Source organism: Arachis ipaensis, chromosome B6 (assembly GCF_059453495.1).
Source record: "Arachis ipaensis isolate K30076 ecotype BB chromosome B6, ASM5945349v1, whole genome shotgun sequence".
Taxonomy (NCBI): Eukaryota; Viridiplantae; Streptophyta; class Magnoliopsida; order Fabales; family Fabaceae; genus Arachis; species Arachis ipaensis.
In genome coordinates this window covers 123,471,885-123,543,973 of record NC_142441.1, presented here as the reverse complement: position 1 = coordinate 123,543,973, position 72,089 = coordinate 123,471,885, and the positions used below count along the sequence as shown (strand labels likewise).

The 72,089-nt window shown below is 37.2% G+C and overlaps 2 protein-coding genes, 2 long non-coding RNA genes and 1 other non-coding gene across 7 annotated transcripts in view; 4 read left to right on the top strand and 1 right to left on the bottom strand.

The window, feature by feature from the left end:
• Positions 1-34,687: 34,687 nt before the first annotated feature.
• Positions 34,688-37,566, bottom strand: LOC107604828 (protein VAPYRIN). Its single transcript, XM_016306528.3, has 3 exons — positions 36,651-37,566; positions 35,570-36,062; positions 34,688-35,142 (listed from the first exon to the last, which is right to left on the bottom strand). Exons 1-3 carry the CDS (start codon positions 37,438-37,440, stop codon positions 34,818-34,820), a joined length of 1,608 nt encoding a protein of 535 aa, XP_016162014.1. The 5' UTR covers positions 37,441-37,566; the 3' UTR covers positions 34,688-34,817.
• A 13,589-nt stretch (positions 37,567-51,155) lies between these two features.
• LOC107604829 (uncharacterized) lies at positions 51,156-58,159 on the top strand. Of its 3 annotated transcripts, none has more exons than XR_001612405.3 (4): positions 51,156-51,681; positions 51,792-51,885; positions 52,026-52,158; positions 54,574-58,159. It is a non-coding gene; the product is annotated as an uncharacterized LOC107604829 (long non-coding RNA). The 3 variants fall into 3 exon arrangements; XR_015885710.1 differs by having other exon boundaries at positions 51,156-51,885; positions 54,574-54,671; positions 55,753-58,159; XR_001612404.3 differs by having other exon boundaries at positions 51,156-51,885.
• An 848-nt stretch (positions 58,160-59,007) lies between these two features.
• LOC148562578 (uncharacterized) lies at positions 59,008-59,695 on the top strand. The gene is made up of 2 exons (XM_088490923.1): positions 59,008-59,140; positions 59,454-59,695. Exons 1-2 carry the CDS (start codon positions 59,008-59,010, stop codon positions 59,693-59,695), a joined length of 375 nt encoding a protein of 124 aa, XP_088347049.1.
• Positions 59,696-65,572: 5,877 nt separating this feature from the next.
• Positions 65,573-65,678, top strand: LOC148562577 (small nucleolar RNA R71). Its single transcript, XR_015887501.1, has one exon. It is a non-coding gene; the product is annotated as a small nucleolar RNA R71 (small nucleolar RNA).
• A 5,279-nt stretch (positions 65,679-70,957) lies between these two features.
• The window catches only part of LOC110263465 (uncharacterized), a 2,136-nt gene continuing 1,004 nt past the window's right edge, over positions 70,958-72,089 (top strand). The window contains exon 1 of the long non-coding RNA XR_015885736.1: positions 70,958-71,220. This is a non-coding gene — a long non-coding RNA (uncharacterized LOC110263465). The remainder of the gene's footprint in view (positions 71,221-72,089) is intronic.

The following is a 72,089-nucleotide window of genomic DNA, read 5'->3' as shown; positions in this document are numbered from 1 at the left end:
TTCCACTCTATTCCTCTATTCATATGAATTCTTGTTTGATCTTAAATGCATATGCTCGTTTGAAATCCTTGTTGCATCTATCTTCCTCTGTTTGAGTTCTTCCTGATTCCTGTATTCTTTGATATGGCTTTGAACTGGTCCTAATGCATCGTGCATTTTAACTCCTGATTTCGAGTACATTCTTAGAGAAATTGTTGATTTAGTTTTTCTCTTGTTTGGCAGTGATTACAGCCAATTTTGAAGTTTTATAAAAAATTGCTATTGATTAGATATATATTTATCTATATATGAAACTTTGAGATTTCTTATACAGTCTAACAACTATTCATCTCTAATACCTCTCCTGTACTTTTACTGGTTTATGGATCTGCATTCACTTTAAATTATAATTTGACTTTCTAGTAAGTTTACTATAGTTCCAATGCACATCTTCATTTGATTATGTATTTGGATATTTTTCAAAATTTTGAAAAGAAAGGATTTATCACTTTGGTCTCGGTTGGGTTTCGTTTGACAAACTTTACTTAATTCATTTTGATTTGAGTTTGATTTAGCATACTAATGGGTTATGCCATTGTTGTTCTTTTGAAAATGTTGGATTCATAGCTTTCTTCTTATGAACGGAATCGTTCCTTCTTAAGCTTTTTACCTCTATGAACGTCATACTTGATTCTGTTTTTAACTAATCTTTTACATCTTACGAAATTACCATTGATCTTGGTTTGTCCTCTCTTCTGAATCTCATTCGTATGTGAGTCAGTTTGATTTGTTTCAAAATAGTGCATTGCTTATTCTCTTATTATCTCTACAAGAGTTTTAGTCAAAAATTTATCATTGAGAAATTACAAATGATTGAGTTGTCTTTTTCTATGACTTTTGTATTCTTCTGGGTCAATTTAAAACTTGTTTGATGTTTCATGTCTAGTGGATCTTGTTTGAACTACTTTAATTTAAGATCCTTTCTTGCAAGGCTTGACTCCTTTTTAGTGCATCTTAAACTTCTTGAATGTTCTTCTGAGATGGTGATTTGAAGAACACTTTTGGAGTCTTGCTTTGAATCTTTTAAAGAAGTATTGAATTCTTTTGTAAGAAGTTTTTAACGGAATTTATTTTCTGTTGCTTGATTGAGATTGAAACCATTTTTCAATTTTGACGAAGTTAATTCAAAGTTGGCAAGCGCTATTTTAAATGAGGTTTTGAAAAGTTTCCTTGTTTAATGGAAACCTGTTCGTTTGTAACGCACCACTTGTCTCCTTACCAGATTGTAAGCAAAAAAAAAAAAAATTTACCTCGGAATTTCTTTTCTAAAGAGAGTTTAACTTCCTCTTTTGTCCCCGCTATAAATGTTATACACGCTTGTTTGAATATGGGTTTTGGGAATTTTTGAACAAGCATTTGATTTCTCTTCCGAGTTTTATGAATTACTTTTGGTTAAGTTGTGCACCTAATTATCTTTCTAAAATATTTGAGGAAATATTTTAGCTCTTAGCGAAACTTGTGTGCATTTTGTTTTTAAAACTCTACATGATTTACTTCAACATGAAGTTGTATTGAAGTAAAGCCACGATTATGCTTTTGTTACTCTCTTGAAGGATGTTGTTACTTAACCTTTCTTTTAGACTGCGAAGTGGTTTTTCCGCAAGTTTTGGTTCCTTTATGAACAATGTATTCGGAAGTACCTTTAATCGTGCTCTTGAGTTCTGTGAGCTTTGTCTTGGGTCTGAAATATTCTCTTCTGTAAACCTCATATTTCTTCGACCCAATTTGAATTTGGTTCAGATTAATGTGCTGATTCTTCTTATTGGACCTATTGAATTTCTTTTATCCAAGGGTTATCTTTGAAGTTGTCAATTGATTTATTTCTAGCAAACTTCATTGCTTGAGTGTCTTTGTTTATCTGGAAATTGGATACACTCTCTCAAATCTATGAGTATTATTGTTGACATTTATCTCTCATTCCTAAATCTTGTATCCTTCTGAGTAGACTCGAGAATTGTTTTGATATCACGTGTGACTTGTAGATGTAGTAACGTGATACGTTAGTTCTTTAAGACGTGATGTGCATACGGAAGTTGAAGCGGTAGGTGTGCAACGTATGAGTTGTGGGCGTTTTGTTCCTTGCGAATGGGTTTGTGGTTGTCAGGCTTGTGATCAAATTTGGGGTTTGTGAAGTGCTTGATGGAGTTGGAAAGTTGAAACTTTGAGGTTGATATGAGATTAGTGTGTGGAGATTGAGCACGTCGTTTTGACTCCATCCTGTTTGATAGCCTTCGATGCCTTGCCCTTCCATCACATGATTGACCCATGTTATCTTTTGCGCTGAGCCTACCTTGTAACGTTTGCTTTGCAATCACACTCCTACCTTTGCACCCTTATGCATATGACAATCAAAGTATTTGCAAATCGTATATATGTTTATATGATGAGATATTTTTGCTTCTTCCTTAAATGTGTTCAAGGGTGAACTGTTATGGAATTTCTTTCATTTTGTATCAATTTTCGAGGGCAAAAATTTTTATAAGGTGGGTAGGATGTAAGACCCAGAACTTTTGAAAAGTCTTATTATGATCAAGTCTCAAATCATATAGTTATTTATAGCCTTAATTTCGGAAATCATTTTATTAAAGATAATTAAGGCAAGTTTTGATTTATTGAACTTGAGATAATTTATGATTATTATCCAATTTTACAATTATTGGATTATTTTCTATATTCAAGTTATAAAGTTGGTAGTTGTGAAATAATAAGAATCTTATATGATTTGGATTAAATGGTTAATATTTTAATATATTGATATTGCTATTTTGGAAAATGAAGAAATTAAGTATATTATTTCTAATTTTTAGATTTGGGCATTTTATTGAAAATAATTTGTGAAATTGATGAGCAAATAGTATTTTCTATGTACAAATAGTGTTGGATTTAATTTGGGTTTCAATTGCTATATTATTCCCAATTTTATGTGAAATTACCATAATGTCCTTAACCCTAATTTTCAAAATGAAACCCTAACCCAGTAACCCGTACCCGACCCGGTTTCCTCCTCACCTAACCTAGCAGCAGCAAACACACACACGCAGAACCCTCCAATGAAAACAGAGCAGAGAGTGAGAGGCTGAGTTGTGGCTGATGAGAGGAGGCGGGAAGCCCACCGCGTCGTGCCGCCGCGTCGTCATCAGTCTTGCTCGCCCTGCCACCGTGAAGCTCGTCCCTGCCATGGTCTGTCACCGCTGTCACCGTCGCGAGCCTTTTGGCGTCGCCACTATAAAGCCGCCGATCTAGTCTGAGTAAGAGAGAGAGAGCGAGACGAGCTTTGAGGAAGGGAGAAGCCGCACTGTCAGCGTCGTGCAGAGAGGGACTCGCCGCTAGCTTCGTCGTCCTCACTGTTGCGCCACCGTCGGGCCCATAGTCGTGGAGGAAGCACAGCGCCGCCGTGGGTCCATTTCCGTCGAACTCGAAGGAGGAGGAAGGCCGAGACTGGGCGACGCTGGGAGTGAAGGAGACGTGAGCTGGAGGAGCTGCGTCCAGTCGCCGCCGACGCGCCACTGACCGCCGCCGTTCCACCGTGCCGAGGGTCTCTTTCCTGCTAGATCTGCCGCCATGAAACCCCACAGTGCCTCTGGCTGCCGGAAAACGGTGGTGGATGTTGGTGCTGGGTTAGCGCCGCCACTGCTGCTGGCCGTTTCGAGCTGCTCCGCCATCTTTGCCGCCGGAGGATGCAGCTTAGTCGCCGGAAAACCACTGCCGGTAAGGGTCCTTGCATTTGGTCTTCATTCCTTTCTATTCCTGGGTTTTATCGCCATGACGTTGTTGTGCAGTCGCGGTTGTCGGAGTCTTTCATCGCCGCTGCCGCTTGAGGTGGCTGACGGAGTCGCTGCCGGGTTGATATGGAGCTGTGGCTGCTTTGTTTCGCTAGCTCAGTAAGTAAATTATGTTTCGAAAAGTCTCGCGTTAGTATTCGGTTGTGTTTGGTTAATGAATATGAGTTTTGGTAACGTGGGGTCGAGTCCTGATTATTATATATTGTGATTAGAGTCGTTGTGGTTGCTGAGAAAACGGTTTGGAGCTGAGGTTTTAATAGCTGGGATTTTGATTGTTGATTTTGGGTCGAGGCGGAAAGGACTCGGTGACGCGTTTGAGTTATGGAATTGCGTCTTGAGGTAGGGGCGCTTTCCGAAAACTATATTTTGTATATTGGAATTATTACATATGGGTACTGATGTGAGGATGTGTATTTGGTGGTTGTATCAGTCCTATGTATTGTTTGGTTGTTTTGTATGATTATGGGTGTTGGTTTAACTCGACTGTTGTGTGGCCTTGTGAAACGAAATGCTTTTGAAATTGATTCTTTTAAAGCTTTGAGATTGAGTTGAATCAGTTGGAAATTGATTTGAGTTGAATGGATTTTCTTGAGAATGTGTAAAATAGAATACACTCTCGATTTCAGCCTGGCTGGCTTTAAATGATCTGGTTTTTGATAAATGATTGTTGCTGAACCGTTTTCTTTAAAGCTTTAGAAATGAGTTTATTCGGCTGATAATGATTTGATGTTGAAATGGCTTTCTTAAAATATGGAATTAAGATGACTGTTGGATTTTGGCTTGTCTTGGACTGATTTTGAAATTTGGGCTGTTGGAAAGGATTGTGAACGGTTTAGTCGGGACCCGAACCGGGTGGCAAAGTCCAAGTTTTAGGGGAGGTGCTGCCGAAATTTCTATAAAATCCGAGTCTTTATTGAAATGTCGCTCGGAGAATGATTAGTTAAAGACTTCTACTATTTTATTTGAATTATCAAGAAAAGGATGATTCATGCTTTTGAAATGAGTTAGTAAAAGGGGAAATTGTAATTTAGTCTTGCTTCTTAAGAAAGGCATTGTATCTCTTTCAAGAGAAAGTTATTTAGATAAAACTTGTGTTTTAAAGCTGTTTGAACGTGAAAAGGGTTTATGCCTTTGAATTTGACTTGAGGGTTTCAATTAGAGGAGTTTCAATGGTTTTGAAAGAACCTGAATGTCTATTGACAAGTTTCATTTTGAAATGTTTTGAGAAAGGTTTTGAGTACTCTTTGAATTCGGAATTCTTGCAAGACTAAAACAATTTTGAACAGTTGAAATGTTCTAGAATTATCATGGGGGTTGAAATTGGTTTTGCCTAAGTAAAGGAAACAGCCTTGAAAGAAGTAACTGATTACGTGACTCGGTTTGGCTTAGATCCTATTTTATTACTCAAATCGGAAAGCCAATGTTTTAATGATTTTAAACGAATTTGGTGAAATGAGTTATGCTATTCTCCCCTAAAGACTTGGGACTCTGCTGAGAAACTTTTGTTATAAAATTCCATTGTTGGATGGGTGATTTTTGAATATCTCAAAGAGGCTTTTAACTTGCCATGATGATGGAAGTTTTGGAAAGAGGATGCCGAGAGTGGCATTATTTTAAAAGGGGAATTTACCTTGAGTAAAAGTGGCTTATGAGCCTGAGATGATTTGAGAAATGAGATCATTAAAGCCAAGGCTGAAAAGAGTTGAAACCTGATTTCAAAGTGAAATGAATTGAGAAAATGATTTATGGCTTAAATGCCGATTTCATGAATTTGATGATTTTGAATGTGGAAGTGCTGTTTTATTGAGAGCCGGAATGGCTGTGTATGTTTATACATATTGGCTGGTTCTGGATTGAACCATGAGCCGGATGGCTGAGATGGATGTTGATCCATGATTGAGAATGAAAGCAATTATGCTGAGACATTGATAAGTTGTGATGTTACACTTCTACTATCGGAGATGAGGGTTTCCCTGGGTAGTAGCAATGGCTAGCCACCATGTGCTCCAGGTTGAGACTCGAAGCTCTGTTAACCCAATGTCGTAAGTGTGGCCGGGCACTGTGAAAGGCCCGGATGAGCTCGCCCCCATAAATATTCACCATTGATGGTGATGGATAAATATTCACCAGTGAGGGTGATGGATATGGATCATGATTATGATCAAGTTTATGATGAGTATAACTCGAGTTGGGGATGCACGACAGAGGGACAGTCCAATGGTTAGCTACCAGGACTTATCGGGTTGGCTCTATAACCGACAGATGATATCATCAGCCACTAGGGACAGGCATGTATCATATGCATTTATGTTACATTGTTTGGGTGTGCATATTATACTTGGTTTGCCTATGTGATTAATTGCTAACCGTTCTACTTGAAATAACTGTTTGTTTGTGCTTGCCTCTTCCTATCTGTGTTTGCAACTGGGACTCTGTTGGATTGTACTGATTGGTTGTTGGTTGGATTGTTTGGACCTAGGGCCGTGGTTGGAAAGAGATGAACTGATGGTTGATTTCGGTTTTGTGTTTCTGGTTTGGAATAAAATTATGAAAGGCTATTTTGGTTCCGCATAGATAAACCGTTTTGAAAGGCTTTTGAGTTTTTGAGAATTGAACGGTTCTTCTTTCAGAAAAGATTTCTGACTTTACTTTTATTGTAAACCGTTGTTTTTTAAAGGAGGCATAAGACGGTTATGAATCACTGGTACGATTTATCTTCACGTATCCTATTACAGTAATTTCCAAAAACCCTCTACTGAGAACCCTTTCGAGGATGATGTTCTCACCCCCCTACATTTTTCCCCTTTCAGGATATGGGCGCAGAAGTTACGAAGAGTTCATTTAGTTGTTGTTGAGATGCTTTATATTGTGTTAGTTATGGTTTATTGTACCCTCGCCTTTATCTTGATATGATCTGTAAGAGGGATAGGAATTATATTGGATAATGACTGTAATATTATGTATGTATATATTTATATATGTATGTATATATATGGATGTACTCTTTATGAGTTTTGTAAGTTGTATGGTATTTATGGATGTATGATATCGGATGAAAGTATTTTTGGATTGGTATTGCGGTTTAAAGTTTTTAAACAGGCTCATATTTCAGTATTAAATAGTATAAAAGTCGTCGTAATGTCCGAGCTATCAGAGTCGCGTAGCCGGAAGTGTGAACTTTGGTAGTTAGGGTGTTACATTTTCTCCCCAAAATCCTAATCTTTCTTTTCCCTTATTATTTCTTTCTTCCCCCTTCTTCCTTCTCTACTCATTCTCATTTTTTTACTTTCTCCTCCCTTATTTTTCACATCCATTATCAAGGTTCCTTTCTTTCTTTCTTTACTTTTTACTTTTTCTTTATTACTCTTATTTATGTTTATGTTTTCTTCTTCTTTTTATTTTCACTTTTATTATCTATATTTTCTTTTGTTTCTTTTTATTCCTTTAATTGGTGTTAGAAATTTAACTAGGTGATTCTTCTCTTTTATATTTTGCTTGTGAGTTATTATGAATTTGTTTGACAATGATATATTATTTTTCATAAGGGTTGCTTGCATGTTCAAATTCACTACTTTCAATAACATACTTAACATGGATGCTAAGTATTTGTGAAAAAGTCCGTATGGCATTGTGCATTATTTTAATGTATTCTATTCTACTACTCTAATGCCTGTTTTTCACAAAACCCTTTTATATTTTATTAATTAAATATGATTGTCAATACAAACAGATTATTAGTTTGAAAGGCTTGGTAATCTAACTTGGACATTGAATACTTGATCTATGCTACTCATGGCTTTGCCGGCATGCTAATAAACATCTTGCATTTAATTGCTATCACATGCACTTGCTTTATTACCTTTAATGAACTTTTCACATGTAGTCTAGACCATGTGTTAACGACATCCTTCTTTATCGTGCATTGATTATCATCCTTAATGTTCGCTCCCTTGCTCTAACCCTTAAGCTTTTAAAGTTAATTTCTTTTTCCTTTTTCAGGATGGCCACCAAGAAAGGAAAAGAGAAAGCTACTCCCAAACCACCAGCAAGGAGAGGAACAAAAAGAACATTAATGGCAGAACCATCTTCAACAGCGGTGAAACCCTCAACAAAAAGAATCAAGAGGATTATCAAGGTCGATGAAAAAGAGAAAGCCTTTCCAACAAAGGACACTGCGCAGTTCACTAACTGCTACTGTGAGCAGATGTTCCCCATCCTGGCTATAAGGAATTATAACAATGAGTTCCTTCTTATCCTCCCGACCAACATTGCTGAAATTGTTGAGCCCTGCATTGAGCGAAGACAATGGGGATTCCTACGGAGACAGCCACGGCAGGTTAATCTATCATGGGTAGTCGAATTCTACTCCAATTTTTACATGCCAACCATGCAGTCTGTTTATATCCGTCAGAAGTAAGTCCCCATAACAGAAGAAGCCATTCAACTAGCTTTAGAGCTTCCCCCTGCTCCAGAAGGATTGGACGCATTCCAAGAAGCCTCATTCAAGCGCCAGACATACCAATTTGACTGGGACGCCGTTCTTAGAGTTATCGCACAACCTGGCAGCAGATGGATCTACGGATACCATCGTTCCCGACCTAAGGGCATATTGGCTTCAGCACTCACCTTAGAGGCTCGAGTATGGGCACAGATCATGTCCCATTACGTATTTTCGAGCACTCATGAGTCCTCCTTCACTGCAGACATGGCTGTTTTACTCTGGTGTATCCTTACAGACCAGCACCTCAATTTACCAAGACACATTCGGCATGCTATAGGACACGTACAAATTGCGGGCAACTTACCTTTCTCCGCCTTGGTTTCAGATCTTGTCTCAGCAGCCGGAGTCTCCTACAGAGCTGGGGATACCAAAGCCATGATTCCACGAGATGATCAGTACATCCCTAATGGGAAGTATATCAGACCTCCAGCAGCAACTATCAACCGGAGCACAGAACCAGCAGAAGATATTCCTTTTTTTCCCACACCATAAGCACCTTCAACAAACTAACTACTCCATCAGATACTTGAGAGGTTAGACCAGCTTGACCGGAAAGGAAAGCAGAGAGAGCGCCATAACAAGCGCAAATTTACATACCTCAAGGAGCTACTTGTTGATAACCAACCACCTAGAGAAGACCCAGACACCCAGGACTCCACTTCATTTACCAGCACAGGGAGCCATGACGGTCCCGATGGTGGAGATGCTGCTACCAGCCCCCTCTGTTCCTGACAGATGGCACCGAGGACGGTGCAAAGCCTTAAGTGTGGGGAGGTCGGTCAGTACCTGACTTCCGGAGGTAATTTCTTTTCCTTAAAACACCAATAATATATGATATTTAGTTAGTTTTTCTTTTGTAGAATAGGATAAATTGCATAGTAATAATTAGTTGCATGCATGTTCTATTTGGTTGAAAAATAATAAGTTTCTTTTTAAGACCCTATTTTTGAAAAATTTCACTAATTTAAATCAAAACTTTTATGTTAAACTTGTTAGAAGTTGTAATTGGGACATAGTTTAAAAAGTTACGAACACACAACCCGTGAGATTTTGAGCCTAATTACATGGTTACACTATTAACCATAACTGTTTTATTTTTGTGTGTTCACTTCTTTATGATTGCAATCTTTATTTTGTTTCATCCTATATATCCAATATTTAATTTATTTATATGCATGCATATGATTGAGGCCATCATTTGAATTTTTCCTCACTTATCCCAAATAAGCCTACCCTTTAAATCACCTTTGTTAGCCACTTTGAGCCTTTTAATCCCATTTGTTCTATATTTTACCACATTACTAGCCTTAAGCGGAAAAATAATTAAATATCCCAAATTGAATCTTTAGTTAGCTTAAGATAGAAATTGTGTGTTAATTAAGTATGGAAAAATTGTGGGAACATGGGTTAATAAGGGAATGTGTCATGATAAAATAATGGGAATTTGGGTATTTACTCATGTGAAACTATAAAAATTAAAAACTCCATGTGCATTGATAAGCTATGTTTACTTTTATTTCAAAAAAAAAATCCAAAAATATTTAATAAATATTTAAATAAATAAGGGGATAAAATTACCCCAACTCTAAGTTAACTTAAGTTCAAGGATCAATGCATATGTAATGAAAATTAAAAAGAAAGTTAATGCATGAGTATGTAATGGGAAATTATGGGTAGCTAGGCATGAATTAGAATTAAATAGAGTGTATGTATGCTAGATAAGAGCTTAGGTTAGTCAAAGATTCAATTTATAGCTCACTTAGCCATATGTATACACTCACCCTTACCTTAGCCCCATTACAACCTTGAAAAAGACCTCATGATGTTGCATTGGTACATTAAATATTGTTGATTGGTTAGATGAAAAACAAAGTTTAGAAAGCATGATTAGAGAAGAGTAGAGTGATTACCCTATACACTTGAGAGAATAGAGTGCATATACATCATCAGTGAGGGTTCAATGCTCAATTCTATGTTCCCTTCTTTCATGAGCTGTCTTCTTACAATGTTACCTGTTTTTACTATATAATTTGAATTACTGGAATTTGATCTATGTTTGTCTTGAAGGGCTTATTTATTTTTAACCAAGTAGGCAAGAATTGTAATACCCGGTCTAACCGAAATTTAGTAAATAATAAGTTAAATAGGAGCGAATATGGTTGGAAGATTTGGCAATTGGAATTTGATAATTTAAATATGATATTTGGATTCAGTGAATTTTTCCGAGTCAGAAAATATAGTTTTCTGCGTAAAAGTGCGCAGTGGAATTTTGACCGGCAGTACCGGCTGAGATCTGTCTGGTACTACAACTGAGGAAATTGATTATGGGTAAATAAGATTAAGAAATGAGGAATTATAATTAGGGAAGGTAGAAATATTTAAAGTGCGATTTAGAGCGCTAATCTTAAAGGTTTTGGCCCAAAATTGGGCCAATGGGCAAAAATAAGTGAACCGGGCCTAAGTGGGCCCAAACCCAATATATATAAACATTAGTTGTGAGCATTTCAGCTCATTTTACCCTAAAAAGAAGGGTTGGGGCGCTGATTTGAGAAGAGAGAAGAGAAGAGAGAAAACCTAACTCTCTTTGATCTTCAAACCACCATAACTTGAGCTACGGAGCTCCGATTGACGAGCCGTTTGTGGCCACGCGTTGCTCTTCTCATCCTCTACAATTCTATCTAAGTTTGGTGGTGATTATTTCATTCATCTCTGCCCAGTTTTCGAAATTCCCCACTGTTACACGTTTTTGGGTAGTTAGTGTTGAAATCTTGTGATTTTGGGTGTTTAGGGATACTCCAACATGGATTCTAAATAGGTTCTATCCCTATTTCATATGGGCTGAGGTAAGAAGTGCTCAAATCCATGTGATTTGTCATTTTTATGAGCCCTAGGTTGATGTATGTATGTGACATTGGTTATGTTAGTGTATTTGGTGATGTTGGTGCACAATTGGGAGATTGGTATTGCTTGAGGAGCTTTGGTAAGGCTTGGAGCTAAGGTTGGTGAAGAATTCCAAAGAAGAGGCTCAATTGGTTTGGCTACAAGAGGTACGGTTTAAGTTTCATTTAAGTACCGTGTGTTGTGATGAGAATTCCTAGGCTAGATGCCCCTAGGATTAAGTTTGGATTGTGTAAATGGTTGGTGCTAATATGCATAGTTGATATGTAATGTGAATTAATGATTGGGTTGAGAATTGTGTGACCTTGTATGCTTGGTGTATTGAGAATTTGATGTACTGGGTAATGAGTATTGATTTGTGGTTTATGCATTTAAATTGTGAAAATTGGGCCGGAGGCCGGAAAGAGGTAAGAAAGGTAAGTCGATGTGTGCATTGTATGATGGCACAAGTGATTGGATGAATTTCAGATAATGAATATATGAATGATTAGGTTGGTTATTGAATAATAAGGTTTGAGAAGTTGAAGTGTGGAATTTGGTAATTTTGGGTGAAAAATTATGTAGACGAGGTATGTTTGGTTCGGTTGAGATATATTATGTGATCATATATGTGATTATGATTATTGATGCCTTGATGGTATGATGATGCATTAGAGATATGTATGTTGTGATATATGCTTGGGGAATGATTAAGGTTGATTTGTGCGTGAAATCACGTGATAGTGAGTATGATATTGATTACGTATAATGATGGTTAATTGGAAATGGTATTATTGGAAATTGGGATGAGGAATGATGTATGACATGATATTGTGTTTGTCCTTTAGCCATTTGATTGAGAAGTGTTAAAATGGTTAGATGTGGTTTTGGGAATTTTTGGTAAAGTGTCAATGTGTGAGTTGAGGATGGCTTGATGTGGATTTTGGTACATTTTGATTGATTTCAAAAAGGGTTGAAATTGGCATGTTTTGGTTGATTTTGAAAAGAGTTGAAAATGGCTTGTTTTGAAAATGGCACCTAGTGGTTTTGTATGAAAACATGGTTTTTGGGCATACTTTGACGGGACATAACTTGGACTACGGATCTCTGTTTTGTGCCAAATCTATTTAGAAATGAAATTGGATCTGGGATGTCCATGCCGTTAGAAGAACGGGTGAAAAATGATTTAAAATGAGAAAGTTATGTCCGTCGGAAGATTGGGGGTTGAATCTGTAAATTCTGCAGCTTTTAACTTAGAAAATTTTTAGCAGAATGACCCTCCACGCGTAGGCACACTTGGCGCGTACGCGTCGTTCTTCAAGAAGGCACTATCCACGCGTGCGCGTGGTGTGCGCGGGCGCGTCGATGCGCTGTACCTAATGCCCAGCTATTTTCCCGAGAGTTGTGCCAGAGTTGTGCCAGTTTTGTGCCTGGGGCGCAAGAGCACCCACGCGTACGCATGGCTGACGCTTGCGCGTCGTTTGGCTATTTTTCAACCCGCGCGTCCACGCGTATGATGCTTGCGCGTCGATGAGTTTTGTGGCCATCCACGCGTGCGCGTGGTGTGCGCGTACGCGTGGCCCTGTTTTCATGCCAAAGTTGATTTTTGAGTTTTAAAAGCCAAATCTCATACTTCTAAGCCTCCGATCTCACCTCTTATGTATTAAATCATTCTGATATACCTAGCAATGAGCTAGGGGATGTGGTAACTTGCGAGTGAAGCAAGGGGAAAAGTTACGATCAATGATGATCAAAGATGATTATATGAGATATGGAGGATGACGGTGGAAGTACCGTGTATGTCATGAGCCGGAGGGCTATATTTATTGATAAATGGCCTGTTCTTGATTGGACCATGAGCCGGATGGCTGAGTTATTGCCGGGTTACGGCAAAGCCATTATTGTTTATGGCTGAGTATAAATGCATATATGATTAATGAATGAATATGTTAAATGGATAATAATGAAAAAATATTGAAATGTGATGTGCGACCCCGGGTAGTAGGCAGTGGCGTTGTCCACTTGCTCCAGGTATGAGACGGAAAAGGAGGATTATGATAAACGAGTTTAATCGTGGGGTTTTGAATAAATGTGTATTTGTGATACCTGGGTAGTAGCAAGGGTCGTGGTTCGTCCCGCTTGCTCCGGGTCATTGCCTGAGGATTGATAATAATGAAGGGTGATTATGAATAAATGTTTATTTGTGATACTTGGGTAGTAGCAATGGTTGTGGTTCATCCCACTTGCTCCAAGTTAATGTTTGAGATTTGGTAACAATGAATGTTGATAATATGAATTGAGATTGAATGAATATATGTTTGAGATGCCTGGGCAGTAGCAAGGGTTGTGGTTCGTCCCACTTGCTCCGGGCCAATGCTTGAGATACCTGGGTAGTAGCAAGGGTTGTGGTTCGTCCCACTTGCTCCAGGTCAGAGATTGCGACGCCTGGGTAGTAGCGGCAGTAGTGGTGAATCCACTCGCTCCAGGTTGAGCTTTTAGACACCCGCCTGGGTAGTAGCCGCAGTAGTGATTATTTCACTGGCTCTGGGTTGAGCGGGCAGTAGCAAGAGGGTTGTAGCTCAAACCTACTTGCTCCGCAAGGGGTGTTTCTGTCCAATGGTTAGCTACCAGGACATGTTGGGTTGGCTATATAACCGACAGATGATATCATCAGCCATAGGGCAGGCATTCATCATTTGCATATGTTTGAATTGTTTGGGTTTGCCATTTGTCTTGGATTTCTACATTATATATGCCATGTTACCTGACTATATGCTACTTGTTCTACTTGTATCATGTTTGTGTATTACTTGCCTGTATTGCTTGTGTTTGTACAACTGAGAGGCCCCTCATGCTGGTGTCGGTGGGTGTGAGGGCTGTTCTTGATGGGATGAATTGATGATGCGATTGCATGATGATGTATTGATATAGAACTGCTGAGGCAGAACAACTGGTGATGGTTTTGCTTATGATTCTGAGTCTGATTCGTGGAAGAGTCAGCGAGTTGGGAAACATGTGAAACATGAATTGAATTTAGCACTCCCTTATGACAGTTGCCTATTCATGGATTAGCGAGAACCTAGGATGAATAATTGGTGAAGAAGTTTAGGATGCTTAGTGAGTTTTTGTTGCAGTACATTGAATTTATTTGGCACTTTTACCGTACTGGGAACCCATGGGCCCGGGGTTCTCATTCCGTATATATCTCTTGTTTTTCAGATACAGGTCCAGGTGCTCAGAAGTGAGTTGTGGGTCGTCTGAGAGACGGCGAAGATCTTTATTTCCTCTACTTTGTGTTTTGATTAGAATCTCTCCATCTTTGTTTTGGAAAGTTTATATTATGTATTGAACTCTTTGAATTTGCCTATAGAGGCTCTCATGTTTCCTTCGGGAGAGATTAGGATATACTGTTGTCAACTAATTTCATAATTTACTCTAGCCGACCTAAACTTCGCGGGTCGCGACTAGTAGCTATTTACTTATGTTATATATATCTATCTGTTATCTATCTCTTAATCTCCTCTACGCCTTGTCCGTATATCGTTTTCGGCTTCACAGTTTATCTTTTGTTGTCGAAACGTGAGAGATACGTCTTCGTGATTTTATTTCTACTCTTTTCAGGCTTCTCGATTAATACTCCTTTCGAAATTACCTATATTTATTTATTAAAAATCCACCTGAGAGTCGTACCACCGTAATATCATTGACTTATGACTCGAGCATAAGGATTTGAATATTAGGGTGTTACATTATGGTATCAGAGCAGTTCGTCCTCGTGAGCCTGAGGGATGGAACTGCTTATGCTTCAATGCATACTCTGAGTCTGTGCCTGTGCTAGTTAGAGTATCTAATCGATACATCTAGCATGAAGTCCATGAGTGTACCTTTGGTACTTTGAAGCACTATACTTCCGATATTGAGACTGATCAACTTGATATCGATTGTTTGGTGTGTATAGGAACCAGATGGCACCTCGTGGACCCGGTCGGGGACGTGAAAGAGATCGTACTAATACGCAGGAACCAGAAATCAACCCGAATAACCCGGTAAACCTTATGGCAGCGTTGGAGAATATGGCTGCTGCTATGCAGGCCACTATGGAGGCTCTTGGGCAACAGATGAACAATAATGGCAATGGCGGAAGGGAAGCTCAGGACCCGATGACACTGGCAACCTTCTTAAAGGTTAATCCACCTAAGTTCAAGGGAACCACCAATCCGACTGAAGCTGATACTTGGTTTCAGGCCATGGAGCGAGCACTGCAAGCGCAGTTGGTGCCTGAAGAGCAGCATGTTGAATTCGCTACCTATCTACTCACGGGAGAAGCATCGCATTGGTGGCAAGGGGCTCGACGTCTCTTGCAACAGGGGAATGATCATATCACTTGGGATGCCTTCCAGGTGGAATTTTATAAGAAGTACTTTCCGAATTCCGCCAGGACAGCCAAGGAATTGGAGTTACTGCAGCTAAAGCAAGGTGCTATGTCCATATCTGAGTATACAGACAAATTTGAGGAGCTATTCAGGTTTTCCCGCATGTGTCAAGGAGCTCTGGGAGATTTCAAGGAATGGAAATGCATTAAGTATGAAGGAGGGCTCCGGAGCGACATCTTAAGTTCAGTGGGACCAATGGAGATCCGAACTTTTTCAGAGTTAGTGAATAAGAGCAGAATTGCTGAAGAGTGTGTGAAAAGGAGGGTTGCAGAGAAGGGAAGTCATAGAGAGCACAACCAAGGATTCGCACCAAGGGGTCGAGAGTTTAAGGAGAGAGGATACGTACAACACTTTCCCCAAGGACAGAATAACTTTGCGACGAGTAAGGAGTCCCAAAGGAATGGTAAGGGAAAACGGGCAGCGGCTGCTTCTGATGTTTCAAGCTGTGAGAGATGTGGAAGTCATCACCCAAATAGGCCGTGCCGATTGGGGTTAGGTGTATGTTACAAGTGCGGGTTACCAGGGCATGTATCAAGAAATTGCCAACAAGGAGAGAGTCAGGATGCGGGCCGATTGCGACAGTAAGATTGAGGTAATTGCCTTAATACAAATGGATAAATGCCTGTGATGTAAATGACTTTCTGTTGAGAATGATGTGTTGTGTTTGTTATGTAGTTGGTTGATTTCTGGATTTTTGGTGAAATGGATTGAACTCGTGACTTTTAGTTCCTTTGATTTAAATAGATAAGGGATGGTCCTAAATGATGGATTTGGAAACGTTAATTCGAATTGTCGGTCAAGTTAAGTGGTGGTTTAGTACTTGAGGAAATAAGTGATGGAACTAATACTTGACGAGAAATCAAGGTGGCATAGCGGAAGCTTGCTAAAGCATTAGCATAGTATGGTAATAATAAGGAAAAGTAGAGCATGATTGGAAATGCTTTATGCTTTGAGTACTTAAAAGTTTAGTGAGCTATGCAGATAATGATTCTAGGTAATTGGAACTAATTGCGGCTGTGAGCCTTGATGGTTCTGAAACGGATGAGGAAATTATCATTGATGCATAATTGGATTTAGATGATGAGAGAGTGCGAGTTGTCGTGTTTGAGAGATGAGTACCATGATGTTTGGTCATAGTGACCTTGGAATTAGATTGAGATTTATAATGATTGGTTTTGAAAGACGAATGTGAAAGCCACTAAATTGAAATACAGATGCAGTACTGAGATTGGTTTGAGGGAGCCCGTGACGGGTGGTAAACTCCAATTTTTGGGGAGGTACTGTTGAAAATTTTTCTCCAAAAAATTTGAAAGAGTGCTGGTTATGGTTTTGAGGATAATTTTTTTTATATGAGTAACTTTAACGAAAGAGATGTGTCTCGAATGCTTTTATAGATTATTAAAGGAAAGCAGATTCTCATGATTTTTGTTAAATTATTATTTCAAACTCATTTGCTTTTTAGAAATGAAAGGGGTTTTTGATTGATGAGTCAGAGACTTTATAACAGCAAGTCATGTAGAAATTCGAAGGTTTGAGAATAAGAAAGTAAGTTTGGAGGTTATGCTTGGAGTTGAGCTGTGATTAGTGGTAATTGGCTTGGCAGAGGGAGAGGATAGTGATGGATGGAATTTTCGAGGGCGAAAATTTCTGTTAGGGGGGTAGAATGTAATACCCGGTCTAACCGAAATTTAGTAAATAATAAGTTAAATAGGAGCGAATATGGTTGGAAGATTTGGCAATTGGAATTTGATAATTTAAATATGATATTTGGATTCAGTGAATTTTTCCGAGTCAGAAAATATAGTTTTCTGCGTAAAAGTGCGCAGTGGAATTTTGACCGGCAGTACCGGCTGAGATCTGTCTGGTACTACAACTGAGGAAATTGATTATGGGTAAATAAGATTAAGAAATGAGGAATTATAATTAGGGAAGGTAGAAATATTTAAAGTGCGATTTAGAGCGCTAATCTTAAAGGTTTTGGCCCAAAATTGGGCCAATGGACAAAAATAAGTGAACCGGGCCTAAGTGGGCCCAAACCCAATATATATAAACATTAGTTGTGAGCATTTCAGCTCATTTTACCCTAAAAAGAAGGGTTGGGGCGCTGATTTGAGAAGAGAGAAGAGAAGAGAGAAAACCTAACTCTCTTTGATCTTCAAACCACCATAACTTGAGCTACGGAGCTCCGATTGACGAGCCGTTTGTGGCCACGCGTTGCTCTTCTCATCCTCTACAATTCTATCTAAGTTTGGTGGTGAGTATTTCATTCATCTCTGCCTAGTTTTCGAAATTCCCCACTGTTACACGTTTTTGGGTAGTTAGTGTTGAAATCTTGTGATTTTGGGTGTTTAGGGATACTCCAACATGGATTCTAAATAGGTTCTATCCCTATTTCATATGGGCTGAGGTAAGAAGTGCTCAAATCCTTGTGATTTGTCATTTTTATGAGCCCTAGGTTGATGTATGTATGTGACATTGGTTATGTTAGTGTATTTGGTGATGTTGGTGCACAATTGGGAGATTGGTATTGCTTGAGGAGCTTTGGTAAGGCTTGGAGCTAAGGTTGGTGAAGAATTCCAAAGAAGAGGCTCAATTGGTTTGGCTACAAGAGGTACGGTTTAAGTTTCATTTAAGTACCGTGTGTTGTGATGAGAATTCCTAGGCTAGATGCCCCTAGGATTAAGTTTGGATTGTGTAAATGGTTGGTGCTAATATGCATAGTTGATATGTAATGTGAATTAATGATTGGGTTGAGAATTGTGTGACCTTGTATGCTTGGTGTATTGAGAATTTGATGTACTGGGTAATGAGTATTGATTTGTGGTTTATGCATTTAAATTGTGAAAATTGGGCCGGAGGCCGGAAAGAGGTAAGAAAGGTAAGTCGATGTGTGCATTGTATGATGGCACAAGTGATTGGATGAATTTCAGATAATGAATATATGAATGATTAGGTTGGTTATTGAATAATAAGGTTTGAGAAGTTGAAGTGTGGAATTTGGTAATTTTGGGTGAAAAATTATGTAGACGAGGTATGTTTGGTTCGGTTGAGATATATTATGTGATCATATATGTGATTATGATTATTGATGCCTTGATGGTATGATGATGCATTAGAGATATGTATGTTGTGATATATGCTTGGGGAATGATTAAGGTTGATTTGTGGGTGAAATCACGTGATAGTGAGTATGATATTGATTACGTATAATGATGGTTAATTGGAAATGGTATTATTGGAAATTGGGATGAGGAATGATGTATGACATGATATTGTGTTTGTCCTTTAGCCATTTGATTGAGAAGTGTTAAAATGGTTAGATGTGGTTTTGGGAATTTTTGGTAAAGTGTCAATGTGTGAGTTGAGGATGGCTTGATGTGGATTTTGGTACATTTTGATTGATTTCAAAAAGGGTTGAAATTGGCATGTTTTGGTTGATTTTGAAAAGAGTTGAAAATGGCTTGTTTTGAAAATGGCACCTAGTGGTTTTGTATGAAAACATGGTTTTTGGGCATACTTTGACGGGACATAACTTGGACTACGGATCTCTGTTTTGTGCCAAATCTATTTAGAAATGAAATTGGATCTGGGATGTCCATGCCGTTAGAAGAACGGGTGAAAAATGATTTAAAATGAGAAAGTTATGTCCGTCGGAAGATTGGGGGTTGAATCTGTAAATTCTGCAGCTTTTAACTTAGAAAATTTTTAGCAGAATGACCCTCCACGCGTAGGCACACTTGGCGCGTACGCGTCGTTCTTCAAGAAGGCACTATCCACGCGTGCGCGTGGTGTGCGCGGGCGCGTCGATGCGCTGTACCTAATGCCCAGCTATTTTCCCGAGAGTTGTGCCAGAGTTGTGCCAGTTTTGTGCCTGGGGCGCAAGAGCACCCACGCGTACGCATGGCTGACGCTTGCGCGTCGTTTGGCTATTTTTCAACCCGCGCGTCCGCGCGTATGATGCTTGCGCGTCGATGAGTTTTGTGGCCATCCACGCGTGCGCGTGGTGTGCGCGTACGCGTGGCCCTGTTTTCATGCCAAAGTTGATTTTTGAGTTTTAAAAGCCAAATCTCATACTTCTAAGCCTCCGATCTCACCTCTTATGTATTAAATCATTCTGATATACCTAGCAATGAGCTAGGGGATGTGGTAACTTGCGAGTGAAGCAAGGGGAAAAGTTACGATCAATGATGATCAAAGATGATTATATGAGATATGGAGGATGACGGTGGAAGTACCGTGTATGTCATGAGCCGGAGGGCTATATTTATTGATAAATGGCCTGTTCTTGATTGGACCATGAGCCGGATGGCTGAGTTATTGCCGGGTTACGGCAAAGCCATTATTGTTTATGGCTGAGTATAAATGCATATATGATTAATGAATGAATATGTTAAATGGATAATAATGAAAAAATATTGAAATGTGATGTGCGACCCCGGGTAGTAGGCAGTGGCGTTGTCCACTTGCTCCAGGTATGAGACGGAAAAGGAGGATTATGATAAACGAGTTTAATCGTGGGGTTTTGAATAAATGTGTATTTGTGATACCTGGGTAGTAGCAAGGGTCGTGGTTCGTCCCGCTTGCTCCGGGTCATTGCCTGAGGATTGATAATAATGAAGGGTGATTATGAATAAATGTTTATTTGTGATACTTGGGTAGTAGCAATGGTTGTGGTTCATCCCACTTGCTCCAAGTTAATGTTTGAGATTTGGTAACAATGAATGTTGATAATATGAATTGAGATTGAATGAATATATGTTTGAGATGCCTGGGCAGTAGCAAGGGTTGTGGTTCGTCCCACTTGCTCCGGGCCAATGCTTGAGATACCTGGGTAGTAGCAAGGGTTGTGGTTCGTCCCACTTGCTCCAGGTCAGAGATTGCGACGCCTGGGTAGTAGCGGCAGTAGTGGTGAATCCACTCGCTCCAGGTTGAGCTTTTAGACACCCGCCTGGGTAGTAGCCGCAGTAGTGATTATTTCACTGGCTCTGGGTTGAGCGGGCAGTAGCAAGAGGGTTGTAGCTCAAACCTACTTGCTCCGCAAGGGGTGTTTCTGTCCAATGGTTAGCTACCAGGACATGTTGGGTTGGCTATATAACCGACAGATGATATCATCAGCCATAGGGTAGGCATTCATCATTTGCATATGTTTGAATTGTTTGGGTTTGCCATTTGTCTTGGATTTCTACATTATATATGCCATGTTACCTGACTATATGCTACTTGTTCTACTTGTATCATGTTTGTGTATTACTTGCCTGTATTGCTTGTGTTTGTACAACTGAGAGGCCCCTCATGCTGGTGTCGGTGGGTGTGAGGGCTGTTCTTGATGGGATGAATTGATGATGCGATTGCATGATGATGTATTGATATAGAACTGCTGAGGCAGAACAACTGGTGATGGTTTTGCTTATGATTCTGAGTCTGATTCGTGGAAGAGTCAGCGAGTTGGGAAACATGTGAAACATGAATTGAATTTAGCACTCCCTTATGACAGTTGCCTATTCATGGATTAGCGAGAACCTAGGATGAATAATTGGTGAAGAAGTTTAGGATGCTTAGTGAGTTTTTGTTGCAGTACATTGAATTTATTTGGCACTTTTACCGTACTGGGAACCCATGGGCCCGGGGTTCTCATTCCGTATATATCTCTTGTTTTTCAGATACAGGTCCAGGTGCTCAGAAGTGAGTTGTGGGTCGTCTGAGAGACGGCGAAGATCTTTATTTCCTCTACTTTGTGTTTTGATTAGAATCTCTCCATCTTTGTTTTGGAAAGTTTATATTATGTATTGAACTCTTTGAATTTGCCTATAGAGGCTCTCATGTTTCCTTCGGGAGAGATTAGGATATACTGTTGTCAACTAATTTCATAATTTACTCTAGCCGACCTAAACTTCGCGGGTCGCGACTAGTAGCTATTTACTTATGTTATATATATCTATCTGTTATCTATCTCTTAATCTCCTCTACGCCTTGTCCGTATATCGTTTTCGGCTTCACAGTTTATCTTTTGTTGTCGAAACGTGAGAGATACGTCTTCGTGATTTTATTTCTACTCTTTTCAGGCTTCTCGATTAATACTCCTTTCGAAATTACCTATATTTATTTATTAAAAATCCACCTGAGAGTCGTACCACCGTAATATCATTGACTTATGACTCGAGCATAAGGATTTGAATATTAGGGTGTTACAAGAATCATATAGTTGCATTCATATATATAGGTTGCAATGCATTACATGAGTTTTGCATTTCCCTACTCACTTATTTTATCTCCTTAAGCCAAGCATGAGGAAATGCTAATGTTTAAGTGTGGGGAGGTTGATAAACCATTATTTTATGATTTATATTGTGTTTAATTGAGTAGTTTTATCAAGTCTTTACCCACTTATTCATATGATTAGCATGATTTTATAATTCCTTCCTAGTATTGTTTATGGTTGAAAACTTGCTTCCTAGAGACCTTTGATTATGTATTTTAATTCTCCTTATTACCATTCGATGCCGTGATCCGTGTGTTAAGTGTTTCAGGCTTCATAGGGCAGGAATGGCTTAGAGAATGGAGAGAAAGCTTGCAAAAATGGAAGGAACACAAGAAACTAAGGAGATGACCAGCAAACACTGACGCGAGCGCATGGCCCACGCGAGCGCGCGGAATGAAGAAATCGCAGCGATGCGAACGCGTGCCTAACGCAAACGCGTGGATTGAAGTCTGCACGAATGATGCGACCGCGTGGACGACGCAAACACGTGACAAGGAAAATTGTTGAATGACGTGAACGCGTGGACGACGCGTACGCGTGACCTGCGCGATTTGCAAAAATAACAGAAAATGCTGGGGGCAATTTTGGGCCGCATTTTGACCCGGTTTTCGGTCCAGAAACACAGATTAAAGCCAGGGAACATGCAGAGACTTAGGAGATCATCAACACACACCCATACGCATCCACACACATTCAGATACATTGATATTAGGAATACTTTTAGTTTCAGATCTGAATCTAGATTAGCTTTGTATTAGTAGTTTATGCTTTTTGCTTTGGATTTTGGATGCTGAAGAGTCATTGGTGCGCAGAAATTGTGACGGTTCATTCCTTGGTAACGGCGCTAAAAACTTAATACACACGTTTATAATCTTAGTTCTTTGTCACAACTTCGCACAACTAACCAGCAAGTGCACTGGGTCGTCCAAGTAATAAACCTTACGTGAGTAAGGGTCGATCCCACGGAGATTGTCGGCTTGAAGCAAGCTATGGTCATCTTGCAAATCTCAGTCAGGCGGATTCATATGGTTATGGATATTTGATAATTAAAATATAATTAAAATATAAATAAATCGTAAATTAAAGATAGAGATACTTATGTAATTCATTTGTGAGAGTTTCAGATAAGCGTATGAAGATGCTTGTTCCTCCTGAACATCTGCTTTCCTATTGTCTTCATCCAATTATTCATACTCCTTTCTATGGCAAGCTGTATGCTAGGCGTCACCGTTGTCAATGGCTACATCCTGTCCTCTCAGTGAAAATGGTTCAATACACTGACACTGCATGGCTAATCATCTGTCGGTTCTCAATCATACTGGAATAGGATCCATTGATCCTTTTGCGTCTGTCACTACGCCCAGCACTCGCGAGTTTGAAGCTCGTCGCAGTCATCCTTTCCCAGATCCTACTCGGAATACCACATACAAGGTTTAGACTTTCTGGATCTCAAGAATGGCCGTCCATGGATTCTAACTTATACCACGAAGACTCTAATTAAGGAATCCCAGATATATTCATTCAATCTAAGGTAGAACGGAAGTGGTTGTCAGGCACGCATTCATAGGTTGGGAATGATGATGACTGTCACGATCATCACATTCATATTGAAGTGTGAATGAATATCTTAGAATCGGAATAAGCTTGAATTGAATAGAAAAATGATAGTACTTTGTATTAATTCATGAGGAACAGCAGAGCTCCACACCTTAATCTATGGTGTGTAGAAACTCTACTGTTGAAAATACATAAGAGCAAGGTCCAGGCATGGCCGAGTGGCCAGCCCCCATAAAGGTATAAAATAGCATAAAACTGATCAAAGATGATCCGAAGATGTAAATACAATTAAAAAGTCCTATTTATACTAAACTAGTTACTAGGGTTTACAGAAATGAGTAAATGATGCAGAAATCCACTTCTGGGGCCCACTTGGTGTGTGCTTGGGCTGAGCATTGAGCTTTACACGTGTAGAGGCTTCTCTTGGAGTTGAACGCCAGTTTGTAACTTGTTTCTGGCGTTTAACTCCACTTTGCAACCTGTTTCTGGCGTTTAACTCCAGAATGCAACATGGAACTGGCGTTGAACGCCAATTTGCGTCGTCTAAACTCGGGCAAAGTATAGACTATTATATATTGCTGAAAAGTCCTGGATGTCTACTTTCCAACGCAATTGAGAGCGCACCATTTGGAGTTCTGTAGCTCCAGAAAATCCACTTTGAGTGCAGGGAGGTCAGAATCCAACAACATCTGCAGTCCTTCTTCAACCTCTGAATCTGATTTTTGCTCAAGTCCCTCAATTTCAGCCAGAAATTACCTGAAATCACAGAAAAACACACAAACTCATAGTAAAGTCCAGAAATGTGATTTTTATTTAAAAATTAATAAAAATATACTAAAAACTAACTAAATTATACTAAAAACTATGTAAAAACAATGCCAAAAAGCGTATAAATTATCCGCTCATCAGTCATTACCTCCGTTGAAGACATTACTTTAGTTTGTTTCCTTATTCCTTTACTTTTATTAGTTACTCATTGACTCTATTCAAATAAGTATGTTGCATTTTGAATTTATTAATATATAGAGTTACTTTTATTTTTAATTAATTTTAAATCTCTATTTTATTTAATTTATTATGTTTTCTTATATTTTTATGAATATTAATTCCATGTCAATGGAGTAGATTTTCTACTTGACATGGGGGTTGATTAAGAGGAGATACTTGAGTTGGAATGTTCAAGTGCTTAATTAATTTGACATTGTTGGCTAATTCTGTATCTACTAACGCTAGACCTTCCCAAGGGAAAGGACTAGGATCTGCGGATAAGAATAAGTCCATTCACTTGACTTTTCTTTACTCAGTAAGGGTTAACTAAGTGAAAACAAGAATCGCTTTACATTACACTTGAGAAAATTCCAACAAGGATAGAACTTCCAATTAATCATTCCCCCAGTCAAGGCTTTTTAAATTAATAATAATTCTTAATTTTATTGCTTCAATTTACAATTACTTTAATTACTCATTATCCAACTCAAACCTTCTAGAAAATTTCTAATTAATAAATTAGCACTCTTTCCTGCAACTCGTTGGGAGACGACCTGCGACTCATACTCCCAGTATTTTTAATTATAATTTTCGTGACAACTCTTTTTAAATTGGTGAGGCAGATCTTAGCCGGTTGAGGGCTATACTTGCAACGCATTTCTCTTATTAAGATTCTCTTAATTGGTTAACTTCTGCCACGCATCACAAGCATGTACCAAATTTCTAAGCATGTTAAGAAAAATTTGGTAAGAGGAATTCCAAACATTAAATTTGATAAGGATATTACTTGTGATGCTTGTCAATTAGGCAAACAAGTAAAATCCTCTTTTAAACCAAAAGATGGAATTTCTACCAAAAGGCCATTGGAAATATTGCATATTGATCTTTTTGGTCCAACTAGAACTCAAAGTTTAGGAGGTAAACATTATGGTTTGGTGGTGGTAGATGACTACTCTAGATTCGGTTGGGTACTCTTCCTAGCTCATAAGAATGATGTTTTCCATGATTTTTCAACTCTTTGTAAAAGAATTCAAAATGAAAAGGATTTGAAAATTGCCTACTTGAGAAGTGATCATGGAAAAGAATTTGAAAATTAAGATTTTGAAAAATTCTGTGATGATTTTGGAATTGCTCATAATTTTTCATGTCCTAGAACTCCTCAACAAAATGGGGTAGTTGAAAGAAGGAATAGAAGCCTTCAAGAAATGACTAGAGCTATGCTTTGTGAAAATGAGGTTCCAAAATTTCTATGGGTTGAAGCTGTAAATACGGCTTGTTATATTTTGAATAGGACTATCATTAGAAAAGGGTTAAAGAAAACTCTGTATGAGCTATGGAAAGGAACCCCTCCAAATCTTAAGAATTTCCACATTTTTGGATGCAAATGCTTTGTGCTTAACAATAAAGAAAATCTTGGAAAATTTGATCCAAAATCCTATGAGGGAATGTTTGTTGGATACTCCACCACTAGCAAAGCATATAGAATTTACCTCAAAGAATATAGAACCATAGAGGAATCCATACACGTGTTTTTTTGTGATACTAATTCAATTCCCAGTGTTGCACTTGAAGATAATACAGGTTGTGAAGATATGGTCAACCATGAAGTCAGTGAAGAAAATTCCAAAACTGTCCCAAGTGAAGAACCTGTCCATCCAGAAAATGTCTCATTAGGATGAAGGAGACATTTCAGTTTTATTTCCTGAACCAGTCAGAGAATCCAGAACAGACCAGATTGCTGAAGCTCATCAAGGCAGATCCCTACCTCCAAGGCCAAGAGAATGGAAGTTTTTGAAGGGTTACCCCCATGATTTTATCATTGGTGATCCTTCCCAAGGCGTGACCACTAACCACTAGATCCTCAAGCAAGAAGTAAGTTGAGCAAAGCAATGTTGCTTTCTTGTCCCAATTAGAGCCTCTCAATATAAAGCAAGCCCTTGAAGACCCCTCATGGGTTAAAGCCATGGAAGAAGAGCTTGCTCAATTTGAAAAGAATGAGGTTTGGATACTTGTACCCAATCCTAATGGTAAGAAGGTAATCGGTACAAAGTGGATCTTTAAAAATAAATTGGGTGAGGATGGTAGTGTTGTTCGTAACAAGGCTAGATTAGTGGCCCAAGGTTACGATCAAGAAGAATGTATTGATTTTGATGAGTCCTTTGCCCCGGTAGCTAGAATGGAAGCAATTAGATTGCTTCTTGCCTATGCTGCCCATAAGGGTTTTAAAATGTTCCAAATGGACGTTAAATGTGCTTTTCTTAATGGATTAATAGATAGAGAAGTATTTGTGGCTCAACCCCCGGGTTTGAAAATAAAGAATTTTCAAATTATGTTTTTAAACTTTCAAAAGCTTTTTATGGGCTTAGGCAACCTCCAAGAGCTTGGTATGAAAGGCTTAGTGCCTTCTTGTTGGAAAATCATTTTCAAAGGGGTACCACCGATACTACTTTATTTATCAAAGAATCTAATGATGATATTCTTCTTGTTCAAGTTTATGTGGATGACATAGTGTTTGGTTCGGCCAATGAAACCTTGTGTGAAGAGTTTGGAAAACTTATGACTAGTGAGTTTGAAATGAGTTTAATGGGAGAATTAACTTTCTTTCTTGGTCTCCAAATTAAACAAACTCCTAGTGGTATTTTTATTCACCAAGGTAAATATGCAAAAGAATTAATCAAGAAATTTGGCCTTGAAAATTCCAAACCAATGGGAACACCTATGCATCCAAATACTAAACTTGAAAAGGATGAAAATGGTAAAGATGTGGATGAAACACGGTATAGAGGAATGATAGGCTCACTTATGTATCTTACCTCCTCTAGGCCGGATATTGTTCAAAGTGTGGGTGTATGTTCAAGGTTTCAATCTCACCCAAAAGAATCCCATCTTTCAGCCGTCAAAAGAATCATTAGATACATTAAGGGAACATATGATTATGACTTATGGTATCCTAGATCTAATGATTTCTGTGCAGTAGGATTTTGTGATGCAGATTATGTGGGAGATCGGGTGGATAGAAGGAGCACATCCGGATTGTGTTGCTTCCTTGGAAGCTCACTAAACATGTGGTCAAGCAAGAAACAAGTCACAGTTGCTCTATCTACGGCTGAAGCTGAATACATATCTGCCTCTGCTTGTTGTTCTCAATTAATTTGGTTAAAAACTCAGTTAGAGAATTATAAATTGAAAATCAATAGTATACCTTTGTTCTGTGATAATATGAGTGCAATAAACATTTCTAAAAATCCTGTTCTGCACTCTAGAACTAAGCACATTGAGGTTAGATATCATTTTATTAGAGAACATGTGCAAAAAGGTACTATTGATATTCAATTTGTAAAATCCGAAGAATAACTCGCTGATATATTCACTAAACCTCTGTGTGAAGATAGGTTCTGTTCATTGAGGAACAGTTTGGGTATGCTAGATTTAACTTCTGTTGAAAAATTGTGATTTTATTGATTCTGCTCATTTTTGTCCGTAGGTTGGAAGGAGACAAATCTGGGAAGATAGTGAACAAGCCAAGAAACAAGGGGAGACTGATCATAAGAGTTTTTAAACTGAAGCCCAACCAAATCTTTCTGACCCACTCCATGTCTCTGGCCCATTTGAGTTCTTCATCATTTTTTAATAATAATTTATGGAGGTTATCACATCATATCTTTATAGGGGGAGTTAATGTCAAATCAAAATCTTTTCCCATATTCTCTCCCTTGATTCAAGGAAAAGATCTTTTAGTTACTTTTAAAAAGATTTCCTTGATAGTAACCGCTCCATTAATTGCCCATTATCCCATTATCCCTCTCTCCACTCAGCATTAAATGTAGTTATAACCTCTCTTCATTCACCAATCCATTCGGCCATCCCTTCATCTTCTCACCCTCCTCTTCATTTTTCTATCATGAAAAAGAAGTTGGCATCCAGAAGAGGTAACTGAACCCCTGCGTCCAAAATTTCTCCTTCCTCTACTACTCTCCAAACACACACTCATATTCACATACATTCTCCTTCATCTTCATCCCCTTCTTCACAATCAACCGAAGCCATGAGGAGGAAAGTAATTGCCCAGAAAATCTCTTCTCGAAAAAAAGGTTGGAAAAGAAAAGGAGCCTGTGATAGAAGAAGAAGAAGAGTCACAATCCTCTCCACCTCCTTCACCTCCACGGAAATCAACTCCTCATCCATCTGGCAGAAGCTCTCAGCGTCCAAAAGGTTATGTTCTGCGCAACACAAGAGAACCTCCAAACCTAGATTCCTTAGACTTCAAGAATAAGTTCAACAAAAATCACTCCCACTTTGATCTGGCACGGTTCAACTCTTGCGCTGCCTACGAGTTCCATGGCCAAGTTTTGATCAACCGACATCTTTGTGCCTCTCACATAGTGAATCTGGAAACCCTGAGTGCAAAAGGCATTAACTTCATTGCTCTGTTTGATAATCTCAAGTGGACTCCTTTGTTCAAGATTCAAAAGCCGGTTTATCCTAACCTGGTGCGCAAGTTCTATGCGAACATGATGTACCACGATGGAGCAATTCACTCTTATGTAAAGAAGGTCCATTTGACTCTAAACAGGGAGACTATCAGTACTGCTTTAGGGTATACTGATGAAGGAGCCACTGCATATATGCCAGGAAAGTGGGACTCTCAGGTTGGGATCTCTTATCAAATTACTCTGACTCAAGTCTATGAGATTTTTTCTGCACTAGATGGGACTATTCTGACTCATAAAGCACTTGGTCCAGTAAGAGCTCTCCTTCACCACATTATCAATCACATCCTAATGCCACAAAGCGGTTCCTTTCAAAGAGTAACAGTTTGTGCATGATACCCTGGTTTTGTTTGCTATTCTCACCTCTTCATCTATTTCATTTGCTTATTTAATGGTTCGTCATATGTGGGACTGCGTACGTAGTGACAAAAAGGCAAATTTGCCTTATGGCATTTTTCTCACATGTATATTTGAACATTTTCATGTTGATTTATTGAATGAGCCTGTAGAAAATAAGGTGTCTACCATCAAAGGAGGCGGAGTTTCTGGATCCAGCAAAGGTAACAAAGGCAAAAGCTCAATGCCAGCTATGTCAGTTGACAATGATCTAGAAAGTGGTCCTTCTGAGCCATCTAAGCTTGCTGAGTCACTCAAGGACATTGTAAATGAGCTTTCACATATGTCCAAACTGATGGTACGATCCTACAAAGAAGCTCCTAAACAGGCTTATCAAAATGAAAAAGCTTGGAATAAATATCATGAAAGGATCAATCTGCTTCTCCAAAGCTTTGAAAAGGATCTGGCTCCCTCCAACAAAGACAATGATTTTTCTGACTCTGATGTGAATCTGTCCGATGCTTAGGCTTACTGCTGCTCATTTACTGAACAATTTCTGATTTTCTGTGTTTTAAATACTATTTTTTTATGTTGTTAAGTTAACTGTACTTGGATACTCTAGACCTTTTTGTTTTGGTTTAAACAAATACTCTACATTTTGGCATGTTATTTTCATTTGTTTTGCAGGACCCCCATTGATGACAAAAGGGGGAGAAATTAAAAGGAGAAAAGAAATAAGGCTGACTCTATTGATAACTGAACAAGGGCTGAAATCTGAATGATTAATGATTATCCCTGTGCTTGTGCTCCAATTTTTTATTTCTAGTTTATGCTCTGATTTCTGCTTTATAATGTTCTGAATTTGTGTGTGCTCTGATTTTTTCTGATCTGATATTGATTGCCAATTTTTATGAAGCTTTGTTTTTGATAACTGAAGATGACAAAATGCTTCATTAAGCCTGAATTATTATTTTGTTTGGCAAGAAATTTTACTTGAGAGGAAATATTTGTGAACATGTTGATTTAAGAACATTAAATTTGGTTTATTTGTTGCTATGTACTCTGAAAGTACTCTAGCATATTTTATTCTGTTGAGCAAAAATATTGGTGAAAAGATAACAAATCAGATTTTGTTTATCTTAATACATATGCTCAAAAATCAAAATGTTCAACATTCTTTGGTATCATATGTTGAATACAGTCTGGAATGTACAAAGCTTGTTACAGGTAATGCTTCCATTAATAAAAATGGCACATATCAAGGGGGAGCTATGTGACTAATAGAAAGGGGGAGGATCCAAAAATCTTCAAGGGAGTACTCCTAATCCTTACCCGGTTTCAATTCAATTTTCTAACAATGTTTGTCATCAAGGGGGAGATTGTTGAGTTTAGAAAATCTTATGATGATAAACAAACATTGTTAAAAATAATTAATTATAAAATTATTAAATTGAATTTTAATTCAAAATTAATTGATTAATAATTTTGTTACTTTGCAGATTTTTGGCGGGACACATCAAGCTCAATGTAACATTCAGCCTAGTACAAAATTCAATTTGATGAATGGCTGAATTATTACTTTATTTATTGGGCCAGGAATTATTGTGCAAGCCCAATTTCAATCTTTGTTGCAAGACCAACAAAGCTTGATTGAGTTCGGATACCTACTCCCCTCTTTGATGGAATTCAAATTCAATTAATTGAACTTAAATGCATTGGTAACATGAAAGAGAAAGTTGAAATTGATTTAATTGCTCTTAATGAGTTACACGTTACCAAGCATGGGGAGTGGGAAAATTAACTCATTTTAATTTTATTCATCATTTACATTGAAAGCCTTTCACTCTTCTCTCTCTCTCGGTCATGTCTAGCATGAAAAAAGGGAAGTAGATAATTAACTCAATTTAATTTCTTTCTTTACTTCCAGTAAAAGCTTTTCATACTTCTCTCTCTTCTCTCTCATTGTTTCGATCATATCTGTCAGGGAGAAGTTTGAAGATGCAAGCTATCAGAGAAGGTAGAAGCACATAAGCTATGAAGAGGCAAGCGGCCAAGGTGATGATGGCCTTGCAAAAAGAAGATCTACAGTATGGTATGACTGAGATCCTTACCACTAAAGGTAAGATGTGGTGAAGAAGCCTCAAGATCTCCATACCTAGAAATGGAAGCAATCCAATTCGGTCAGAGAAGAAGATCCCTGTGGTATGGCTCGTTTCTACTTTTTGTTCATCCATCACAGAAGGTAGCTATTGTAGCTACGTGGAGGAGGAAGAAGAAGTGGAGCAGAAGGAGCTGTCAAGGATCAAGTGTTTATCAAGGGTCAGAAATCCTTCTTGGGGACCAAGTCAAGATGGAAGGCTCATATTGATGAAGCTTGAAGAAAAGGGATGAGAGAGAGGTAATTGCATGTTGGTTTTAGCTTTCGGTTCCCTCTCTCTCTTCTCTCTGTCCGAACCGATTTTGGTGTTGAAGAAGAAGTTGGCTTGGTTGAACCGTTTCAACCTTGGAGGATTCCCCTTCTATAATAAGGGTGAACAGCCAAGGCTTAAAACAAGGAGAGTAAGCACATAGTTCTCATAGCTACCCAAGATAACAGAAGTTCTTCTCCTTCAATGTGTTTCATTTTGTATTTTCTTTAGTTTTGTCTGTTTGAGTCTCATGGTGAAAAAGGCAAATAGTGTGAGGTTTGTAAGAAAAAGCCAGTGAGTGGAAAAAGGCAGAGTGTACAAAATTAAAGAAAAAGTCATAGGTGTCTTAGAGGTCCTTTGTACATCTATGAGTTGTGTATCATGATTCTGTGGGAATCCCCTTGCAAGTTGGGTTAGCACTTAGCAGTTGAAAGCTTGGTAGGTAACTAAGTCAAGTTTAGGATTGGGGATAGATTCTGGACTTGTCCCAGATAGGAAGGGTAGTTTCTAGGGAGAATTGGTGTCTGTAATCTGTATGATTATAGTGAAATTCCATCATGGTTGTGATGGAGACTGGATGTTGGCTACATTACACTTATCAGCTGAACCAGAATACTTCTTGGTGTGATTCTCTCTCTCTTCTACTCCATTTCTGATTCTGTTGCACAGGAGACAAAATTGAAAAATATCTCTTTACTGGTTACGAGACAAAAAGAAGAAAAATCTCCTGAAATCATTTCAAAGGGCAGAAGATAACACTCAGCGAAAAGGGGCTAAGATTCAACCCCCTTCTCTTGGTCACTGATTACCATAAAAAAGGTAAGATAGGAACAGAGTTATTGGCAACCTGCAAGGGAATCATAACTTCCATGGATTTTTTTTTCTTTTTCCTTAAAATTTTTGAGTGTCTTCATCACTACTATCACTATAATAACTAGGTGGAAGAGGGTTGTAAGCTTCACCCATAGCACTTCATATTTATCATCCGAAGATGATGATTCCGTCAAGGATCTTCATTAATAATAAAATGACTAGTAATGATAGTAGGGTTATCAAAGTAGACGTAGAATTCATTTAAGTATAATGTCTTATACTCTAAATAACCCAACCCGTTGAAAAGTTTTTCCAATTCCATCTTATTCACAAAATCCACATCTATAGAAGGAAATTCATACACTTTTTCATCTAAGTAGCATAGCAATCCATTGGCCTCTCTCTCAAATTTGCCACCATATGATGAAAGACGAGATAACAAATACAAATCATTTGTAGCATTTTTAAATACTTCAATTAAACATATTCCAAAATAAATAACAACAAAATGGATGATTTTAAAAGAAAAGATACAATGATCTTTTCAAATTGGACTAATTAACTGAAATTTCAACACTAATAAACAAATGCTCATTCAAAATGGTTTCCATGAATTTTTAGCCCTAATCAACCCTACAAATATTGTTCGAGATCCACTGCATCATTTAAATGTATACGAAGAATAAGCATATTACGTTATGCATTGAAGATCACCATCATTTTAAACATCAAACTCTAATCAAAACATTTTAATTGGAACTCACTGTACCAAAACAGGGAAAGAAAGAGGTAAAGTAAAACTCACATTGCAGAGATGTCTCAACAGAGAATTGATCCTCTCCATTATTTTTCTTTTAATTGAGAGTGTAAAATATAATTTTTAATTTTTGAATATTTTCTTCGTCATCATATTTTTAGTTAGCCCTTTTATAAAATATGGTTAGGGACTATATGTTTTATTTCTCGGATAAATAACGAGGAACTAAAATTAACAAATATTCAAGATAAATTCAATAAAACTCATATTTTGTAGTGCAAAATAGAAATATTATTTATATCATACATAATTACACCTTATCATAGTTATCAGAACCGAACCGGTGATCGAATCGGTCAGGTTACTAGGTCACTGGGTCATTGGTTCAACCGGTGGGTCACTGGTTGAACCGATAGAACCGGTCGCACGTAAATAAAAAATATAAAATAGTAAAAAATTGAATAAAGTGACAATTAGGACCTTAAAATTTTCAACTTCAGATTAATTAGCGCTTGAAAAAAAAAATAAAGTACATATCTACCAGTTGTGTATTAATAACAATTAAATATTAATTCTTAGATATAATTTATACTATAAAAAAATAATAAATTAATCACTAATACAAAATATTTTGTCAATTTAAATGAACAAAAAAAAAAAAGATAACACAATCAATATCAATATATCAATATATTTATATATCATGTGACAATTTGTTTGGTATTCATGTGAATCCATGTTTAAAAGAATAAGAAAAATAAAAAATCATTCACCTTTTGTTATATATATTGTTTGTCATTAATATTATTGAAGAATAAGCTTGGCACAGTGGCAAAGAGAAGCTGCACATTCACGCGATCGCGGGTTCGAACCCCACATTCCGCATTTTTGGGCCTGCAGTGGAGGGACCCGCGGGTGCACCATGGACCCGCGACGGGTTTAGTGTAATTTGAGACGCGAAATTCAACGGGTTTGACCCCGTTGACTGGTTCAAAAGCTGATGCAATCCAATCTTCAAACCGAACCGGTCAAATCACCGATTCACCGGTTTTTTGGTCGAACTGGTCGGTCCGATCCGATTCTGATAACTGCACCTGATCGTTGAAATTAATATGATTTATGTTTTCCGATTCTGATAACTGCACCTGATCGTTGAAATTAATATGATTTATGTTTTTAAGAGTGTAAGTGATACTTAATGAATATTTCTTTTATATATATATATATATATATATATATATCATGTTTACTCAATGGAGAAAAGAGAAAGAAAAGTAAAATCATTGTCCAAATTAAAGTTCAATATATCTGTTAGTAACGAAAAATATTAGAGGTTAATATCTATAGTAAAAAAAATGTAATAAACAGTTAACTAATGTTGAATACAAAATAAAATAAAAAAATTACTTACACCTAATATTTTGAATTGTAATATATTAGTTGGAATGCCATCCATCCCTGACATTTAACTTAAAAAAGTCTTGGATCTCATTGGGAAGAACAAGTTCGACAAATTTACAATTTTCTTCCACGAATTACTAAGAAAAAAAAAATCATATTTCAATTTGAATACTGAATTCATGAACCAAGCATAGGTATAGCCGGAGTAGTTGAAGCACGAGCAAAGCCACCGCTACCGTCCTTCATCATTTTCCACTTAGCATTAATTTTACTCTTAAATGGAACCACTGCACCGGAATCTGGCACCACCATTTGATGATCCAAAGTACTAGCACCACCATTGACAAGAATTCTTGTGATCCCAACGTAGCGAAGCGCCTTGGCCACCTGCAAAGCAGTGATACCCTTCTTACTCCTGGCTTCAACATCAGCACCTTTCTTCACCAAAACCTCTGCCACATCAGCATTTCCACATTCAACAGCACAGTGCAAAGCAGTGTACCTACACAGAATATAATTATTACATGTGAATATGATAAAAAATCAAATACAAATATCTCTTTCTCTTTCTTTTAATTTTCTCCTTCTCTTCTATATGTTATTGCTAATTTAAGAAAAAGGGAGACACCTTAATAGATAGAATATATATCATATATCCTATATATGATATTTATGTATAGTCTTAAGAAAAATTATACTTTGATACATAACTACATGAATTAATCAATTAGATAATATATTGCACACCAATTTATAAATATCAGATACCAATACATATCAGAACGTTATATGTAAATTTTTCATATAAAATATTTTACATATAACATACTGTGTATCACATTATGTATTTCATGTAACTATGGTTTGATGAAAATGAAATATCACTTCTCTATGAATTTTTCATGTATTTGTGCATGATATTAGCATACCCTTCTTCATCCTCTGCATTCAAATCAATCCCTTTCTCCAAAAGCACGTGCACTGCGTCGATCCTCCCTTTGAAACAAGCCCTGTGCAATGGAGTCCACCCATTCTGGTCCCTACCATTGACAAACGCACCATTCTCAAGCAACTTTTGTATTGATCTCACTTCTCCTTTCCTTGCAGCAATGCACAAATCGTCGCCGAGCCTCAGCGCATCGAAGATTCCAGAGTGTCCTTTCTCTGCTGCAACATCATATGCAGCTTTTGATGAATCATTTCTAACATACTTGTTCACACCGTTTCGTAGCAAGAGTTCGACCATGTTATGATCCCCGGTGGATGCTGCTATGTGTAAGACGGTGTCGCCTTCGCCGGCGTTGCGAATGTCGGTTCTGGCACCGTTTGCTAGTAAGAGCTTAACGCATTCTATTTTATTTTCTTCAACCGCAAGGTGTAACGCTGTGTTGCCATCTTTTGTGAGCGAGTCCACTCTCGCACCTAAACGATACATTAAATACAATAATTTGAAGACAATTACTATCATACTTTGTATACTGTTAGGAAGACAAAATAAATAAGGGTAGTGCTAGGGAGCTAATTGCCTAAACGTACAATGTATACAACGAGACTCTAATACCATGTCATGAAATCACTCATCTCAGAAGCAAGACAATGTAACACTAATAGTCATATTTCTAATACTTTCTAAACCTCCATTGTACACATTGTACGCTTAGGCCATTGGCTCCCTGTACTTTCTCAATAAAAAGAAAAAGTCTAGGGGCCAGCAACTTTTGTGTTTTGTGGCCAGCACTTAACCATCAAAAGAAAAGTGAGTGATCTCCTACCATTGGATGTAATCTCATACCATTAAAAATACTATTGATGGCTAATTGACAAAACACAAAAGTTGCTGACCCCTAGCATTCCTCTAATGATAATATATTTCTAATTTTATTAAAAATTATAATTCAATTAGTTCGGTTTTAATTTATCTCCAAACTTGGACAAACACGACCCGTGAAACAAGTATTTAGCAGTTTAAAATAAGAAATTTAAACATTATCTGTGAAACACGATCTTCACCTTTGAGTAACAAGAGCCTCAAAACTTCGCAGTGTCCTTGTTTCGCAGCGACGTGGATGGGTCCAAATGTCGAAGTTTCTTGTCTTTCTATGTTGGCCTTGTGAGCTAATAGAAGCTCAGCTATTAAGGCTGCACCTGAAGATGCTGCAGCCTCTAGTGGCGTTGATCCAGAACCGTCTCGCGCCTCTAAGTTAGCCTCAAATTCTAGCAGCAACTGAACAACATCCGGTCTCTTCCGCGAAATCGCCAAATGGAGCAACGTTTCGCCGTTCGAGTCGATCGAATCAACCGCTTTCCACGAGGGATCGCTCCGTTCTAGAACTTCCCTTATGTCATCCATGGAACCATGATCATCTCCAATGAGCTTAACCAGAATTGTGGATCCAAGAAACACGATCTTGATGCCGGTATCCACGAAGACTTGCTTCTTTTTCGCCGAGAACCACTCGCTTGGGACACAATCAACCATGGAGGAAGGTTCATTGATGGCTGCGCCAGGGACGACACAACTGTGGAGGAGGAAAGTGTCTTGAGAGCGAGGGAAAGAGTCCGGCAGCGTGGATCCTTGTGGGAGATTGTAGGATATTTCCACGGTGAGTGTGGATAATGGAGATATGATTCCTGAATGTGGCTTCACTGTGTAGCGACATTTGATTTGTGGTTGGAGGTTGAAAGCCACCGGCATGGTGTGCATGACGTTGCATAGGGTGACATGGCCATGGCACTTTTGATTTGGTTCAATTCTTATTGAGATTGTGTTTGATGGGTCTAATTTTATGAGTCTGTCCATGGTTCTGTTTTAAGGAACCGAAGAAGATTTGATGGTTGTGTGCTTCAATTTTAAGGTGAGAAAGGCAATGGATGGTTATATGGGCCGGCTCTTCTAAGATTGTGGGATTTAGAAAACAATGGTGACTTGTTCTATCTATTCGGTCGGTGTTTGAACTTGATAACTAAGTAAAAACAGAGTTGTATAAAATAAAGCGGGGGTTTGTCGCCTATTTTTGTGTTGTTCTTTTGCACATCACGATCACCGTGAAGGGTCAAATTGCTTTTGTTATGTTTAATATAATGTATGAGATATAATGACGAACTCTACTTTATTTTATTGGATGCAAGTAGATCTCGTTTAAATGAAATGTCTTATTTATAATAGTTACTTACTTAGTATATAGCTGCAAGTTGACATACTATTTCACACTTTTTATTTACAATATATATTTTTAAAGAATCATGACACTCGGTGATGCATTTTTCTTTCTTCTTTCCTTATTTTCTATATGTTTATGGGAAAGTCACACTGAGAAATTAGATTATGTATATCTTTATATATGATTTTGGGAAATCAGTTCAAGGTGGCTTGGTTTGCCATTTGGAAAAACAGCACAAATTTTTCTACGAAGTCCTAGTGGCCAAGGAAGAGATTTGGGGGTACATTGGTTTGACTGGCCAACCATAGTGTCATAGTGACATCTTTTAAATAATTTAGTACTGTAATGTTGCTTTCTACTTGTAGCAATAGTTGATTATATCTATTTTATATGATGGACTCATGGACAAAGCAGCCTAAGGTTAAACTATATGATCACCCGTTGTAGATATTTGGAATTTTGCAAAACCACACCATCGTTGATTGATATGGGACCAGAGCGTCATTATCTATACTCGAGACATATCAATTCTAGTCGTTGGCTTAGTTCCTTTTGCGTTTTGCTGTGCCAAATAAAGTTGGCCAGTTCTAGAGTGTGTTGGATAAAAGCACATAATATTGAAATTATTGAATAGTTGCTTAAATATATACATATTTTTTTTTTAAAAATGTGAAAATTAATTTATATTTAAGTATTTTAGTTGGTTAATTTTTAGCTAGTTACTTGATGATTTAGTAAGTTGATTAGTGCCGACTGCCAAGCCCATCTAAATATTTATATCTTTCATTTGCACGTAATTAAAAAAAAATTATGCATGTAACCAAGACATAAAAGAAGGATAAAATAATGGAAAAGTATATAGAACCAAAAGGGATCGGCCAAAAACTAAACAAAACCACATTAATTTATATTAATAATTAATTTTAAAATTTTTAAATTCAAAATTTAAAAAATTTAAAATTAATTAGGTAAACCTAATTAAAACCTATAAAAGCCTTTCTCTTTTCTCTCACGTTAACCTACTCACCTCCAACAATCACACATAGATCTCTCTCTTGCCAATGCTGCTGGAAGCGCCGGCGACTTCTATGCTCTCCGGGACGCCCTCAACACAGAACCCCTACTAGCATTGAAGTGCGGAATATTCTCCCGTTCACGAACCTATACAGAAGAGTAAAAGCATGAGATCACAGGATCTTTGATGAAAGTGAAGACAAATACCGTTACGGTTATTACTGTACCACGAGCTCAACCACGTCCAAAGGAGGCGAATTGGATTCAAGAGCTTCGACGCCAATTTGAAGGCAGTGGCGGAGGGCTTCTTCACAGGGCTGACGGCGGTCATGTGGCAGTGAACGGGAGATGCCGCGGGCGCCGCCATGAACAGCTATAGCCCAACCCATCGCAGCTTTTGCTTTTTTATTTTTGTTTTATTTTTAGTGTTTTTATTTTTAATTTTTATAAAAAAAAAGTGAAAATAATAAAATTTTATTTTTTTTTATTTTATGTTTTTTTTTTGTTGCAGATGTTGCTCTCTGCTTTTTGTGATATTAGGTGCCGTTTTGATGATTAAAGAGACTGCAAACTACACAATTATAGAATTATAAAAAAAAAAACATTCATTTAATATGAAAAAAAAAACATCTTAATACTTAACAAAAAAAACATCCAATTATATTTTAGCAAAAATAATTAAATATCTATAAAATTTAAAAAAAATGAAATTTTTAAAGAAATAAAGACATTCACAGTTGCAATACAAAAAAATACGAAAAATATATAAAAGAACATCCATTTAGTATGAAAAAAAAATATTCTGATACTTAGCAGAAGAAACATCCATATATATTAATTCGTATAAATTTTGAATTCACCAAAAGTATTTTGGCTGATTTTTGGCTAATACCCTTTTGGTTCCCTAGCATTGCTCTAAAATAATTTATCTAATATTTAATTAGTACTAATAGCTATGACGAAGGTATAAAAAAGAGACCGGGAAGATTTGCTTGAATGAAAAGATATTTTTTATGTTATTTTTTTATATTTTTTTTATGCGTTGAATTAGAAAATATAGGATTGATGTATTATTGTTGTCTTCGCTACTTTTTGGTTTAATTACTTTGTAGGTTTCTATAGTTTCACCAAATTTTCAATTAAGTTTCTATATTTTTTTTCTTTTCAATTGGGTCCCTGTACCTTAATTTTTTTTCAATTAAGTCCCTGCCGTCAGTATAACGTTTGAGATAACAGAATATTCTTGATAAAAAAAGAATATTCTTGTGATTTAGCTAGAGTGGCTAGGTGAACTAATCTAAATTTTTCCCAAATACCCAAAGAACCCCTCGCATTTCATTCCTAAGAAAAAAAGAAATCCTAAGTTGCTCTCGTCTCCTCCGTTTCCTGCGTTGGTCCGTCTTCGGCGTCTGTGTCTGGCATCGACTGCAACGGACGCTTGCTGGTGCGCTATCCGTCGCCTCCCCTCTGCGCTGGGCCCATCTGCGTTGTTGTTGTCGGAGGTCTTCTCCACTGTTTGTCCGGCCAAGGCGTCTCCGTCCCTCGCAGTGAAGCCCCTCGCCTGGAGTCACCGCGCCGCACCTTGCCGAGTCTCCGAGCGCCTGGCCTCCCGTCCCGGCGTTGTGCCTCTGCTCCATCTCCATGCACTCGAACTTTCTGCAAGTAGGTGAGAAAAAAAAAAGCCTCCTTTTTTCAGTTTTAAAAGTTGATGTTTATGTTATTTTTTAAAAAAAAATATGGCATTGGTTGACTGTTGTTGCTGTGATGGTGCTGCTTTAAATAGATTCTGCTTCTGTTTTTATTAAATGGATTCTGCTTTCAATGGGAAATTTGTGAAAGTGTGATTTGTGAAAGTGTGAAAGTGTGACTTACAATAGTTTAATTTTGTGAAGATGTATAAATCGACGGTTCCTTTTTCATGTTTTGGGTTACGTAATTAAGCAAGATAGGATGTATGCTGAACTGGGATGACTTCAATTCTGAACCTATTTTTCTAATTATGTGCTTGAATGGAGCTACTATGGCATTGGATGATGAATTTTGTTTATTCTTGAATGTTGATTGTTGTGGCTGTGATGATGTTGCTTTAAATGGATTATGTTTCTGTTTTTAATACCTGTAGTGATGGGGGACTCAGATTTCACCATAGACATACATCATGGTGGCAAGTTTCATGTTAGGGAACGGGCTAGAATATTTGGGGGGAAAGGTGTTGAAAGATATGCATTATGAGTTCGATGAATGGAGTTTGCAAGAAATAGTTAGTGAGTTGCAAAAGTTAGGGTACAAAGGGTATGCCAGGATCTGGTACTGTGAACCAGGCTGTCAATTGAACTCGGGTCTCAGAGAATTGATGAGTGATAGAGATGCCATGAGAATGGGTAGGTTATTAGTGTCGCAAACTGTTAAGCATTGCTCGGTGTATGTTGTCGACGGCTGTAGGGAAGGTAATGTTATTGAGATATGTTCGAATGATAAGGACTATGTGCCAACTGAAGCTGAGTACAATGGCAGTGGTTTCGTAGAAGTAGAAGTTGAAGGTGAATCAGAGGAGGATAGATTTGATGACAGTGATAATGATGGAGACCACGAGGATCATTTTGCGTTTGACTTTGAAGATGGAAATGATGGTGGAGTTGGAAATGCTTTTGGGGGGTTTGATGGCCCTTTAAATGAACATGACAATGCTCAAATTACTGGTATTGATGCTGCTGTGAATGACGCCACCGTTAGGGATGATGTTGAAGTTGGAGAGATTTCTGAGGGTTATGAAACTGAAGATATTGATAGCTATGAGGGAGATTTGGATGATATGATTAAGAAGAGAAGATATCCTAAATACAATGAGGCTGAGATGAGTAGGGAATATGTGTTTAAGGTGGGATTGGAGTTCAAGTCACTTGGTCAGTTTAAGGATGCTATTAGGGAGCATGCTTTGTTGAATGGAAGGGACATTAGGTATATCAAGAATGATAAAGTTAGATGCAGAGTGGGCTGTAGAGGAAAGAAAGGGAAGTGTAGGTGGATGGCGTTTGCATCCAAAGTTGGTGGTTCCGATTGCTTTCGGCTGAAGACCCTTAACGGAAAGCACACTTATGGATGAGATTACAGCGGTAGGCTTGCATCAAGTAGTTGGGTGTCTCAGAAGATTGTTACCAATATTAGTAGGGGAGAGGAGATGAAGATTACAACAGTAATTCAGTCCATTCAGGATAAATACATGGCTAATATTTCAGTCACAAAGGCTTATTGGGCGAGGAGAAAGGCGAGGGAAGAAGTACATGGCAGGGCTTTTCTACAATATGGCAAGCTGAGAGATTACTGTGCAGAGATTATGAGGACAAATCTCGGGTCTACTACTCAGATTTTGGTTGACAGGCCTTCAATTACACACCAGCCAAGGTTTATGAGGATGTACATGTGCCTAGATTCTGTTAAGCAAGGCTTCTTAGCTGGTTGCAGGCCTATCATAGGAGTAGATGGATGCCACTTGAAGGGTGATCATGGTCAACAACTGTTGGTGGCTGTTGGAAGAGATCCAAATGATAACTATTTCCCAATTGGTATTGCTGCTGTAGAGGCTGAGACTAGAGACAGTTGGGGTTAGTTTATTAACCTGTTATTAGATGATATTGGACATGTCAGTAGAAGGAAGTGGGTATTCATGTCCGACCAACAAAAGGTATTCTATTTAAATCTTTATGAACCTGTTGTGTGTTTATTTAATTTGTATTTAAATTTGTTTATCCATTATAGTTTAAACTCTAAAACTTGCTGTTGCTATTTGGTCATAAAATTCACACTTAAACTTTTAAAAACACATAAACTTGATGTTGATGCTGCAGCTGTTTATTTCTGAATTATGTATCATATGTTGCTGCCTTTTATAATTGAATTATATGTCATATGTTGCAGCTCTATAAATCTGAATTATATATCATATGTTGTAGCTCTTTAAGTATGAATTATATATGATATGTTGCAGCTTTTAATTTCTGAATTATTTATCATATGTTGCTGCTCTTTATAATTGAATTATATGTCATATGTTGCAGGGTTTGATGCAAGTTTTTCAAGAGATGATGCCGGCTTTAGAGTATAGACTATGCTTGAGACATCTGTATGCCAATTGCAAGAAAGCATATGGTGGTGGGACTGTTTTGCGGGACCTAATTCTATCAATAGCTAAAGCTACATATATGGAGGAATGGGAGAGGAGGATGACTCAGCTAATGCACATCAACCATCAATGCTATGAAAAGTTAGCATCATTGGATCCAAAGCTCTAGTGCAAGAGCCACTTCACGTTTCTTGCTAAGAGCGACATGTTGATGAATAACATATCTGAAGCTTTCAATGGTAGAATCTTAGAGGCAAGAGACAAACCCATACTTACTATGTTTGAGTGGATTCGGTGTTATTGGATGTCTCGGTTTGCTGAAAAAAGAAGGCCGAAAAATATGAGGGTATAATCATGCCTAAACCCAAAAAGAGGCTTGATGTCATTGCTACGCGAGCTATGGAGTAGCAAGCAAGATGGGCTGGAGAACTGAAATACGAAATTTCTCATAAGAACCGGATGATTGTAGAGAGGTTTGTGGTTGACTTGTTGGCTGGAACGTGTAGCTGCAGATTTTGGGTGTTATGTGGAATGCCCTATGATAAACCACTATTTTATGGTTTATCTTGTGCTTAATAGAGTGGTTTTTATCAACTCTTTACCCACTTATTCATACTATTTGCATGGTTTTACATTTGCCTTCCTAATTATGTGCTTTGATTGAAAACATGCTTCTTTGGCCTTAAGTTCCCTATATTTAATCCTCTCTTATTACCATTAGATGCCTTGATATGTGTGTTAAGTGATTTCAGAATTTATAGGGCAGGAATGGCTCAGAGGATGGAAAGGAAGCATGTAAAAGTGGAAGGAATACAAGAAGTTGGAGAAATTGCTAAGCTGTCCAGCTTGACCTCTTCGCACTCAAACGGCTATAACTTTAGCTATAGAGGTCCAAATGATGCGGTTCTAGTTGCGTTGGAAAGCTAACATCCGGGGCTTCGATTTAATATAATATCCCATAGTTTCCCTGACGCTAGAAGACGCGGTCGCGTGATCCACGCGGACGTGTCGCAGTGGCGAAAAACCAGCGTGGCAGATTTCATCTCCAGCGATTTCTGGGCTGTTTTCGACCCAGTTTGCGACCCATAAAACTTAGATTAGAGTCTATAAAGTGGGGGAGTGCATCTATACATGAAAAAAGCTCACAATTCACAATTTTAGGAGTAGATGTAGTTTTTAGAGAGAGAGGTTCTCTCTTAGGATTAGGATTTAGGATTTCTCTTAGTTTTAGGAGTGACTCTCAATCCCAAGTACAATGTTCTTTTTATTTATTTTCCTAATTTAATTTATGAACTCTTCCATATTATATTTGATATCTTTATTAGTGCTAATTGAGGTATTTCAGAATTATGATTGCTTTCTTTTATTTATTATATAAATAATTTGAATTTTTTCCTTTTGGCTTTGGTTGAGTCATTGGAGACACTTGAGTTATCAAACTCATTGTTAATTGAAAATTGGAATTCTTCAAGAATTAATTCGGGTTCCAATAACTCTAACTTTTCCCAAGCAAAAATACTAGGACTTGAGGAATCAGAATTAATTTATCCACTTAACTTACCTTCATAGTTAGAGGTTAACAAAGTGGGAGAAAAATCCAATTCTCATTACAATTGATAAGAATAACCAGGATAGGACTTCCAGTTCTTCATACCTTGCCAAGAGATTTTATTATTATTAATTTATTTTACTTGTTATTTAAATATACCTGTGCCCATTGCCCAAACTCCAAAACCCCCAATTTACAAACTCATAACCAATAATAAGAACATACCTCCCTGCAATTCCTTGAGAAGACGACCTGAGGTTTGAATACTTCGGTTATCAATTTATTAAGGGGTTTGTTACTTGTGACAACCAAAACGTTTGTATGAAAGGACTTTTGTTGGTTTAGAAGCTATACCTGTAACGAGGATTTATCTGCAAATTTCTAGACCACGCAAAAGTTCTCTCATCAAAATGGCGCCGTTGCTGGGGAATTACAAACGTGTGCCTTATTATTAGTTATTGTAAATATTTGCTTTTTACTTGTTTATTTGTTTTTATTTTTGTTTTTATTTTTACTTTTTCGTAAATTAAGAGGTTATTGGTTTTTATTTAGTGATTAAAAATTTTTCAAAAAAAAAAATTTTTTTTTGGTGTTCATCTTGATCTTCAAGTTGTTCTTCGTATTCATCTTGACCTTCAAGTTGTTCTTCGTATTCATCTTGACCTTCAAGTTGTTTTTATTTGTTTTCTCCGTTTTGATCTAAAAATTTTTAAGTTTGGTGTCATTTTATTGTTTTTCTCTTTCCTTATTAAATTCAAAAATTCAAAATTTAAAAATCAAATTTCAAAATTCAAATTTAAAAAATTTTCAAAATTCAATTTTAAAAATTTTTTCAAATTTCAATTCTCAAATTTCAAAACTCAAATTTCAAAAATTTAAAATTCAAATTTCAAAATTTAATTTTCAAATTCAAAATTTAAATAACCTTTTAATTTAAATTTGTTTTTTATTTTCGTTTTTAATTTTTATTTACCACTATGAACTCTCACCCCCATCGCTATGAGTCTGGTTACAATTATGTTGCAGGAAGAGGAAACTATAATGAAAATAGACATCAAGTTTGGAACAATCAAAGATGGGAGGAGCCACAAAGATTTGATCAACCCTCATGGCAACAACCACCTCCAATGGACTATCAACAACCACCACCATATGCCTATGAACCCTTTCTTCAACATGACTTTGGACTACCATACTCACAAGCCCCTTTCCACCATTCACCTCCATATGACCCTAACCCACATCCACCATACCAACCACCTTATGAGCCAAATGAACCATACACAGAACCACCACCATTCCAACACAACTACTCTCATAAACCACCACCTCAATATTCACCATCTCCATATCATTATCAAGATGAACCACCTTCCTATTATGAACCATCTCTCCCAACCAATGAACCCTCATATCCACCCCAACCTCCAATGGATGACAGACTTCGTGTTATTCTTCAAAGACAAGAAAGGATGAATAAGAGTGTGCTAAATTTCGCGGCCGCCTTAGGCGAGTTAGTAAATATAATAGCTTCCCAATATCTGAGCACTCAAAGAACTCCCATGGCTACATGTGGAGAATCAAAAGAAGAGCAAAGTATGAAGGAGACACTAGAAACTTCGGTGGACAATGAGGAACATGGCTTTGTATTGGAACAAGTGGAGGAAGCCATAATAGTTGCAGAGGAAGAAGTGGTTGAAGACTTGGGAGATGCTGAACCTCCATGGGAAAGTCAGGTTATAAAACCTCCTTCCAAGGCGATTGAAACTGATGCTGAGGAGGGTGTACAACCTCCAATGCATATCATGACTAAGGACTTGGAAGAGGTCGATCAAGAGATGGAGATTAAAGAAGAAGAAGCACAGCCTCCCATGCCCTCAGTAAGCAATAAAGAAGAGATTGAATTGGAAGAAAGCTACCAAGAGGAAGAGGTTGATATTGAAGAAGCTTGCAAAGAGGTGGAAGTTGTCAAAGAGCACAAGGGAGTGGAGCTTGAAATCACCTTGCCAAAGTTATTAGAGACCCATTCCCCTAAGTTCCCATCATCCTTCACAAAATTCAAGTGGGTAAAATTCATATCCCTTAGCTTTCTAATTCCACTTGAATATGGGCTACTGGAGACGGATGGTCAACTTAGAGCTCTTTGTGACATTAAGAGTAAGAGGAAGATGGTCAGTGGTAAGAATTGTCCTGCAAAGTTCATTATGGTTGGAAGCTTTAAGTTTAAATGCAAAGGTTGGTGTAGAGCTCAACTGAATGTGTCTAGGAAGTTGTTTGGCCGCTTTAGTGAGAATTCAGATTGCTTGCTACCCGGATGGAATCATGATGATCAACACAAAGACGGGTGCAAAAGCAAGGTTTGGGATCCTGGAATCTGTTCTGACATTCAACACCCCGGGAGCCTAAGAACCGGTTTAAAACTGCTCAAGGGCTTTACGTGCCTTGTTTGGGATCCCGGAGGCTACTGGAATTACAAACATTGGTGGAGATTCCTGGATGAGTTCAAGCATAAGCCACCATAACAGGAAGCTCATCAAATGTCCAACTTAAGGACTTTAACTAAAAGTGCTAGGTGGGAGACAATCCACCATGGTATGATCGTTCCCTTTTCAGTTTCAATTTTATTTCGTTTTGTTTGTTTTTGAGTTTTATTTTATTTCATTGAACCTAGAATTACTCATAACATTCATATTAACACTGCATTCTGCATATTTTCAGATTTAAAAAAAAAAGGAGAGCACGCACGCGACGCGACAGCGTCGCTGATGCGTCTGCGTCAGGTGGGAACATTGGCCTCCCACGCAACCGCGTCACCCACGCGGCCGCGTGACCTGAAAATCGACGTCAAAAGGGTGCATGGCCGAAAGATGAGCTGGAGTGATGCTGGACTGGCGCTAGACGCACAGACCTTACCACGCGTCCGCGTCATATCCCAATATTGGTCAACCATGCGATCGCGTCCCCCACGCGACCGCGTCACCCTAAAATTTGGCAATATGAGCTTCAAACAGAAAGTTACGCGACCGCGCGGCTGCCCTCACGCTAATGGCACAGATCGATCCACGCAACCGCGTGGATGACGCGTCCGCGTCATTTCATAGAAGCACTATCCGCGCGACCGCGTCACTCACGCGACCGCGTCACAAGCGGCGCACAGAATATCTAGATCAACCAATTTTCTTATATTTTCTTCTCAAATCCTAATTTTTCTTCTATCTTTCCTTCTTTCCTTTTTTTCTTTCTTACTTTATCTCTTTCACTTCTCATTCTTTTTCACTTTTATTTTATTTTATTTAATTTATTTGCATACTTTCATTCATTGTATTTTAATTTTGTATATTTTTATTTTCTTTTCTAAATTTATTATTTTACCATTGGTGTTCAAATGTTCTTATTCAACTGTTATATCTTTTCTGGTATTATCTTTGTGCTTATGACTTGTTTTATTCTGATTGGGTAACATTATTTAAATCAATGCCAATATTTTATGATACTTACATTCCATCTGCATTGACATGAGCTCGTATTGATACTTCCATTACCCACACTCCTCCTCTATGTTACAAATTTTGTACCACTGGTATGCCATGACTTCTATTGTTTACTACAAGAATTTGACAAATTAGCGACGAATTTTTGCGAGAAATATGTTTTGTCACTAATCCATCACTAACTTGCGAGGAATTAGTGACGCACTAACGACAAAATTAATGAGCGGTCACAAAATACCTAAACTTGAGAAAAGCGACTGATTAGCGAGAGATTTACGAGTAAGTTTGTTTCTCGCTGATTGACTTTTGTGGCTAAAAAAAGAGCGGGGAAAATTTCCTCACTAATTTGTCACAAATTAATTAGCGAGTGACAATGTTCTAGCAAATCAGTCACTTAGGGATTCAATCGAATAAAAGTAAAGTAACGAGTGATATTGTTGTCACTATTCCGTCGCAAGTGTTTGATATACAATTAGCGAGAAACAATTCACACACTAGTTCGTCGCTAAATAAACTTTGTGCGAAATGGCTAATTAGTGAGGAACAACGTTCCTAGCTAATCCGTCACAAAGAATTGAAATGTATTTTGCGATGGATAATTTCCTAGCTAATTTGTCACCAAAGTTTTTAATTTTTAGCGAGCAACTAGTTTCTCGCTAAATTGTCGCATAATATTGTAAAATTCAAAATAAGTTTAGCGACAGAAAATAGTCGTCGCTAACTCGTCGCAACAGATAAATCATTTAGCTAAGGAACTATTCCTCGCTAATTAGTCGCTAAAGTGGAAATATGGATTTTGAGCGCCTAGGACCTAAGTAGTGAAAAATTTGCGACCGTTTAACAACTGACACAATTTGTTCGCTGATTTCAAGTCACTGATTAGCGGACGAAATACATTTGTCGCTAAGTTGTCGCATGTTTAATTTAGCGAGCGACTTGACAACTGCAATCTTGTCACAAAGTAAAAGCTATATCCTACCTATTTTGTAGCAAATTACGCGCTAATCTCGTTGAAAATCCGTCGCAGAGTTATAACAAATCCAAAACTGATCAAGAAAATTTTATAAGTAACTGGTCGTAATTGAGTCACTAATCAAAAGCTTATTTAGTGAGGAATTAGCGACCGTTTAACAACTGATATACTTTTCTCGCTTATTTCATGTTGTTACTAATTTGTCAGAAAAAATATTAGTCCCATGTTGCTACTAATCATTAACCACTATATACATCCATGGAAAATTCATGAAAAAAATTATTAAAAAAGTAATACAAATTATTTTAATTTATTTATTTTAATATAAGATCATTGATAATTAGATAAATATTTTCGTATTTCTTTTTAAAAAAATCTTATCTACCTTATAAAATATTTTTTAAAATTTAAATTCTTTTTAAAAAATCAAAATGAAAATTTGAAAACAAAAGAAAAAAAAAGGTAACTCAAAAAACAAAAAAGCATTTAATTTCAAAAATTTAAAAAGTACCTATAAGAACTTTTTTTTTATTATTTCAAATAAAAAATTGCGTATAAACATTATTTCTAATGCTTTAAATCAAAATTTGAAAATTCTATTATCGTTACATGAAAAAACTAAAATGAGCCCTATTATATATTATATATGAGATTTGAGATTGAGAATTTGAGATCGTTATACATTGATGCAAGACGTAATCAATACCTATGCATATATATATATATATATATATATATATATATAATTAAATTTAATAAATAATATTAACAAACTTGATTTACACATATAATCAAACTTTACAAATAACATATTTAAATTTATAATCATAACACACATATACAAATGTACACTTGCTATCATAGTTGTAAAAATCGAACCAGACCGGTCGGTTCGACCAAAAACCAATGAACTGGACTCTAATCCAGTTTGGTTTACTCCTTGAACCGTTTAAGGAAGAAAACCAGTATGATCCGGTAAGAATCGGATCAAACCAGCAAGAACCGGTGCAAACCGGTCTAACTGAACCGGTCTGCGTGAAAATTTTTTTAAAAATGTCTCCACAAGGTCTCGAACCAAGAACCTTGGAACAAAAGCAACCTCCACTTGCCACTCAGTCATTGCACTTCTAAGTATTTTTTAAATCCAGTTCGATTTACTCCTTGAACCGTTTAAGGAAGAAAACCGGTATGACCCGGTAAGAATTGGATTAAACCGGTAAGAACCGGTGCAAACCGGTCTAACCGAACCGATGTGCATGAAAAAATTTTTAAAATGTCTCCACCAAGAACCTTGGAGCAAAAGCAACCTCCACTTGCCACTCAGCCAATACACTTCTAATTATTATATTTGACAAATACTAGTTATATAGTATACAAAAATATCTAATTTAATTTAATTTTTTGTTTTTTCTATTTTTCAAATTAATTATATTTTAATTATATACCATTATTAATATAAATATAAATTTCACTAAAAATTTATTAATTTACTTGATCTATTTTAATTCTAGTATTGTGATTAAGGTTATTTGTTTTGATATTAGTGTTAAAATCTACTGATATTATAATTAGATGATATTATAAACTAATCTATTAAGAGTAATCAAATTAGTTTTATTAATATTTGGAGTTAAGATAATTCATATTCTTGTGTAAATTTTTATAATTGGTTATTTGAAATTAAAACTCAACAATAAAAGTATTATATAATTTAATTTAAAAAATTTGTATTATGATTAAATTACGATTAATTTTATTAAATTGAGCTCTTAGAGATTAATTTATTAGGAATGATTAAATTAATTTTTATAAATACTTTGAGTTTAAGTTAATTAATGTATATGTACAATTTTTATTAATTAATTATTTTATACAAATTGAAATTAAAATTTTAATAATAGAGAGATTATGAAAGATTATGGCATATAATCTGAATAATTGATATTCTCTTATTTAAATTGTATTTTATAAAATATGATTAGTATGTTTACTTTATGATTTAAATTAAAGATAATCATTTAAATTCATTGATATATTAATAAATAAAATCTTACATATTTTAAAAGTAATCTTTATAATATTATATTTAATTTTTAAATTATTATTTTATCTCAAATATCTTATAAAATTATTATATTACTGATTTTACCCTAACTTTAAAGTTTCCAAATAAAACCCTAATTCCATTAATCCCTAAATCAAAACAAGCAAAATATACGCAGAAGGGAAGAAAAGAAACAGGGAAACAGAGAGGGGGAAACGGGAAGAAGAGGAAGGAGAAGAGAGGGACGGGATGGAAGGGAAGGCGCCGGGAAGACCGTCGTCGCCGTCGCCGTCGCCGTCAGGTGAAGGTGGAGGAGTGACTGAGAGAGAGTTGGACGTGAGGAAGGAGAAGAAAGATTGAGAGAGGGAGACGGAGAGCTCGAGAGTCAAGGAAGGGGAGGAAGGCTGCTCCCGTCATCACCGCCGATTCCGCCTAGACCGCCGCCGTCGCCATTGAGGGAGTCACTGCCGCCGAATCCTAACCGCCGCTGCTGTCAGAAGAACGAACCTGGAAGGAGAAGGACGAGGTCCGTTCTCGCACCGTCCTGCTCCGCTGCCGCCGCTGCCGTCGATTGGGGTCACACCGTTGCTGTTGCGCCCTGTTTTCGTTGATAGAGCCACTGTTGAGAGTCTGCCGTCAGAGAAGCATCGTCGGCGTTGCTGCTGCGAACTATTTCAGCTACTGCCCTGGTATTGCTCGGTCACCGCAGCCTCCTTTGTCCCTGTCTCTGAATTCTGTACCATTCACGACCTATTTTGATTATTGTTATTCTTGCTTGCCGCTTCTGCCTCCATCGAAGGGAGTGAGAACGCCGTCGAACAGAATGTGAAAAGGGAGAGGAGTTGTGTTCTTTCGCTGTTGCCGTCGTTGCCGAAACCAAGACAAATTTACCGGTAACTCTGCTATTTCCATTCTTGAATTTGCGCTACTTCCATTTTGTTCCTTAGTCTTTTTCTGTTCTGGTAAGGAAAACCCATGTCTCTGTTTAACACTCCTGCTCTGCCTTCTCTGTTTGCTGATGGAACTATCATAGGAGATAGTGTTGATGATAATAAAGAACTGTTAGAGTTGCTGCTGCTGCTAGTTTGGTTCGAGTCTGTTGCTGCTACAAACTAAAACAAAAGAGGGGTTTGCTGCGCTTAATTATCGAATTTCGGCTAATCGAGGTAGGGGTTTAATTTAAACGATTTTAATTTAAGAATGCCGACAAAGTTTATTGGATAACTGCAAATAGGTATAATAGTTGTGAGTGATTGATTGATTATATGAATGTTGAATTGTGGCTGAGATTGTGATTGGAATGATTGAGATTTTGGTTGGAACTTTGATTGAATTCGTTGATTTTGTGAAATTGATCATGCATGGTTTATGAATTGTTTGATGAGAGATTGTTGTGGATTCTGTATTTTGATGGATTAAATTGAAATTTTTGTTATTAAACTGGTTATATGATTATTGTAATGGACTTAATTGGTGATTGATTGGAGTTGAGTTTAGAGAATATTTGGAGGAATGAATCTTGAAATGTTGAATTGGTTGTTGAGAATCTGAGTTTTGAAATTAAATGGAAACTTTGGAAGTAAATCAGATATTCAACAGTAATCGAAATGATAAGAGAGTAAAAGCTAAGTAAACTAGGATGAAATTCGTTGTTGGAATTTAATTTTGAGAAGTTTGAATTAACTGGAGAATTAGTTGTGATTTTCAAAATTAAACTGAAAAATCTGATTTCCTACATTATCTTTAAATGAAATCGGTAACTTTGAAAAGCTATAACTAATTCTGTGATGATCGGAATTGTGTGAGACCAAGTCTGAATTAAGCTTGGGAATATAAAGAGCTGGACTGGGGAATTTAAGACCTTTTTGTTAAGTATATGATTTATGGTGAATTTTTGAGTTATGGTTGTGGAATCTGATTTTTACTGCAGAATTTTTAGAACAGTAACTTGTTGGCTCTGCTGTGAGTGTTTCGAATTGAATTTTGAAATGGAACCAATTTTAAATGAAACTTTAGTCCTATTATTTTAATTCCGTAAAATTTCAGAACGTTTGGACTTGTAGTTTTAAAGATATGAATTTTTGAAAGATGATGCGTTATGCAGTAAAAGCCAGATTCTGTTTCCTTAAATCAGTAACTTTGAGAGTTTATAACTTTGGATTCTGGATAGATATTGAGATGGAACCAATTGGAGGTGAAATTTAAGTATGTTTAGCATATTTGATTTAAATTTCAGGGCTTTCAATATTTTAATGAGTAAGTTATGGGATTTGGAAGAAGATATGTTCATTAACTTTTAAAACAGAAGTCTGCAGAAAATTACTCAACTTCTAAGTTATATAACTCCTTCATTAAAAACGATATTGATCTGGAACCAATTGGAAAAGAAACCTGGATGAGTAAAATTGAATCACATTAATTTTTAAGGTCTTTGGATTTAACTTGGATTTTATATTGAATTTTGAATATCACATGCTGCTGCTATTTTCTGATTTTAAGACACTGCAGAGCAGTCATGGTTTTGCTTCTATTTCCGAAGTTAGAGTAAGCAAAAAATTATGATTTTTCATTTAATAGAAAGCTTTATCCGAGACGATCGTATGAATATAAAGTTTGTGCAATTCTGAATTCATTTGATATTTTAAAAACAAAATTGAAATTAGGCTGCCAATGTTGTTTTGGTAACTACCCTAGGTATAGGGTTTAAAAATTGATTTTTACACTATTATCAAGTATTTTGAGAATATATTGTTATGGTACTTGCTGATAAAAGGTTGGTGAAATGTTGAGAAAGAGGGAACCCGTATGGGTTGCTAAGTTCTATTTTTAGAGGAGGTTATATTCGAATTTTTATAAAAGTATAAGGTTGTAATTAAAACGAATATTTAAGACTTGTTTAAAGACGATAACTTTGCTGATTCTTTTGAGAAAAGATTATTTGGTTTATGAGGTTGTTGGCAAGGGCGTGGAAAGAAGGTTAACATCCTCTACTGATTTAGTTGGTTGAACTTGCACAAATTACTACCGTAGAGTGATGTTATTGAACCTGTTTTCTGATGCAATCTCTTTTAATGGGAATCAATTGTTTGATTTTTGGTCAGTGTTAAATAGTCAATTATTGTACTTTCTTTTTTCAACGTCTCTTATCAATTATTCAGCTATTTGCTGGCTCATGCTATTTTCGACTCACCCTGTTCTCTTCTGTTGAGAGGAGTTGAAAATGAATCCTGTTTGTTTTTCTTGGTAAAGTTTCTACTTTAATTTCTCATCTTGTTTTCTTCTATTTGATTCTGTTTATCTTGATTAATTTTTTTTGCGTTCAAACAAGAATCACATGATGTTGTGTAGTATAGTGCAGTGCCTTTGATTTTGACTGTTGTTGGATTCTTTATAATTATGAAAATTCTTTTCTTTTCTTTTTTGTTGAATTTCTTGCTACTTCTTTGGTGATCATCTTCTATAAATCTATTTATGGAATTTTTTATCATGGGTTAGTTTGGCTTATAGTTCTATGACCTCATGTATGGACACAAAATTTTCCATTTTTCTATTGATTCGTGTTGCTTTTCCGTAATCTGCAGAACTGATGAGGTAGTCAACACTCAATTGATGGTTTCTCGGTAAATTTTCCAAAAATGGGTCAAGCATTTTTCTCCATATTTCAGCTGGAAATAAAGAGGTTGTTATGACTTATTGGCATTACATTTGCAGTATGTAAATTAAATTATTAGTTTTATTATAGAATTGTAATTTTTTTAATTATAATTATAGCTTGTAAATAATTTATGTAAATCAATAAAAAAATCAATTCTTTTTATACTTTCTTATTTTCTCCCTTTAAAAGCGTGGCTATGTCTCCTATTGGCACACTTTCGAAGTGTAGCTAATACTAACTCAATTAGCACGTTTCTAAAAAAATGTGGTGAAAAGATATCGCTACATTTTTTGCATATTTGGAATGCTTTAAAAGCATAGCAAAAGCCAGTTTTTCTTGTAGTGCGAGATAGTTATCGATTTGTTATTAGTTTAAAAGGAATTTGCGATAGTATTACAATTAATTGACTACAGATTATTTTCTAGCAAATTAGCGACTATTTCATAACTCTACTTTCTCATTTCGAATTGCTTTGGTTTAGCGACAAAATTTCTACAAATTTGATTAAGGATTTTTAAAGGTTAGCTATAGATTTGCTACAAAATGTGACAGATTTGCGATCATATTAGCGGACAACTTGCGACGAGTTAGTTCGGAAAAATTCCTCTCGAATTAGCGTCAACTAATCATTCCATTTTGTCTACGAAGTTAGCTTGCATTTAGTGATGAGTCTGTTGCAGTAGAGTTTGATTAGCGACTATTGTTTAGTCTATTTTTTCTATGGAATTAACTTTTACTTTAGTGATGGATTTGCGACTATCTATTCAGTAGCTAAAAAACTTTTCGATGAATTAGCGACTGTTGTGGTTGCCTCACTGATTTGCGACTTGTAATCAGCGAGGAAAGCATTAGTTGCTAGGCGGTAGCTAATCTGTCACAAATTATATTTTGCGTCGGATTAGCGACGATTTTACGACTCTTTTTGTGGTAGCTAATCGGCCATATTCTTGTGGTAGCTAATCGGCCATATTCTTGAAAATTTTCTCACGTACATGTTGAAGCTTCCATGTAAATGAGACCATTTTTATTTGGCATTAACCCACCCATACTTCATTTATTTTCGTATCTCTATTTCTGGGTTACTTTTCTTCCCTTTTTCTTTCAGGATGGCCACCTGGAAGGGAACAGGAAGACGTTTACATGGGGAAACAAGACAAACAAGTCCATCAGCATAATCCTTGGAGAAAAGCGTCAGTTGGAACAACCTGTCCACCTGCACATCTCAGCATGCACAGAGGACGGTGCAATCTTTAAGTGTGGGGAGGTCGATACCGATCTCCATGAGTTAGTTATTTTCTTCTCAAAACCAATATTTTATTTAGTACATTGTTACATTTGCATATTTCATTGCATGATTATTTTGATTTTATGCATTTAGCTACTGCTTGGTTGAGAAATAATAAGTTTTTTTTTAAGACCTTATTGTTTGAAAAATTTTACTAATTTAAATTAAAAAAAAAATTTATGTTAAAACTTGTTTGGAAGTTGTATTTGGAACATGAATTATAGCTAAAGAACACACAACATGTGAGATTTGAGCTTATTTATATGGTTACATTATTTAACAATAAATTTTTATTCTTGTGTGTTTTCTTCTCTATGATTGTAATCTATATTTTGTTCCAATCTATATGTCCATTATTTAGTGTATTTACATGCTTGCATATGATTGAGGCCATTGTTTGATTTTAGCTCACTTATCCCAAATAAGCCTACCCTTTAAATCACCCTTGTCAGCCACTTTGAGCCTTTTAATCCCCATTTGTTCTGTATTTTACCACATCACTAGCCTTTAGCAGAAAAACAATTAAATATCCCAATTAAATCTTTGGTTAGCTTAAGATAGGGATTGTGCAACAATTAAGTGTGGGAAACTGTGGAAACTTGGGTTAATGAGGGAATGTATCATGTTTCTAATTTTGAATATTGGAAAATTTGGTACCTACTCATGTAAAACAGAAAATTCAAAATTCCATATGCATTAATATGTTATTCTAGTTTTATGTCTCTCTAAAAAAAAAGAGAAAAAGAAAAAGAGAAAAAAAATATATAATATAAATAAATAAATAAGGGGACAAAATTATCCCAATGTTAAGTTAATAAAAGATCAATGCATATGTGATAAAATTAAAGAAAAATTGATACATGAGTATGTAATGCAAAAGTGAAGACTATGGGTAGCTAGGCATGATTCTAGAGTTATATAGAGTATATGTATGTTAGGTGAAAGCTTAAGTTAATTAAAGATTCAATTTATAAAGCTCACTTAGCCATATACATATACCCTTACCCTTACCTTACCCCCATTACAACCTTGAAAAGACCTCATGATGTTTTCATTGGTATATTAAATATTATTGATTGGTTAGGTGAAGAACAAATTTTAGAAAGCATGACTAGAGAAGAGTAGAGTGATTGACCCTAGACACTTGAGAATTAGAGTGATATACACTACCAGTGAGGATTCAATACTTAATTATATGTTCCCTACTTTCATAAGCTGTCTTCTTACAAGTTTGCTTGTCTTTTATTGTATGATTTAGATTAGTGGAATTTGATTTATATTTGTCTTGGAGAACTTATTTACTTTTGACCAAGTAGGTAGAAATATTTTTTGCATTTAGTTGCATTCATATAGATAGGTTGCATTTCATATTAATCTACCATTCCTCTTCATCTTTATAGCTTCTCTTGAGCTTAAGCATGAGGACATGCTAATGTTTAAGTGTGAGGAGGTTGATAAATCACTATTTTATGGTTTATCTTGTGCTTAATAGAGTAGTTTTTATCAACTCTTTACCCACTTATTCATACTATTTGCATGGTTTTACATTTGCCTTCCTAATTATGTGCTTTGATTGAAAACATGCTTCTTTGGCCTTAAGTTCCCTATGTTTAATCCTCTCTTATTACCATTAGATGCCTTGATATGTGTGTTAAGTGATTTCAGAGTTTATAGGGCAGGAATGACTCAGAGGATGGAAAGGAAGCATGCAAAAGTGGAAGGAATACAAGAAGTTGGAGAAATTGCTAAGCTGTCCAGCTTGACCTCTTCGCACTCAAATGGCTATAACTTTAGCTACAGAGGTCCAAATGACGCGGTTCCAATTGCGTTGGAAAGCTAACGTCCGAAGCTTCGATTTGATATATAATATGCCATAGTTGTCCTAACTCTAGGCGACGCGGTCGTGTGATCCACGCGGACGCATCGCAGTGGCGAAAAACCAGCGTGGCAGATTTCATCTCCAGCGATTTCTGGACTGTTTTCGACCCAGTTTGCGGCTCAGAAAACTCAGATTAGAGGCTATAAAGTGGGGGAATGCATCCATACATGAAAAAAGCTCACAATTCACAATTTTAGGAGTAGATGTTTTTAGAGAGAGAGGTTCTCTCCTCTCTCTTAGGATTAAGATTTAGGATTTCTCTTAGTTTTAGGAGTGACTCTCAATCCCAGGTTCAATGTTCTTTTTATTTATTTTCCTAATTTAATTTATGAACTCTTCCATGTTATATTTGATATCTTTATTAGTGCTAATTGAGGTATTTCAGAATTATAATTGCTTTCTTTTATTTATTATATAAATAATTTGAATTTTTCCCTTTTGGCTTTGGTTGAGTCATTGGAGACACTTGAGTTATCAAACTCATTGTTGATTGAAAATTGGAATTCTTCAAGAATTAATTTGGGTTCCAATAACTCTAACTTTTCCCAAGGAAAGACTAGGACTTGAGGAATCAGAATTAATTTATCCACTTAACTTACCTTCATAGTTAGAGGTTAACAAAGTGGGAGAAAAATCCAATTCTCATTACAATTGATAAGGATAACCAGGATAGGACTTCCAGTTCCTCATACCTTGCCAAGAGATTTTATTATTGTTAATTTATTTTACTTGTTATTTAAATATACCTGTGCCCATTGCCCAAACTCCAAAACCCCCAATTTACAAACTCATAACCAATAATAAGAACATACCTCCCTGCAATTCCTTGAGAAGACGACCCGAGGTTTGAATACTTCGGTTATCAATTTATTAAGGGGTTTGTTACTTGTAACAACCAAAACGTTTGTATGAAAGGACTTTTGTTGGTTTAGAAGCTATACCTGCAATGAGGATTTATCTGCAAATTTCTAGACCACGCAAAAGTTCTCTCATCACCCTGCCCGCATGCTTGTTGTGCTATATTCGAGAAAGGGGACAATCCAGAAGATTATTGCAGCAACTTCTATAACCCAGCAGCCTATGTTGCAACTTATGGTAAGTTAGTTTCTCCAATCAATGGAGAAAATATGTGGCCAAAAGTTGAGTGTGATACCATTATACCTCCCATCTTTAGGGTGAAGCCAGGAAGATCACGGATGGTGAGGATCAGTGAACCTGATGAGACCCGTTCTCAGACAAAGCTTAGGAGGACGGGTACATCTGTTACATGTAGCAACTGTGGACAATATGGACATAATAGAAGGCATTGTCTCAATCTAATAGTGTCAGGTATCAAGCAAATCTGAATCTACAAACTGCTGTTTTACTGTTTTCTTTTTGAAATTATAGGGTATTTGAGGTGTTGAGTGGATTAGGTTGTGATAGTATAACATATGGTGTGTGAAAATATATTATGCTATGTTGTAAATTGTTGTTTTATCAATATGGATTGCAAACAGATTATGCTGCCTTATAAATAGATTATAAGAGGAATATAAATTGATTATGCTGTGTTATAAATAAATTGTAAATGGATTATAAATTGATTGAAAAAAGAGTTGAATATTCATGTTGCAATTGGTTGTATTTTACCTGATTTCAGAACCTGGTGTTGCTGCTGCCGCCAACGGAGAAGATCCGGCTGGTGCTGACACTGTGCCTACTGCTGCGCCTGCAGCTGCTGTTGACACTGATCCTGCTGCCGACAACAGATCCGATGTGAATATCCGCAGATCTGAGAGAATAAGGCAAACAGGGGTAAGCAGGGGAAGAGGAAGGGGCAGGGGAAAGGGTAGAGCTGCATCTTCACAACCACTCCCCACCACACTTGCATCTTCATACTAGCTACCCACCACACTTGCTGTTGCTGCCTCTACTCAACCACCTCTCATACTTGCAACTTCAGCTTCTCAGGCTCCAACCACATCCACCGGTGCAGTGGCTCCAACCACAGCCACCTCACAACAAGCCTTATGATACGCGGGAATTTGCCTCTCAACAAATTTTCTTCCGGCAAGTGCACCGGATTGTCGTCAAGTAAAAACTCACTGTAGAGTGAGGTCGAATCCCACAGAGATTGGTAGATTGAGCAATGTTAATTGGAGAATTATGCTTGTTGAGCGAAATCGGAATTGAATTGAGACTTGCAGAAAGTAAAATTGGCGGGAAAATTAAATTGCAAGAAATTAAATGACAGAAACTTAAATTGCTGGAAATAAAGAACAGGAACTTAAATTGCAAGAAATTAAAAGGGAATGGGGATTTAACATGAAATTAAAGAAGCAGATTGTAAATAGAATGGGTAGATCAGAGATGGGGGAATCATTGAGTTTAGGAGATGTATAATTCTCCGGATCAAATTTATTTTCATCTCTTCCGCAATCAATGCATTCATTGATCTCCTTGGCAATCTTAATTGATTGGATCACAATTCCTTGGCTCACCAATCTCTCTAAGCATGAACAATTGCCCAATTCCTTGATTTAAGTACTCATAGAAAGAGATGAAGTTTGGTCACTGATTATACCACACAAATTCATAGATCAAAGTGTTGTAGGATTACATGTCACTATATCCATCCAAATCCTAATCTAATCCAATATGAGAAAGCATTTATAGCATGATCTCCTCATTCCTTTCCAAGGTTCCGAGGAGATCTAATTATGAATAGCTTCTTTCCCAAGATAACTATCCAATTGGATGAAGAACGAAAGCTTTCTAGCAAAATCAAGAGAAAAGAAAGAAGAAGATGAATGAAAATTACTATTGATCTATTGAATTACACAGAGCTCTCTAATCCAATGAAAGGGGTTTAGTTGTTCATAGCTCTCAAAATGAAAATTGAAATTGAAAGATACATTGAAAAGGAAAATTAACAGAAAGTAAAATGTGCAGTAGAAAGTGAAGGTCCGAAAAAATGTCCAAAGCCCCCTCTAACTTAATTTCTAAGCTATTTATACACTCTCTTCCATTGATTTTCAATCTCTGAATTAGGCTTTTGGCCTTGATGGAATTGGGTTAAAAATGGCTCCAATTGGTTTCCCTTGCTGTTGAGAAGAGATTGGTTTGAATTGCAGAGTCTGATGCCTCACGTTGGAGTCAACGTTTGATGGCCAACGTTGACTCAAACGCTCTTCAGAAAAACCAGAGAACTTTACTGTCATTGGCGTTTGACTCAACGTTGAAGGGCTAACATCCCGCTACCCACGCGTACGCGTGGATGCAAAGATTTCATTTTACAGTTTCAAAACAATGTAAGGGACGCTAGACTCAGCGTTGGACCTCCAACGTTCCCTCCAACGTTGGCATTTTCACGCGTGCGCGTACTCCACCTTACGCGTGAGTTGCTTTTTTTCTATCCACGCGTACGCGATACGTCGCTGCAAATTTTTCATTTACAAATTCTGGGCTTTGGCATCGCGGACGTTGAAAGCTAGCGTTTGAGGCAACGTTGGACTCCAACGTTCATTTAGTGACGTATATGCGTGACCCACGCGTACGCGTGGATGGTCAATTTTGCCATTCCACGCATGCGCGTGACTCACGCTTGCGCGTGGATAAAGAAATTTTGCTCTTTCACGCGTACGCGTCGCTTGAAAATCAGTCAGCTCCAGAATTGGTCATTTTATCACAACGTTGGATGTCCAACGCTCCCTCCAACGTGAGCATCAGCAACTTATGCAGAGAATTGCTCTGCTTCTTTTTCAACGTTGCTTCTTCTTCATCTTTTCCATGCTCCTTCTTCAACCTTCCTCCATGCTTTCCTTCACCTATCATCAACCAATAAATGCATCAAAGCCTTGCTAAAGTCATGAGAATTCTTATCATTCTAAGCATACAAGTAATCATAGCATAAATCATCATGAAATTGCATCAAATTACTTATGGTTGAATGAATCTAGGCATACATGAATTTCTACCCAATTTGCTTACTTATAGCTCAAGAAAGTGCATAAAACCTATTAAAATCAAGGAAAAAGGATAGTGAAACTAGCCTAAGATGGCCTGGCATCACAACACCAAACTTAAATCTTGCTTGTCCCTAAGCAAGTACTGAATTATTAAGAAGAAAGAATGAAACAGAAGGGGATGTTCATATCAGCAAAGCATTATTAGTAGCTCATGGGGTTTTATGCAGACAATGCAGTAGTAACTTCTTATTGATCTTTAGGCATAGACTGTCTCCTTTAAGCATCCATTAACATACTGCTATGACCTCTTATTATTCACTCATCCTTGGTAATTGCTTTTCTTTATTTTCTTTTTCTGTAAACTTGTTTCTTACTTGTAGCTTAGTGTCATGTGTAGCAGTAGCTTCTTTAGCTCATTTGTGCTCAACACATATTCACTACAGACACTTGGCTCACAATTCTTCTTAAGACATTGATGCCCAGCACCTCTTTGGGTCACTAAATGCCTTGTAACTAGGTTGCTCTTGATAATGGACTTTCGGTTGATAATCCCGGGTTAGTTAACCCAAATTACCAAGTGTTAAAGCACTCCATAAAACCTAATCATCCAAGCAGATCCTAGTACAAAGACACCACAGGCATATGTCCTAAGGTCCAAGCTATTAATGTCTAGCCTTATTCTTTGCTTTCTTCTATTTTTGTTGCCACTTTTGGCTTTTTTTTTCTTTCTTTCTATTTGTTTTTCTTTTCTCCAAGGACTTTTATTTACTAAGATTCATAGACAGCAAGCTAATTTACACTAAAAGGGAACAATCTATCCTTTTATTCATTATAAGTGAGCTACTACATAATTGCTAAAAAGAAACTGTTCCACTTCTTATTCAAACATTTCTTTTATTGAATTTGAAAAGACTCTGGGGACAAAACAAACATTTAAACTGGTGAAAATAAAAACACACACCTTGGCTAGCATACTTATTGCAAAATTAAACACACAGAATGCAAAGCAACTTAAACTAAAAGTTACTATCAACTAAAGCAAACATGTTCTTTCTTTATTGGATGTGATAAACAAGGAGCAGGTCCACCTTTCATTTTTTATCATGTTTGTCTTTCGATGATAATGCATAGTTTTTCCAAGAGTTTATTGAATTCCTGCAAAAGCTACTGAAAGCTGCTTGTTCCCTAAGCACTTGAGAGATTGTTAGCATGCATGTATATTTGTAGGCTTTTAAACTTAGATTGGTGTGTGAACACCAAACTTAGTTTCTTGCCTAATGCAGCAAATTGAGTCTTATGTAGAAAACATAAAGTACTTTTATTAGGAAAGTAAACTGTGAACTAGAAAACAACTATGAACTAGATAGCAAACTAGAACTAGGAAACAAACAACTTTTGAGTAATTTCTCTGATCGTTTGGAGCTGACAACTAATTATGCTGGGGTGCATTGTGTCCTTCATGCAATCCATGGTGGAACACCAAACTTAGAATTACACATTCACCCTTAGATTTCTTTGGTGTGCAACACCAAACTTAGCTCCTTGCAATACAGAGAATTTACTTAACTCTTATTGACAAGCTATGAAAAGAGAATTACCTTTGGTTGGGTTGCCTCCCAACAAGCGCTCTTTTATCGTCATTAGCTTGACGTTTGATCTTTGTCATGGTGGGTTGTAGTGCCTTAGGTCTTCTCCCCTTACAGTGAAGCGGTCTCTACTTGTTTCCTTGGTTATCTCTACATGCTCTAAAGAGAGGACCTTTCTGATGGTGAACACTTGCGGTAATTGAGATGGAATGATTGGAAGTTGGGGTGGTGTTGGTTGATGGTGGGCTGATATTACCTTGTCTCCAGGGGAGAAACCCTCTGTAGGAATCTTCTTATTTCTCCATTCCCTTGGCAATTTCTTCACAACTCTTTTTTTCTTCTTCCAATAGTTTTCTAGTGATCATTGTGTCAGGGGCTTCCTCATTAACTCTTTTTTGAGTTCTCTTAGTTGCTGTATCTCTTGAACTTCTTGCTTGTTCACCAAAGACTGTTTCAATGGTTTAGCTGCTGATTTAATGTTACTTCCCTTTGTGCACATGTTGCTGTGATCATTCTTTGACTCCTTAGGTTCTGGCTCAGACTCATATGTAGGTTTGAACACATGAAAGGTGAGGTATTCATCATGTATTCTTAGGATTAACTCTCTTTGTTCCACATCTATCAGGGCTCTAGCAGTGGCTAGGAATGGTCTTCCCAGAATAATAGGATGAATGTAACTTTCTTCCATGTCCATAACAACAAAGTCAGTGGGGAGGAAGTAGTTTTCTACTTTCACCAATACATTTTTAACTACTCCTTCAACCTTCTTCTGAATTTTATCTGCCAATTGGATGATTACATCCGTGGATCTCAGCTCATTGATTTAAAACTTCTTCATAAATGATAGAGGCATCACATTTATGCTAGCTCCTAAGTCACAGAATCCTCTGTCAATTTTTGTCTCTCCTATGGCACATGAAATATGAAAGCTCCCTGGATCTTTTTTCTTCATGAGTATGTCTTTCTTGATGAGGGCACTACATTCCTTGTTCGTTGTCACTGTTTGTCCCCCTTTTAAGGTTCCTTTCTTGGTCAACAGTTCTTTCATGCACTTCATGTATGTTGGCATCTGTTGGAGAATTTTGATGAAGGGAATGTTGACATTGAGGGATGCAAACATGTCTAGGAATCTTGAATATGACTTGTCTTTCTCACTTCCCTTGAGTCTTTGGGGAAATGGTGCTTGTGGCACAAAGGGCTTGAGGTATTCTTTCTCTATTTGCTCCTTCCTCTGTTCAGGGCTAGCCATTTCTTCTATCTCCCTGACATTCTTCCTTGACTCTTCTTCATCATGCTCTAAGTGTCTGGAGCATTCTTCCTTCAGACCTTCTTCACTGCTTAGATTGATTGACTTGCATTCTTCCCACATTACCTTCTTCATTTCCCCTCTTGGATTTTTCTCTGTATCACTTGGGAAACTATCAGTGGACTTTGGAGCCTATTGTGAAAGATGTTCTACTTGAGATTCGAGATTCTTAAGAACCTTCCCTCGGCTTTTCATACTTCTTCTCACTTCTTCCCAAAATTTTTTCATGTCTTCACACTCTTTGTTAAGGTTTGCAAGCATAGCTTCTAGTTTTTCCATTCTGTCATCTTCATGTGGTGATGCTTGGTTAGAATTGGGGTGTTGAGAGTGGTTGTTATGGCTTTAGTATGGTGGCTGTGAATAAGTGTTTTGTGTGGTCTGATATGGTTTTTGGTTGGAGTTTTGGTGAGTGGAGTTGTTATACTGGTTAGGATTGTGAGGTCTGTGTTCTTGGCCTTGGCTTTGTCGATTCCCCCAGCTAAAGTTTGGGTGGTTCCTCCAACCAGAGTTATATGTTTTAGAGTATGGATCATTTGCTTGCCTAGATGAGTTTCCAAGGTAATTAGCTTCCTCCCAGTTAACTCCTTCTTCTGTCTCAAACTCTTCTTGGGGTGATGGTTGAGTGTGGATAGCTGCAGCCTGAGTCTTCTCTATTTGCTTGGTCAATTTAGCTAGTTGCTTGGTGATCATCTTATTCTGGGCCAGGATTGCATCCATATGGTTTAATTCCAAGACTCCCCTGTTGTTGCTCCTATCTGAGGCATAAAAATACTCATTGTCAGCCACTGTCTCTATAACATCAATGGCTTCTTCAATGGTCTTCTTCTTATTGAGGGAACCTCCAGATGAGTGGTCTACAGCCTTCCTTGATTTACAATTCAGCCCTTCATAAAAGATGTGGATTTGCACCCACTCATTAAAAATATCAGGGGACATTTCTTTGTCAAGTCTTTGAATCTCTCCCAGGCTTCATAAAGAGTTTCACCATCCTGCTGTCTGAATGTCTGCACTTCGGTTCTTAGCCTATTTACTCTTTGTAGAGGGTAGAACCTTGTTAAGAATCTGTTCATTACATCTTCCCAGGTGGTCAAGCTTTCCTTGGGGAATGATTCTAGCCATTTTGATGCTTTGTCCTTCAAAGAGAATGGAAACAGTAGCAATCTATAGGTGTCAGGATGAACACCATTAGATTTAACCGTGTCACATATCCTTTGGAATTTAGTGAGATGCTTATTAGGATCCTCTTGTGCACTTCCTCCGAAAGAACAGTTGTTCTGGATAAGAGTTATGAGTTGAGGCTTCAATTCAAAATTATTAGCATGGATAGTTGGCCTTTGAATGCTACTACCACAATTTCCTGGATTTGGATTGATGTATGATCTCAGAACTCTCCTCTCTTGTCCAGCAGGGTTAGCTCCACCTCTTCTGGCATGATTGTTCACCTCTCCTTCATGATGGTTTTTCATATCATCCTCCATGGTTATATCAAAGTATTCCTCCTCTTCTTCTGCACCAATAACTCTTTTTCCTCTTACTTCCCTCCTTAATCTCAAGAAGGTTCTTTCCAGTTTACTATCGAATGAGGTTGAGGTTTCCTTTCTCCTACTTGTCATACAATGAACAAGTACAAGAAACAGCAAGTGTAGAGTCTACTAAAATAGAGTATAGTTAGCTTGGTTAGAGCAATTTATCAAATAGTTAGTAGGTTAGCTTGCTGGAAAGTAAAGAAAATGAAGACGTTAAAGAGAAATAAAAAAAATTGCAGAGAACAAAAATGAACAACTGAAAGTAAATTTGAATTAATCAAACAAAAATAAAAGTGCTCAATCTAGTTATCCTTCAATTTAGTAATTGTCAATACAAAACCAATCCCCGGCAATGGCGCCATAAGCTTGATACGCGGGAATTTGCCTCTCAACAAATTTCCTTCCGGCAAGTGCACCGGATTGTCGTCAAGTAAAAACTCACTGTAGAGTGAGGTCGAATCCCACAGGGATTGGTAGATTGAGCAATGTTAATTGGAGAATTATGCTAGTTGAGCGAAATCGGAATTGAATTGAGACTTGCAGAAAGTAAAATTGGCGGGAAACTTAAATTGCAAGAAATTAAATGACAGAAACATAAATTGCTGGAAATGAAGAACAGGAACTTAAATTGCAAGAAATTAAAAGGGAATGGGGATTTAACATGAAATTAAAGAAGTAGATTGTAAATAGAATGGGTAGATCAGAGATGGGGAAATCATTGGGTTTAGGAGATGTATAATTCTCCGGATCAAATTCATTTTCATCCCTTCCGCAATCAATGCATTCATTGATCTCCTTGGCAATCTTAATTGATTGGATCCCAATACCTTGGCTCACCAATCTCTCTAAGCATGAACAATTGTCCAATTCCTTGATTTAAGTACTCATGGGAAAAGATGAAGTTTGGTCACTGATTATACCACACAAATTCATAGATCAAAGTGTTGGTAGGATTACATGTCACTATATCCATCCAAACTCCAATCTAATCCAATGTGAGAAAGCATTTCTAGCATGATCTCCTTATTCCTCTTCCAAGGTTCCGAGGAGATCCAATTATGAATAGCTTCTTTCCCGAGATAACTATCCAATTGGATGAAGAACGAAAGCTTTTTAGCAAAATCAATAGAAAAGAAAGAAGAAGATGAATGAAAATTACTATTGATCCATTGAATTACACAGAGCTCCCTAACCTAATGAAAGGGGTTTAGTTGTTCATAGCTCTCAAAATAGAAATTGGAATTGAAAAATACATTGCAAAGGAAACTTAACAGAAAGTAAAATGTGCAGTAGAAAGTGAAGGTCCGAAAAAATGTCCAAAGCCCCCTCTAACTTAAATTCTAAGCTATTTATACACTCTCTTCCATTGATCTTCAATCTCTGAATTGGGCTTTTGGCCTTGATGGAATTGGGTTGAAAATGGCTCCAATTAGTTTCCCTTGCTGTTGAGAAGAGATTGGTTTGAATTGTAGAGTCTGATGCCTCACATTGGAGTCAACGTTTGATGGCCAACGTTGACTCAAACGCTCTTCAGAAAAACCAGAAAACTTTGCTGTCATTGGCGTTTGACTCAACGTTGGAGGGCCAATGTCCCACTACCCACGCGTACGCGTGGATGCAAAGATTTCATTTTACAGTTTCAAAACAATGCAGGGGATGTTGGACTCAGTGTTGGACCTCCAACGTTGGCATTTTCACGCGTGCGCGTACTCCACGCTTACGCGTGAGTTGCTTTTTTTCTATCCACGTGTACGCGTCGATGCAAAATTTTCATTTCCAAATTCTAGGCTTTGGCATCGCGGGCGTTGGAAGCTAGCGTTTGAGGCAACGTTAGACTCCAACGTTCGTTTAGTGACGCGTACGCGTGACCCACGCATACGCATGGATGGTCAATTTTTCCATTCCATGCGTGCGCGTGACTCACGCTTGCGCGTGGATAAAGAAATTTTGCTCTTTCACGCGTACGCGTCGCTTGAAAATCATTCAGCTCCATAATTGGTCATTTTATCACAACGTTGGGGGTAACGTTGGATGTCCAACGCTCCCTCCAATGTGAGCATCAGCAACTTATGCAGAGAATTGCTCTTCTTCTCTTTCAACGTTTGAGGCAATGTTGGTGGTCCAACTTGGCCACCAACATTGCTTCCTCTTCATCTTTTCCATGCTCCTTCTTCAACCTTCCTCTATGCTTTCCTTCACCTATCATCAACCAATAAATGCATCAAAGCCTTGCTAAAGTCATGAGAATTCTTATCATTCTAAGCATACAAGTAATCATAGCATAAATCATCATGAAATTGCATCAAATTACTCATGGTTGAATGAATCTAGGCATACATGAATTTCTACCCAATTTGCTTACTTATAGCTCAAGAAAGTGCATAAAACCTATTAAAATAAAGGAAAAAGGATAGTAAAACTAGCCTAAGATACCCTGGCATCACCTTACCTCTTGAAGGGCCAGCCTCCCAGCCTCTCCTAGTTGTGGCAAGTGCAAAATTTCAGCAAGCACCTAGAGCATCTTCTCAACCTTTACCAAAGACAAAGGTGTTTGGTGTGAGGAGAAGTGGGTGGCTAAAGTTAGGAGTGAGAAAGCTAAAATGGGCACCTAGTCTACATATAGACCTAAGTGATGACTGAAGTCTCTTTAAATTTATAGTTAGGGTTGTTGGGGTTGCTATTAAATAGTATATCTTGTAATGAATTGTGTCTCTGTGGCCACTGTTTATTATGTAGATAGGACCACTATTTTGATATTTTGGAATCAGGTTGGACCACTTTTAATTGTTGCACTTCTTGGACCTTTATTTTGGATTAGGTATGTGGCATATTATATGACCACTTATGTTATGATATTTTGTGTAAGTATGGTTTACAGGAACACTTATTTAATAAAAATATATATAGCATATTTTTTGGCCACTTTTTGCTGCAAATTGTTGTCAATTGTGGAAATTTAAATATTCACATTGATAAGGTTGCTTCCCAACTATCATTTGTTATACACAAAAAATACATCAAAGTGCAAAATTCATTCAAACTAAACATAATCAACGTTAATTGGATTGAAGCCATAGAATCTCTTACATTACAATTTCATAGCACAGATAACTCTAAACTCTTGCAAACCACATTCCAATTATTAAGACTAGCAAAAACATAAATAGCATATATTGCATTTTACATTGAATTTTCATATTGTCATCCAATCTCCCAACTTGTTCTTGGAGAATATTCAACTCATCACATAATCTAACCTCACCAGCATCTATTTCTCTAGCTTCAACAATTAATCTCTCCATCTCTACGTTTAGCCTCTTTATCTTTCTTTCTTGTGCATCCAATTTCTACATTTCAGCTTCCAACTTAGCAGAATTTTGTGTTCCAACAACTCTAACAGCAGCAGCAGACACGTTACTTCTTGCACCAGCTTCATCAACCCACTCAAAAAATTTGCATCTTCTATTAGGGCAAGAAATAAATCTTCTATTAGGATTTTTTGTTGTTTCTGAAATTTGAAGACTCAGAGTGTCACCACAAAAATAGTAAACTCGCCTTTCCTTTTCCTTTGACCACCCATTCTTTGCACCATCATCAACCTCAATCCAATCAAAATCATCAATCCACTCAAAAAAGTTACATTTTGGTATCTTCCCATAAGTAACATACCTCCTACCATGGTCAGAAACGGTTGAGGAACGGTGGACGGTTACTGCCTCTCCACAGAAACACAGGTGTCTTCTTTCCTTTGGGTTGGAGCTCCTGGAAACACAGCTTTCCGAAGAGAGAATGAATGAGGTTCCTTGACTTTGAGGCATAAATTTGGGGAATATGAAAACTGAAAATGGAAAAGGGAGAAGAAGAGAAACCTCAGATCGTTCAAAGAGAGTGTTTATAGAGAGAAGACAGGGGTAAATAAGTCATTTCACAACTCACTAACATTTTTTGAATGTTAAACGTTAACAGGGACTTATTGAAAAAAAATTAAGGTACAGGGACCCAATTGAAAAGAAAAAAAAGTATAGGAACCTAATTGAAAATTTGGTAAAACTTTATTGGCATATTCTTTAAAATTGTTATACTCTTGATTAACAATTTAGTCTCACTCTAATAATTTTATTAGAGTTTTTTTTAATAATAAAAAAATATTTATACGATCAATGTTATAAAACTATAATAATTCTAAACAAAAATATCTATTTCAATTAATTAATTTTAATGAATGGCTAACTCTAAATATTTTTTATAGATAGTTTATAATAATGATATTTTAGCATAAGTTTATAAATTTATTATGAGATTCATTTTAATTTTAAAATTTAGGGTGCTTCAGTCGAAACAGATTAGCTACATGATGGTTCTTTCTAAGATTCTAATGACATGCTTTAGTGAGGCCAGCTTTAGATATGCAACGGAATTCAAAGACTTCTTTTTTGATAACACCCTAATTTATGTCTTTGTAAAGAAATAATATTCGAAAACACACATATTTCTCCTATAGGGAAGAGGAGAGGAGAGAATGTATCATCACACTCTAGGATGTGACCTATCATCTAGACCAAGGTTCTGAAAACCAGACCAGACCGGCCGGTCGAACCGGTTTAACCGGGAACCGGTGATGCAAGCAGTCCGGTCCTCTCTTTATAACCGCTCACAAGAAAACTGCCAAAAAACCATTGAATTGGTCGAGAATTGGCCGGTTGGACCGGACCGATAACCGGCCGGTTCGGATAAAACGACATCATTTTTTAATTTGCAAAAAAAAAAAGGAAACGGATGCAGTGATCCACTCGTGACCCACCCCCCTTCTCTTCCCCCAATCGTTCAATCATTCCTAACCCAGGTCCTCAGAGAACAGAGATGAGAGAACTCTGAATCAAAGAAACCCTAGCCGCCTAGCCCTCCATTGTCGCCGCCGTTCCCAGGTCATCAGCGCCGCCGCCATCCCAGGTCCTCAGCACCGCTGCTTCCTCCTCTTCCCCGTGTCTGGAACCCAGTAACTCAGCAGACCTCCTCATCTTCGCTGGCTTCTCGAACCCAGGTTAGTAGCTTATCATCTTCATCTTCTCTGAAATCTGAATGTTTGGTCTTCATTTCCATCTTCTGTGACTTGTTCTCAATGCTGTAACAAAATACCACATAAAATTTATTGTGATCTTAGAGTAATTCATAAAGGAAAGAACATGGAGAAAGGAGAATTTGATCCAGAAAGGTAAGTTCCACAGCAATAGCTTCAGGTATACTGCGAAAAAGGGGGGCATATTAAACCCTAAGATAGAATGGTTTCCAGAATAATATACTAGCCCAACCCAGCAATAGGCAAGGGAATCATATGTTGGTGATAAAGAATCACTATCATGGATTCACGACATACAATTGCTAGCATGTTTACTGAATCACATGATTCAAATTGCAAATACTAATATTCAAACGACTTATGGTAGAGCAAAATTTACATAAAAGTGTAAAAACATGATAGAAATGAATACAGGCGTACAAACCAGCATTTAGTTATGTTTTGAGAGCAGAAGTTTTGCCCTATGATTTTACATTATTTTCTCCTCACTAGATTCAGTTTTGGTTGTCAAAAAGAAACACAAATCTTGTTGCAGTTTTCTGTTCCTGATGTGCTTCGATGATCACTTGGTTGGACAGGTAACCTAGAAAATTTAATAATTTCCTTCCAAATGTCAACTTCATTTGCAATGGAATGGGATGATATTTTTGTCATCCATTTTGATGTTCCATTCATAATATGTATAATGGTGCTTCTTTATCTGGTGAAAAAGGGATTGGCATACTTTTTTCCATAACTTAAAAACATAGTATTTAGTTATTTTTGTTTTCTTTGCCAATTTGCATCATTCTCTTTTCTAGTCAAGCGTGCTGATACAATAATGATTATCAATA

Coding starts and splice junctions, on each gene's coding strand:
- LOC107604828 (XM_016306528.3), bottom strand. CDS start 37,440: ATGGACAGACTCATAAAATTAGACCCATCAAACACAATCTCAATAAGA. Junction 36,063..36,650: donor GAGGCTCTTGTTACTCAAAG/GTGAAGATCGTG, acceptor TGTATCGTTTAG/GTGCGAGAGTGGACTCGCTC. Junction 35,143..35,569: donor AATGCAGAGGATGAAGAAGG/GTATGCTAATAT, acceptor TATTCTGTGTAG/GTACACTGCTTTGCACTGTG.
- LOC148562578 (XM_088490923.1), top strand. CDS start 59,008: ATGGTGAGGATCAGTGAACCTGATGAGACCCGTTCTCAGACAAAGCTT. Junction 59,141..59,453: donor TCTCAATCTAATAGTGTCAG/GTATCAAGCAAA, acceptor ACCTGATTTCAG/AACCTGGTGTTGCTGCTGCC.